Here is a 72,089-nt window from a genome sequence, read left to right on the forward strand (position 1 = left end):
ATAATATATGGGCAAAAGAAAATTAGTTGTCACAAATATGGAAATGTAAATCTGTGTGATACAAATGAATTATCGTGTGACCTGTTACTATTGTCATATTTCTGTAATGGTACAGCCTCTTATTCTCCTTTCATATGTATATGCTATATTGGGTAAAAAATGATCTCTCTCTCATTTCTAATTTCCCAGAGCCTCTACTATGTTATGCACAGAGAGATAAAAATTAAAACTATGTTGTTAAACATCAAATAGACCTTTGCTACATTCACAGGTCCTGGCCATGCTCAAGTGGGGTTTCAACACAGTGGTGTTCTCCTGTCTGTGCCTTCAGTCTACTAAAAAATGTCCCTAGGAGCAGGAGATGACATTGAGCAGCTCTTGTTTGTGTCTATATCATGGTCACAGAAGCCCCATACTTCCTCTCAGCAGCATCTGCAACATTCAGTTATTCAACATCAGAGATGTTCATGAACCTAGGAAAACTGAAGCAGGAACAGAGGGAAGTGAGAGACCCTTAGAGCTTGGTCTGAGACACACTTTAGAGTTTGACATCATTCCAATGCTGCAGAGTCCTTTGACAATCCTTCTGGTCAGTAGATAGACCCACTGATATTCAAAGAACTGAATGTTTTATTTAAAAAAAACTTAAAGACCAAATAAGTGTCACTCAAGTGTATACTTATTATGGTTCAATAGTAATTTTTATTATTTATATTTTAACCTAAAAAAATGGAAATTAAAAAAAAACAGAGAAGTGGTTCCGTTCCAAGTTTTCTAAGAAATCTCCATACTGCTTTCCAGAGTGGTGGCACCAATATGCAGTCCCATCAGCAATGTATAAGTGAGCCTTTTTCCCCCACATCCTCTGTTTGTAGATTGTTTGAATTCACATGCAAAGTCTTTCCACGCCATAAGTATCACACAATTTTATTTTAGAGAACAGAAATGAGAAAGTACATGTAACTTGGGCTAGGTATTCAGATTGAATAACTGAAGCTATATTTGAAATGCTGCATGGATTTGAGGCACATGGCTCTTGATAATTGCCATTCTGACTGCTGTGAGATGAAATCTTGGAGTACTTTTGATTTACATTTCTCTAAATGCTAGAAATGTTGAACATTTTTTCATATATTTGTTGATCAATTGTATATCTTCTGTGAAGTGTCTGTTCAGTTCCTTAGTCCATTTATTGATTGGGTTTTTTGTGTTTTGGTGTTAAGTTTTTGGTGTGGAACCACCATTTGACCTACCTGTCCCACTCCCTGGTCTATACCCAAAGGACCTGAAATCAGCATACTACAGAGAAACAGCCACATCAATGTTTATAGCATGTCAATTCACAATAGATAAACTATGGAACCAACCTAGATGCCCTTCAACAGATGAGTGGATAAAGAAAATGTGGCATATACACAGTGAAATATTACTTAGCCTAATGGAGAGCTGGAGAATATTATGCTACTAAAATAAGCCAATATCAAAAAACCAAAAGCCAAATTCTTTCTCTGATATGCAGAAGCGAATCCATAGTGGGTGGTGAGTAGGGGGAAATGGAGGAACTTTGGACTGGGCATAGTGCAGTAATGGGAGGAGGGTGGAAGAATGGAGGAATGAGATGGACATTATTACCCTATGTACTTGTATGATTGCATGAGTTGTGTGATTCTGCATCATGTACAGCTAGAGAAATGAGAAGTTGTGTTATGTTTGTGTACAATGAATTAATTGAAATGCATTCTGATTTCATGTATAACCAGTTAGAATAATTTAAAAAAAAATAGAAGTATTTAAAAAAACATAAAATGAAAGAAGTAATTGATTATGCAAGTTTCTTCCTAATTACAGCTTGGGTCCAAATCTTAAATGGATCTTAAATTTTTCTTCTTCATCTTTCTGCATTAATGTTGGGAAGTCCTTAGAGATGGGCATTGCATGGACCAATTAGTCTAATTATGAGCTCTGTGCATAGAGCTCCCAAGGTCATATGTTAGTCCACAATCAGCCTGTGCCTACAGCCCTTTCTCTGATAGTTCTTGTCCAGTGAGCTGTGTGACTCTGTCTCCCTGCTGTGGTTCTGCATCAGGAAGCTCCCAGCATATTCCTGGGAATGTTGGGCACAGAGTCTGAGCCTTTTTTGGGCACCAGGTATGGATGGGTCTTGGCATGTGCAGTCCTTATCATTACGCAGCAGAGAAGCAGCATAACCCTGTAAGTGCACTGGGAGCCTTGGAATTGCAAGTATTGCTTCTTTATCAGAAGAAAAAAAACATCAAAGTTGAAGTTCCCAGATGGGGGGATTTCAGGAGGTCAAGTTTCATGTAAGGTATTTGTGATTTTTTGAATAGTTTGCTGGGCTGTCATATATCTTATTTAAAATGTGCTCTCCCCCCATGCTGTTTTTATTTTCTATAAAAATATCACCTATGACAGCAAAATTGGTCCTTCAACTATGTTTCCTAAGCTCTAGGAAAGACCTGTGGTGGTCTTGATAAGGATGATGAGGGGAGGACAGAAGCCAGAGCATCATGAACTGACTTTCAGGGCTTCCCAGGCTCAGAGCTGAGGAACAGATTTTGTATTATCTGTCTCACTTCTTGAGTGTCCTACTCTGATAATGCACACCTCATTTATTATTATCTTACAGTAAAAGATAACTTTATATATATGCAACTTGTTCTTGTTTTGTAGGAGAGAGCAGCCTGTTTGCATTGGGATGTCTGACCATGGACACAGGGCATCATGGGAGAATCCTGGCAGGCTGTCCCATCAGCAAGCCCACTAGCCATTCCTCTTCTGTGTCCTGCAGAAAGAGAGTCTTGCCCATGGTGCTCTTCCTCATGGGATTCCTGGGGAATCACAGGGCAGAGCAGTGGTGGGCGCTTGCTGAATACACTATGGAAGAACAGCCACAGGTCACAGGAGAGGTCACAGTAGGGGAGGCTGATGATAATTCAGCAGAAGACACACTCCTTGGCCCCCTCCAGAACCTCCTTGGAGCTTACCACATGCTCCTCCATGCTTGAAAACAGCTCTCTCTATCTCACAGTAAATCTAACATTGAGTCTTGATTTTACTCTTACTCATAAAACTGGAAAGAATTCAAATGTGCACCTGATATTTAGCTGTAGTTAAGACCTCAGCATCTACGCAGGAATCATTATATGGGGTGGGAGAGAATAAAAACATATAGTGGATGGATTTCAGAGCCTGTCAGTCCCACTTCTTCTCTCTGTGAAGTAGAGTAAATCACTAATATCTGGATTCAGCCTTGTTATCTGAGTTGATTTTTCTGCTACAATTGCAGTGACTAAGGATTAGATAGATACTTGGTCTTAGGGAATAATATGGGACATTTGAAATAGTTGTAGGCAAAATAAGACCTAGATATTGCTGCTGTTAGTAATGATTATGTTAATATTCATGCCACTCTAATAATTATCCCCTACTCAAAGTTTACATTTTTCTATTTCTGGATGGGATATTTTGTTTTTGAATCTCCATCTGTATTCACTGTGTATTTGGCTGAATGTCTCCCTCTGTCTTGCTCACTGGGGTCCATTTTTGTCTTGGCACAGGGAGGCATAAAAAATAAATCTCTTCAACATTGAATTCACCTCATCTTTCTTCCCCAAACCGAACAAAATTATTTTGGATTAATGGACTTCTTACTTCTGGTATATGACTATACCACAGTGACTTCCATCTGATGTATACATAGAAAGCACCAATAAATCATAACAAATAAATAAGCCAAAGGAAGATCAGTACAGGAGGGGGAGGAAAGTGGGGGAGTCAGTAAGGGGGGAATAGGGGATAGAATGGGATTGAAATGGAATAAATCAAGTTCCATGGGCATATGATTATATTGGGATAAACACAACTACTAGGCATAACTATAATGCTCTTAAAAAATCACAGGGAGATCAGTATGGCAGAGGAAAGGGACTGGGGGAGGGGGGATGGGAGGGAAGGGAGAAATACTAGGGAATGGTACTGACCAAATTAAATCCTTATATTGTGTGCATGTATGAATATGTAACAGTAAATCTCACCATTATGTACAACTATAATACAATAATGATATGGAAAAAATGAACCCAACTACTGAGTGTAACTATAATGATGATTTTCTGAAATTGGTAAATATATGTAGATCTGATGTAGTAAACTTGGACATTAAATGTTCCAATATGTTATAGAGAATTTCTTATTTGTATGATATGGACACAGGAACAGCATTTTTTAAATGATTGTCATATTGAAAATCTTATTGGATCAATGATGCACTTTCTTCATGTAATGCTTTGTGAAGGATGAAGACTTTCAAGTAGAGGAATGATCTTCACAAATGGAATTAGCAGCTCCAGTTAATGTAAACGGTGCATTTCTGGGGCAATAGGCATTGTGTTGTGCACTACTTAGATGAGATTTAGATGCTCTTTAGGTAATTTTTAATGGAAACCTTTATGGGAACAAAAATTAATATTGACATAGAAACGTCGACAGAAAATCACACCTCCCCATCTCATGAAGCAGGATGTTTGGGAGACAGGTTTGCAGGAGAGTGAGATCAGGCAGAGATACTAATGTCATGAGAGAAGAGATGTTTCTGGAGATGAGTCCAAAGGGGTTCCCAGGGCAGAGGGGGAGCTCAACTCTAGACCAGTGGGGTTCTTGGTATATGTGATGGAGAAGGATTTCATTAAGGACCTTGCTAAGCTGCTCAGGCTGGCTTTGAACTTGATTCTCCTACCTTGGACTAAGGAGCCACTGGGATTACAGGCGTGCACCTCCACACCAAGCTGGGTGGTCTTTTCTTATACCAAGGTTGGTAATCTTGGCATTAGAATATATCCTGCCATTCAGAAATCATAAAATAGCATTGCTTACATCAACAGAAGCCACCTGCTGTTTTGTGAGCTGTCCCCAGGGCCCCTCATGGTGAGGAACGGAGGGAGGCCTCTTGCCATCAGGAAGGACCTAAATCCTCCCCATGACCAAAAAGTTAGTTTGATTAGGATAGGGAATGCAGAAAAAGTTTGGGATTTATAGCCATGAGATGACTGCAACCTTAGCAACCCCTTGACTCTATGCTCGTTGGAAACTTTGGAACATTTGAAGGAGTTGAAAGTTACCAACAACTGTGTAAAGATCAGTATTTTACACTATACCAACATATGTCACTTTGACAAAACACCGGAGTTGAATTCTTATCTATATTAAAAAAAAAACAAATTATCAACGCACAAACTCCCAAATCACAAGAAAGGAGTACGGAAATAAAAACAGGAAGTTCTCATTAGTGACATAAATCTGAATCGAAAAACTGAGAATAGTATCATTGTAATACAATCCCTTATTTACCTATTCATTAAATGAATTTACAAATTTATATTTTGGAGTAGTACCAGGGATTGAACGCATTGACATTCGACCGCTGAGGCACATCCTCAAGCCCTATTTTGTATTTCATTTTGAGATGGTCTCATTGAGTTGCTTAGCACCTTGCTTTTGGTGAGGCTGGCTTTGAACTGGTAATCCTCCTGCCTCAGCCTCCTGAATCGCTGGGATTATAGGCATGTGCCATTGCACCTGGCAAATTTACAAATATAAAAACAAACATTCTTTTTTTTCTTTAGGTAAGAACAGATTTATTTCATTGACTATGAATTCAGAAGCAGAAGAGCAGTGACTATGATTCTATGGAACGAACTTTTCTTTTGACAACCATGTTACTTTAATTTTCGAATTATTTTTGAACTAGAATTCACACGACCCAAATTCACTCCATAAAGTATAAAATGAAGTACTTTTGAACACATTAACATGGTTGTGCAGCCATCACCACTACCTAATTCCAGAATATTTTCATAATCTCAAAAAATGGAATCATGTAATACGTGGTCTTCATTTGTTTGCCTTCTATCATTTATCATAATGTTTTCAAGACTCATCTGTATTTTGGCATATATAAACATGACATTCGTTTTCATGGCTGAACCACATTCATGGATATGTGGATATATCACATTAAGTTATCCACTCATCAGTTGATGGATATTTTGGTTTTCCTAGATTTGGGAAGTTATGAAAAATGGTACAATGAACATTTGTGTGGATATATTTGTGTGAATGTTTTCAGTTTTCCTCGGTAAATACCAAGGATTTAAATTTCTGACTCATATGATAACTATGTGATGAATCCTTTGAGGAACTGCAAATTCTGTTCCCAAAATGGTTACAACATTTTATATTCCCACTGGTTTGGTCTGAAAGTTCTACTTCTGTGTCCTTGCTAACACATTTTATTGTCTGTCTTTTTTTTTTTAAATTGGGTGTGAAGGTGCATCTCACTGTGGCTTTGATTTACATTTTCCTCACTAATAGTGTTGAGTATTTTTTTCCATGAGCTTGTAATTGTTTGGGGAGTATAAGAAATTAAGCACGTCATTTAGAGGAGGAAAAGAGCCAGAAATTGAAATCTAGTGCATTTTCCTCAGGGCATAAAACATCTCCTGAGTTCTGAGGTCAGTGATCCATCAAGGACCAGAGGCTGCTCTGCTGAGGAGTCTCCCAGGGCCCCCTTCACATCCTTGTTCCTCAGGCTGTAGATGAAGGGGTTCAGCATGGGGCTGACCACAGTGTACATCACTGAGGCCATCGTGGTTCCCTGGGAAGAATGGGTCACAGAAGAACTGAGATAAACCCCAAGGCCTGTTCCATAGAACAAGGAGACCACACAGAGGTGGGACCCACAGGTGGAAAATTATTTAAACTTGCTCACAGAGGAGGACATCCTCAATAAGGAGGAGACAATCTGAGAGAAGAAGCATGAAAAGGCTTTGTAATAGCATATTCTAACCTCGTGGTCACTGACATCCATTTGACATGTAGTTTGGCAAAGCAAATACCATAACATCTAGATCCATAAATCCTGCCTTTTGGGTCAGATTATGTTTTGTAATATATTTAATTTCTTATGTTTCATACTGGAATGGTGGTCATCAGGGTTGGGGTATATTGTTGATGAGGAGTTTTGAAAATGCTTATGAAGTGTCAGTTTGGGAAGATGAAGAGTGTTAGGTCAGTGGTGGTACTTAGAACAAAGCAGCCGCACAGGAAAGAAACATCAGTCAGGTGCCCACAGTAACACCCGTCAATCAGTGGGATCTCCGGATTAATGCCTGTCAGTCATCAGGACCCCCTGGACAATCCTGGAGTTCAGACAACTCCCCTGACCAACTCCAATGGGACAAGGGACCCAAAACACCTTTTCCTGTCCCAAGCCCTTCCCTTTTTGCTGTAAGCCCCAAAGAAGTTCAGTCCGGTCAAGCTCCCACACAGTTTCTCCTCAGATCCTTCTCCTGTCCCCTCTGTGGGTCTAATTGAGTTCCACCCGGGAGTGAGTCTCAAATAAAGCCTCTTCGGTGGCCTTTTAAAATCTGCCTCCTTTGGTTGCTGCCCACCTCACCTGATCTTACAAAGAGCTCTGGTGACGTCTCATGGTGATATTTTTACAATAATATGAGTGTAATTGATGTCACTGTGAATGTTCAAAATTGTAATTTTCATTGTGTGTATTCTGCCACAATTGCAAATGTGAACATAATGGATCTTAAATTTTTAAAAAAAGAAGAAAATTAGTGACTATTAAGCACCAGTGTACTCCCAAGTAGAGAAATACTCCAAAACCCTTTGAAAAAATTCATTTTTATTTTTCTTTCTCTATTAATATTAGGAAGTCCTTAACAATTAGACTGGCTTGTTCCAATTTGCATAGTTTTGAGCTCTGTTCATTGAGCATGCAGTTATGTTTCAGTAAATAATCAGCCTGTGCCTCCAAATTTCAGTTGGATGGTTCTGATTCTGTGGACTTCATACCTGTTTCTTCTCCCATGAGGAAGATCCTGTCTCAATTTGCACTCATATCAATTGTGAACATTGCCTGAGCTGACGTTGGAACGTGGCAGGGGAGGGACTACAGATCTGCAGTCCTTGATCATGAACCAGAAGAAATGCAGTGGAACTGAGTCAATGCTGAAGGGGATGATGGAGACGTCAGAAGCACTATTTCTTCACACGGCATCAACCATAATCACTGCGTCTTTAAAAAACTTGGTGCCTTGAATTTGAATTTCCATCCCTTTTCCATAGAACTATAGTAAGTTAAACTGGACACCTGGGCTCTATGTTTCTGCTTCATAGCCCCTACAAATTCATTTGTTCAAAGATCATGGCAGAGATATTTATGGGCATATTATGAAAGTGGGGCACAAAGATAAAGGTGTATTCATGAATAGGACTAAGGCACATTTTAGAATTCACATAACTCTAAACTTCAGTGCTTTTGTGGATTCTTTATTTGAAAAATACCAAAATGATTCAATATTTATTAATTTCCAGACTTACATTGGGTGCCATGCCTGTTATATAGATGGGGAATGCTCTCCCCATTTTCATTAAACATATGAGCACAGAGTGGTGGGGAGATTTAACACTTCCAGTGGATCAATGATATGAGAATAAAATGTTCACTTCCCAAAGGGCTATGTCTTCAGGAGCCAAATAGAAATATTGCTCAAGATGAAATTTCTTGGTGATTTATCATGGAAGGATGTCAATAAAGAGACTGCAGGGATATATCAATTGTATAACTTCATAATAAGAGGAAATAGTTGATAAAGGTGTTTTTTTAAATTTGGACAACAAATATATTTTTAGTAGTAAAATTAACTATGCATCAGTTATTGGAAGTCAAATAAATATCCTCCACTTACATATAAATGGAAATTTCACTTGTGTGATATGGAGAGAGACACTAGAAGTTCTAAAGGATTGTTGTAATAATACACTGAAAAGTTAAATCATGTCCCTCCATCAATTTAAATACTGTGCATCAGTTAAAGCATTTAGTATAGAGATATGTTTAAAGACAGAGTTAAATCTACATGTTGATGTAAACCAGCACATCTCAGGGTAAGAGGCATTTGTTGTGGGTTGGGAGGAATGAGGGGCTTTTAAATGAATATAAAGTTTCAATCTGGGAAATTATCCTGGAGATGGATGGTGGTGGTGGTTGTAGGACCACATGAATGTAATTAATGCCACTGAACTATGTACTTGACAATGATATATATATATAATTTAGCAAGAAAAATAGAAATTATATATATATATATATATAAATTTAGCAAGAAAAATAGAAATAAATATCAAATGAATATCAAAAGAAATGAAAGTCAGTAATTATGCACACATTTCCTCTTCAGTCAAGGATGAGTGAAAAAATCTGTGTTTTCTTTTCCTCTTCCTCCATTCATATTGTGAAGTCCTTAGAGTTTGTGATAACATGGATTAGGTTGGCTAATTATGAGCTCTGTGCACAATAATGTGAAGGTAGTTAATGTCATCAAAGCATGCACTGGATATGGCTAAACTGGTAGGTGTCTTGATCTGTATATTTTACCTAAATTAAAAAAATGAACATAAAAAGAAGATAATTTTTTAAGAAAACAGACATGAACATTATATGACCTACAAGTATCTCCTAAGTAAAGGGAGGCTCCAAAACATCTGTGAATATTCATTTTCACTTCTTCCTTCTCTGTGAATGTTAGACAGTCCTTAGAGATTGGGAGGCCATGGGCCAATTTCGCTAATGATGAGCTCTGTATATTGAGCTTCCAAGGTCAAACAGGAGTCAATAAATAGCCTGAGCCTACAGCCCTTTGTTTTGATGGTTCTGGTTCAGGGAGCTCCATGATTCTTTCTCCTCGTATGACTGCCTGCACCAGGAAGCTCCTGCAGCACACTGTGCCCATGTGAATCCTGAGGACAGAGCCCTGACTGTCCCTGGGCAGCAGACATGGAAGGCTTTTCAGATCAGCACTTTTTGGTCACTACCCAGAAGAGAAGCAGCATGGCCCAGTAAGTGGTTAGAGAGCCCCTGGAAGAAGGACAGACCTTGGAACTATGAATCCCTCATTACGATTACAGAAATGACAGTTTGGTAGCACATGGGAGGACAGTAGTATGCCAAGTTTCAGCTGTGGGGACTGTGAAGGATTGCATTTATAGTTAGGTTGTGGGGATCAGAAATCTTATTCAAAGCTTGCTTTGCACCCACACTGGTTCTACTTCCCATAGAATTCTCACCCACTATTCTAGAAAACTCACGACACTCCAAAATGACTGTGGTAGTGACAAATGAAAAGGGATGGCACTAGCCAGGGTGGGCACTGAGATTGTGCTCTTGTGGCATGTTTCATTACAGGGCATCCTTATACATGTCCACTTTACAGTTATTTTTACAGAAAATGAAAGATTGTATTACATTTATATAAAATGTATTCATTTGTTAGGTAGAAAGGAATGAATCTGTGAAATGGGCTGCTTGATTACAGACATGGGCTTCAAAACTGGGAGAATCCTGGCAGGGTGTCCCCTTGGCGACACCATCAGTCATTCATTTCACTTCCTGTCACTGTAGGAGGAGACCTCTTTCTCACTGTCCTCTTCCTTTTGGGAGTTTTTGGTGGATCTCAGGGAAGAGCAGTGGCCGGCATCCATTACAGAAAGAATAGCTAGGCTCCCATGAAATGATTACAGCAGGTGCAGGGACACAGTACTTCAGCACAGATAGCTCTCTTGCCCCCTCTTAACGAGTTTCCAAATAGCTGACCACATTCTCCTTCAGGGTTGTTTGTCGTTTTAAAATCATCCCTCCTTACTCTTGTGACATAGGTAAGTTGTGTCCTGAGACAAAGCATTGTCATCTGATAGAATTTTAGTTGATGCAACTATGTTGAGTATTGATTGAACAGAGAAAATAGGTGCTTTTTTATAAAATTAATTTGTGAGGAATGTATAAAAAAGGGAAAAATGAAATTTAGATGTCATTATTTATAATGACAAATTGTAGTTATTCTTATTTATAATGATACTTTCATACCATTCAACTAACCTATCCTGTGACCTGAAGTTGTCATGTTTCATTTTCATGATGGGTCATTTTTTTTGTCCCTCTACAAGTATATGTTGTGTATCTGGAGGAAAAAAAGTCTCAATTCTGATTACCCAAGGCTATGCTTTGCCCGGTACAGAGGAGGCATCAAAAATCTGTTAGCCATTGAATTGCCCAATCCTTCATTCACAAAATATCTAAAGTTATTTTTTTACACATATGGGGCTCTCCTGTCTGTACTTTTATACTTTTCAGGAAGATCTCATAAAAGTAGAGAAAATTTACAATAACATCTTGCTGTATCCATGTCATGGACACATGGATGCTTTCTTTTCGTGGAATATGATCTACCTCATCCAAATTTTAAAATGACTATGGCAGAAATTTTCATGAGTAGGAAACTGGGAAAAGAGAGTGGAGCCGAAGGGTTAGGGTTGCTTTGCTGTTTGGAGTGAACATTTCAGTTTCACAGCCTTCCAAGCTGGCATTTCACAGTTGCATTCATCAATGACATCAACACTTCTATCATGGTGGAATTCTTAATTTATTAATAGAAACACAAGGACCAAGTGTTTATTGAATTCCAGGCATCCATTAGGTACCACACATGTTGCAGAGATGGGTGTTGTTCTCCCTATTTCCATTTAAACAGTATGAGTACAGAGAAGGGGAAAGATTTACACACATTCTGCAGACAGCAGCAGGACAATGATGAGAGACTAAGAGTGTTGATTTCCTGACTTCCATCCCAGGGTACCATCTTCTACTGGAGAAAACAGAAAATGTTATTCCTATACAAGATAAAATTTCATTGGGAGATATCAAGGAGATAATATGACTAGACAAACTGCAGGGCCATTTTGGTGGTATATTTTAATACTAAGAAGATGCAAGTTTAATAACCTATTTTCTTATTGGAACACAAATGTAGATTCATAGTAATAATATGGAACATGCATGATTGTGGAAGTCAAACAATAACCCTATCAACATACTATAGAGAAGTTTTCACTTGTGTGAAATGGAGAGAGGCCCAAGAATTTTGAAAGAATTCTCATAATAATAGATATAAAATTAAATGATGTCCATCCTTCAGTACATCAGATGAAGACATTCAAGAAGATGTATGTACTTCACATAGGCTTACAACCACTTGTTGGTGTAAAGTAGCACATCTTGGAGACACTAGGCATTTTGTCACAAACTACGTAGATTATCTTTAGGTGAGTTCCAAAGATTCTTAGGAAAACTTATAAAGGATACATAAATCAACAATGTGACATGGACCACTGAAAGGAAATTATGCTCACCAAATTCATGAGAGTAGCTGTGTCTGGGGCACAGGTATGCAGGAGAATTGAATCCTGCAGAGACACAAAGAACAGAAATATCATAGGTAGGAATTAAGGTTTCTATGAAATGTTAGTTCTGATGCCAAGATCATCAGATATTTACACTTTAATATATGTGGAGAAATTTATTGACAATAAGAATAGTTAAAATTCATGGATCATATTTTAAGTGCCAAGAAGTATTCTAAGTATTTTTGATATAAGAAAATACCAGCAATATCTTCAACTGCAGATGCTGAAAAACCTGATTTTGGCCTGAGATCAAATTATTGGAATATACATAAGTGAATATATTAATTACCGATACTAAGAATCACTAGTTACTTTATTTAGAATATTATTTTTAAAAACTCTCTTACAACAACCATAGGAGATAGGTAATTGTTTTCCCCATTTTGCAGATGATTCAGCCTGTTGTGTTTTCTTTCCTTCCTGTTCTCTTATCTTTTGCATTTTCCCAATTAAACCTTAGATCTTACAATGTAATGAACCCAAGTTTTCTTCATGTAGCTGAAGGAAGGGGATTGCAATTCATGCATCAGGAAAGATTGACGTGAAAGTCTATTAAGTAGAATTAAGAAGGTGGGGACTCAATTGTGAGCTTTGGATCTTTCCTTGGTTCCTACACTATGAATGTGAAAGATTACGATCAGAAAAATAATGAAGCAACACTAGCAAGCTGGATGGAGTAAAGAATCAAGAAAAAGACAAAGGGCAGAGGGCTACTTTATATACTTTTTTTTACTGATACTATTTGAAATTTTTACAGACAAACCTATACAAAGTTAAACATTATTTTTTTAATTGTAGAAGAATACAATATCTATCTATCTATCTTTCTTCTTTATTTTTATGTGATGCTGAGGATCAAACCCAGTGCCTCACAAGTGTGAGGCAAGGGCTCTACCACTAATCTAGAGCCCCATCCCTGAAGTTAAACTCTTTGAAGACCTTTATTATCAATTGCTTTTTAAAAAAAATAATTGAGAGGTGATTTGTGTTCTAATGTCAAATTTGTTGTCAGTGATACCATTAATGATATACATTTAACCAAGTTGATTTATCAAAATTTGAAACCCAGCAAATACAAGGGTATTTGTTTTATATTACATGATTTTTAAAGGACAAAATTAAATCCATAAAGGACAGAAGTGAGACGGTCAAAGACGGATGAAACTCATAGAAGATAAGGAGCCCACAATGTTTTCTGATTGTGAACCACTGACCTCAGTTTACTTATCAGATAATACAGTCCTTCACAGTATTTTAAATATTAGAAGTCAAAGGATTCTGTATTAAGGCCTTCAGACAAAATGAGGCATACTGTACTCTTTGTATTTCCTTTTTTAGGGGGGAGGTACTGGTGATTGAACTTATGGATCTCAATTACTGAGCCACATCCTGTTTTTTTGTTTGTTTGTTTGTTTGTTTGTTTTGAGAAGGTCTCTCTGAGTTGCTTAGGATCTCGCTAAATTGCTGAGGCTGGCTTTGAACTCACAATTTTTTTGCCTCAGCTTCCTCAGTGCTGGGATTACAGGCATGCGCCATCACACTCGGTTTGCACTGTTTCTTAATACCCTTTTTGAGAATAAATTTTTATGATACGGAAGGCTATTACTATTTTTTTCTTAAGGGAGTTGGCTATATTTTATTGCGATCCTAGAATGTTCTCTTTAGTGCTTCTCATTTTCTAACAAGGTCAGTTGAATGTCTTGAAAGTTGGTGTGGAGGAAATAGGTAAATAACACAGAAAGCAATAATGAAAAAGTCTACAGTTTTGTATTTTTCACAACCAAGAAGTAGTGCTGATGGTCTGTGGACCTCAAATGTGACTACTTTAGATATGAATACTTGAATTTGAAGTATATAGAATGTAGGTGCCCATTGATGTATTTCATTTCTCCCATCCTTTCTTATTTTTCAAAAGGTGTCCTAGCAATAAAGAGCCACAAAATCTAACACGTGTCTCAGAATTCCAACTCCTGAGCCTCTCAGAGGACCCAGACCTGCAGCCCATCTTCTTTGGACTGTTCCGCTGTGGTGAGCCGTTCCTGCGGACTGTGGTCGCCATTACATGATGGCGCTGGCTCCGTTGTGGTCTGTGAAGGACAACTCCATATCAAAGAGAGTTGGCGTGTTCCCAGCTCCTTATCAGAGAAAGTTGGCGTGTCATTTTCTAGCACCCTGTGAGAAGGGTACACGTGGCAGCTTTGCATTGGGGTTCCCGGTGCTTTATTAAGGCTGGGAGGGGCATCCAATTATTATTACGGGTAGTAGAAGAATCATTAGAAGAATATCAAGGGCCTGAATAAACTGCTGAAAGAAGATTCCTGAGTCGCGTCTTCCTTGCGGGCAAGGGGGTCGCGACAAGTGGTGCCGAAACCCGGGAGAAAAGAAACAAAGAAACACCCAGGAACCAGAACTTTCAGCAGTCAGGGAGGCGCGCCGGTAAGTCCCAGGTAAGGTGGGACCCGCTGTTAAAAAGCGGAGGCTCCTCTATACATAAAGAGGGAGCATTAAAAGGTACCTGCTCCTCTGTAAAAAGAGAGGGCGTTACATCTCATAGCAATTGCACTCTGTATTTTCGTTTTTGTTTTCTGTGTATGTTCGTTTTGCTTTGTGTACTTTCACTTTCAATTTCTGTGTTTTCTTGTGTTGCGTCATGGGTGCCGTGACTTCAAGTCCACTTCTTCTGGCCTTAGATGGCTTTTTATGTTCCAAGGGACTGGAGGTGAAACGCAGTACCTTAGAGAAATTTTTACAGAGGGTAGATACAGCTGCAACGTGGTTTGCATTTTCAGGCAGCCTCACTACACCCAGCTGGGATAAATTAGGCAAAGACCTTGACTTTGCTCGTGAGCAGGGCATGCTAGAGGGCGGGGTGATACCCCTCTGGAAGATGGTCCGTAGTTGTCTTACGGATGGCCGATGCCAAGAAGCGCTTGTTAAAGGGCAGGAGGTTTTAGAACAATTGCATGAGGAAAAATCAGAAACAACAGAGAGCGAAGTGTCTCAGGAAGAGGGGAGTGTGCGGGGCGTGGAGAACGGGAGGAGACTGTATCCAGATCTCAGTGTGCTGCGCACGCCCCCATGCGAAAGTGGGTCAGAGGCAGAAGACGCTGAGGAGGAGGAGATAAGAACGCTGTCCCGGCAGTTAGGGAGTTTAGGTACAGGGAACAGAGATAAGCAAGGGCTCAAGAACGGGCGGCCTCCCGATCCGCCTCCGTATGGCGGGGGTGTTTCAGGCTGCCGCTGCTTTCCTCTGTTCCTCAGGGCTGGCATATCATTGCTATTGACATTAAAGACTGTTTCTTTTCTATTCCTTTGCATCCTAAGGACTCACAGCGTTTTGCCTTCACCCTTCCCTCGTGTAATCACAAGGAACCAGATCAAAGGTTTGAGTGGGTTGTTTTACCACAGGGAATGTCTAACAGTCATACGATTTGCCAGATGTATGTAGGGAAGGCACTCGCACCTCTCAGACAACAATATCCTTCCATCAAGATTATTCATTATATGGATGATGTATTATTGGCAGCCAAATTAGAACAGTCAGTTTATGAGGCCTATAAAGACCTGGAGAAGTTGTTAGCTCAGTATGGATTACATATTGCACCTGAAAAGGTTCAAACAGGGGATTCTATTCAGTATTTGGGAGCGACGATTGGATATGACATATTAAAACCACAAAAAGTTACTATAAGAACTCAAGATCTCCAAACTCTAAATGATTTTCAAAAACTGTTGGGAGATATTAATTGGATAAGAGGTTATTTACATATTCCTAATATCGTGCTCCAGCCTTTGTATGCTATTCTTAAGGGTGATCCAGATCTTACTTCCCCTCGTACCCTCACTAAAGAGGCCAGAGCGGCCCTTATAAAAGTAAAAAAAGCTATACAACATGCTACTCTATGCAGGCTCCAGAATGATAAACCTTTCCAGTTATGTGTGCTTGCCACTATGCGGCAGCCTACTGGAGTACTGTGGCAAGATGGGCCTTTACTATGGATCCACCCACATGTATCCCCAGGAAAATCTTTAGAATACTATCCTGATGCTGTTGCAGCGTTAGCACTTAGAGGGATTCAACAGAGCATTCAATTTTTCGGACAAGCACCTTCTTCTCTTATCATACCCTATTCTAAAGTTCAACTTAATGTTTTGTGTGCTACTCTAGACAACTGGGCTATTCTATGTTGCTCGTTTCAAGGGGATATTGATAATCATTACCCTTCTCATCCATTAGTCCATTTTGTTAAAGAGCATCCCATCATTTTCCCTAAAGTAACTTCACCCACTCCAATTCCGGGGGCTGTTAACATTTTTACTGATGGCTCTAAGTCTGGAATGGGAGCTTATGTGATTAATGACTCTCCCCCTGTTCAGCATCAATTTGCTCCTGGAAATCCACAATGGGTAGAACTGCAAATTGTCATTGAAGTTTTTAAACAGTGTTCTTTTCCTTTCAATCTCATTTCGGACTCCATCTATGTGGTACAGGCACTCAAAATTTTGGAGGCTATAGGAACTATTAGTGACACCCATACTGTGTCTGCTTACTTTAATCAGCTTCAACAGCTTATCCGTAGCCGTACTGCCCCTTTCTATCCAATGCACATTCGGGCTCACACCTCTCTTCCTGGCCCGTTATCACAGGGTAATGCCTGTGCTGACTCGGCAACTAGAAGCCAGTTGGTATGCTTGGCCTCCTCCTTAGAAGAAGCTAAATTGTTTCATCACAACTTTCATGTCAATGCTATGACACTGCGCAGACGTTTTTCCATCTCCAGAGCAGATGCTCGTCAGATAGTATTACAATGTCCCCATTGTGTCACATTTCTTCATCCTCCTACTTATGGTGTAAACCCACGAGGATTGAAGCCATTGGTCGTCTGGCAAATGGACGTAACTCACGTGCCTGACTTTGGTAACCTCAAATATGTACATGTTTCTATTGACACATACTCTGGAATTATTCATGCTTCTGCTTTATCGGGAGAAAAGGCACGTAATGTTATTACTCATTGCTTAGAGGCATGGGCAGCATGGGGTGCACCTGCATCCCTTAAGACTGATAATGGACCTGCTTATACGGGCAGACAGTTTACATCTTTTTGTTCTACTATGGGAGTACAACTTGCTCATGGGTTGCCTTACAATCCTCAAGGACAAGGCATTGTTGAACGTGCCCACCGCACCTTAAAAGAAACCTTAGAAAAACAAAAAGGGGGAATAGGAGTTGACCACACTCCTAAAGAACGCCTGTCCTTAGCTCTTTTTACCATTAATTTTTTGAATTTGGATATTCATGGCCGCTCTGCGGCCGATAGACATGTGTCCCCTCAGCCCTCTGTGACTGGCTATGTTAAGTGGAAGGATGTTCTTACGGGCCAATGGAACGGCCCTGACCCCGTGCTGACATGGGCACGAGGATCTGTATGTGTTTTTCCCCAGGATCGCACGGAGCCGCTGTGGATCCCTGAACGCCTGACAAGAAGAGTCTTGAGATCTACTAACCAGCAGCAGGAGGTGCCACAACAGCCCCATGATGAGGAGCTTCATTCTGATGAGTGCTCTGGCTCTGATGCTGGTGCCAACGGTACAGATGGCACCAATGCAGTGGTGGGCAGTGGCACGGGCATGGCCAATGCCAATGCCAGTTCATAGTAATTCTAGTGTCCTCCCCACTCTTTTTTCTACCTCATGTGAGATGTCTGATCCTTGTACCTCTCCTAGAGGGGACATGGAAAATATTTTTAATCAGTCTCAAGTTAATCTCACAGGAGTTTTTTGTTTCAGCCTTGGGAACACTAATTGTATTAGCCTTAAGACCAAAAATTTGACTAACTGGGAGGACCCATTGCAGTCCAGTCGAGTCTCAGGGAGTATTCTCAGTGCTGTATTGAGCCAAGTAGTTTCAGGGAAGCAATCAGGCTCAGGGACCCCCGCAACTAGCTCTGTTTTAAACATAACTACTTTAGCTATTATCTCCGAGGTATTAATCCCAATGCCTCCTTCTTCTAATAGTACTTGCTATGCCACTCATTTCAAGGCCTCTCCCTACTGTACCCCTAATTTTGGTTTTCCCCCGACATTTACGCCTTGTCAGGATCATTCTTGGGAGAAACATCAAGTTGCTAAAGGTTTCTCCTTTTCCCCCCCTCTTAAGAGATATGTTTACAACTTTAACAACAATGCCAACTCCTCTACAGGAACAGGTTGGTCCTGGTTTCAATGGCTCATTTCCAATGCGAAGGGGGCTTCAGCCGATATTTCCGCATTGGCTCAATTACTAGGAGCCAAAAGTTGGCTGGCTAATGTTTCTGGCACTACTAAGGAGAGTGAACGAGGTAATAGGCTTACATCTGTTTCGTTCAACTCTCTGTTACATTATGCCACATTGCCTCCTGCAATGGTCTGTATCCAATCCCCGTTCCTGTTCCTTTTAGCTAATCACACCTCATCGGGGATGCTGGATTGTTCTATTATTACCTGTTTCTTATCTGAGTGTTGGAATGGTTCTTGGACTGTAGCAGTAATTATGAAAATTCCAACTTTTGTCCCAATCCCAGTCACTGCGGATCCAGATAAATTTCCTATTGTAGAGCTACTTAGAGTCCGCAGAGATTTTGGAATCACAGCAGCTATAGTGACAGCCGTGGCGGCATCTGCTGCTGCAGCAGTTACGGCCGGAGTAGCCATGGCCAGTCAAGTACAAACTGCTGCCACTATTAATCAAGTTGTTCAACAAACGTCCACTATACTTGAATCGCAAAATGCGATTAATCAACATATTTTGTCAGGGATTTTAGCTACCAACCAAAGAATAGATTTTCTTCAAGCTCAGGTAGAGGAATTGGCTGACCTAGTACTTTTAGGCTGCATTGACCAACGTGCACATTTATGTATAACCTCTGTCAGATCTAATGATTCCAGGAATGCTTCCCACATCATTGGTGGATATCTGGCCGGAAATTGGTCCATGGAAGCGGAAGACATGATCCAGTCTCAACTAACCCAGATAGCTGTCTTGAATAGTACCCGTGTCGATCCCGTGACTCTGGGTCAATTCACCAATTGGATATCTTCTGCTTTTTCCTTTTTTAAGGAGTGGGTGGGAGTAGGCATTTTTGGTGCACTGTGTTGTTTTGGTATGTTCCTCTGTTTGTGGTTTCTCTGTCGCCTTAAGGCTCGTAGTGCTCAAGATAAGGCTATGATCATACACGCTCTTGCTGCTTTAGAAACTGGCAACTCGCCACAGGTCTGGCTTGCGCATCTTAAGCACTAAACTTTTGACATGGTCATTGCACCCCAAGTTATTGTAACATTGCACTGGGATTGACATGTCTTTCCTCGTTATTCTCTTAGTGTCAGAAAGCCCTTGCACTCTGCCGGTCTTGCTACCATTGCACGCAGATGGGTTTCTACACTAGTGCCTTTGACATGGTCGTTGCACCCCAAGTTATTATAACATTGCACTGGGTACGACATGTCCTTCTTTTGTCTTTCTCTTAGTGCTGGAAAGCCCTTGCACTCTGCGGGTCTTGTTGCCATTGCACGCAGAAGGGTTTCCACACTGGTCTTTATCTATCACTTTAAAGTCCGTGCCTTTCTTTCAGGGTGCTGCCAACTTGTTTATAGTTGTACCTCTGCATGGCCACAGTTCAACCTCAGCTATTCCCTCTTACTCACCATCGTCACGATACAGGATGCGAGGCAAGGCACTGCACTTGAGTGATCCATTGAGAAGAGGGACCTCAAGGGGAGCATGTCCTATTGCATGCGGGTTTGACGTGTCTCCGCCCCACCCCACGAAAAAAGGCGTCGGCTGATATGGTGTCAGGTCTGGGGAAGGCGCCCCCTGGGGCTGGCCCATACTATGCAGCCACTTTTGCACAGTGGGATAGGACCTCTACTCTCGCCTGTATTGTCTTAGTGAAACAAAAAGGGGGAGCTGTGGTGAGCCGTTCCTGCGGACTGTGGTCGCCATTACATGATGGCGCTGGCTCCGTTGTGGTCTGTGAAGGACAACTCCATATCAAAGAGAGTTGGCGTGTTCCCAGCTCCTTATCAGAGAAAGTTGGCGTGTCATTTTCTAGCACCCTGTGAGAAGGGTACACGTGGCAGCTTTGCATTGGGGTTCCCGGTGCTTTATTAAGGCTGGGAGGGGCATCCAATTATTATTCCGGGTAGTAGAAGAATCATTAGAAGAATATCAAGGGCCTGAATAAACTGCTGAAAGAAGATTCCTGAGTCGCGTCTTCCTTGCGGGCAAGGGGGTCGCGACATTCCTGTCCATGTACCTGGTCACCATCCTGGGGAACCTGCTCATCATCCTGGCCGTCAGCTCTGACCCCCACCTCCACACCCCCATGTACTTCTTCCTCTCCAACCTGTCCTTGGCTGACATTGGTTTCATCTCCACCACGGTCCCAAAGATGATTGTGAACATCCGAAATCACAGCAAAGCCATCTCCTATGTGGGCTGCCTGACACAGATGTCTGTTTTTCTCATTTTTGGATGCATGGATGATCTGCTTCTGACTGTGATGGCCTATGACCGCTTTGTGGCCATCTGCCACCCTTTGAACTACTCAGTCATTATGAACCCTCACCTCTGTGGCTTCCTAGTTTTGCTATCTCTTTTAATTAGCCTTTTTGACTCCCAGCTGCAAAACTTGAGTGTCTTAAACTTTTCCTACTTCAAGGATGTAGAAATTTCCAATTTCTTCTGTGACCCTTCTCAACTCCTTAATCTTACCTGTCCTGAGTCTTCCTCCAGTTCCATTGTCAAATGCTTTGTTTCTGCCATATTTGGTTTTGTTCCCATTGCAGGGATCTTTTTCTCTTATTATAAAATTATTTTCTCTATTCTAAGGATCTCATCCTCCAGTGGGAAGTACAAAGCCTTCTCCACCTGTGGGTCTCACCTGGCTGTTGTCTGTGTATTTTATGGAACTTCCCTTGGAGTGTACCTTGGCTCAGCAGTATCATATTCTCCCAGAAAGGGTGCAGTGGCCTCAGTGATGTACACAGTGGTCACACCCATGCTGAACCCCTTCATCTACAGCTTACGGAATAAGGACTTAAAATGCTCCCTGAGGAGGCTGTGCCGTAGCTTGGTGTGATCTCAGGATCTGTGGCATCTAACTGTAGTGCATGTTGAAAAATGCAGCAAAATTAAACATGTAGTCTGGTCAATCTTGTTTCCTTAGTAACCTAATTTGTGTAGTTTAATGCCTTTAATTTTTCATCTTGTTTCAGGGTGGCATAATGGTACCTGAGCATTGGGGAGGGAGATATGGGAATGGTTAAAAGGGATACAAATATTCAGCTTGGGAACATGAAAAATTCCTGGAGATGGATGGCGGTGATAATTGCAGAACAATGTGGAAGTAATTAATACCACTGAGCTGTGAACTTGACAAGAGTGAAAATGTAATTTTTTGAACTTTAAACTGTAAGGTAATAACATTGGGAATAGAAAGTAAATGATCCTTCAAAGAAATGAATAGAGTGAATAATACAGATGAGTTTCCTCTTCTGTAGAGGAAAATCTGAGAAACATTTGTGCACATTCATTTCTTCCTCTTGCTCCTGCTCTTGGTAAATCCCTATATACTGGGATTTTAGGGACTGAACAGGTTCAGCCTATTGAGCCTCCAAGGTCATGATTGTCAATAAATAGTCTGTTCCTCCAGTCCTTCAGTTTGAGGTCTCAGGTCCAGGGGACCCCAACAGACATACATGCATTTCAGGTACCACATGTGAGAATAATAATGTGCCACATTTCACTCATGAGGACTATGGGTATGTATGTATGTGGTGGCAGACATATCTCCACGTTTGGTTCCCTCCCATACTGGGTGTACTCCCCATACACTGTCACCCAGGATAGCAGGACATATGCCCCTTTAGACTGTTTTCTAAGCACTCCAAAAGGGTCACGAAGGTGTTGATGGTGATGAAGATGAGGGTAATACCCATAATATTGCCAGTCCTTATTGAGAGACTCCCGAGGTCAGGGCTCTGAGCCACCTGTTCTTTGTAGGTTGATTGAATTCATCTGTAAGGTCTTCCACAAGATATAAGTGCCACCATATTTTATTTTAGGTAGCACAAGAGCCCATTTTTATGTAACTTGTGTTAGGTGTGTAGGTTGATTGAGCTTAACCCATGTTTGAATTAAGCTGAGGCGAGACACAGGATATCTGGCTGGACAGTCCTGCCAGGCTGTCTCCTTTGCCACCCAAACATCCATTTCACTTTCCTGTCATTCCAGGATGGGACCTGTTAGTCACTGTGTCCTTCCTTTGGGGGTTTCTGGCAGATTGCAGGGCAGAGTCTTCTCCAACTGTGGGTCTCACCTCTCTGTTTTTTGCTTATTTTGTAAAATAAGTATTGGGGAGTGCCTTACATCAGCTGTATCAACTCTCCCTAGAACAACAGCTGTGTTCTCTTTGGTGTGCACTGTGGTCGTCCCTATGCTGAATCGCCTCACTGTAGACTGAGGAACAGGAACATTAAGAGTGTCTTACAGAGGCTACAGAGCACAGCAATATAGTCTCATTGTCAATTCCATCATTTTTATAGTTCGGGTTGTAAAAACCAATCATTTAGACCTGGAAAGCCAACCTTTTTGTTCACATTACTTTTGTAGCTTCATAACTTGGCTTCCACTCCATGTTTCATATCTCAAAATTGCTTCCTTTGCTTTGTCTTTAATGGAATTGTGTGAGCATTTAAAAACCTTGTCATCGTAAACATCATGACTAAATCAGTGTATCCAGGTAGCCCCTGTAATTTCTGAGCAATGACAGTGGTCTCCAGGTAAAATGAGTAGAGACACAGGATATCTGGCTGGACAGATATATATATATATATATATATATATATATATATATATATATATATATATAAAATATCCCCTTTCAAAGTTCATTCACGTTTTCTTTAAAAATTGCTTTGCTTCTCACATACCTATGTAGGCAAGTGATGCCTAGAGGCTACCTTGCTAGTCAAGGCTGGTTTTGTTGGAATCACCTGGTGAGTCTATAGAAAGATCCAGTATAGAGGAGAGGCAGGTGTGCCCATCTGCCAGGTGTTCTGTGGGGAAATCTGACTGAGAGGCTACTGGCTTGATGGGTAGGGGGGCCATACTGGAAAGCAGAGGGACATCTACACCATCTTGGGGGTGCTTAGAGACCAATGTCTTGAAAATGGAATGGGCCTGGCCCTTTTGGGTCTGTCACCTACTTACTTCTCCCAACAGAAGCCACCTGCCATATTCTGAGCTTCCCCATGTGTTCCTGTGGAGAGGAACTAGAGAGGCCTCTTTCCATCATTCTGAAAGGAACTAAATCCTCCTTGTGACCAGGTAAGTTGGCTCAAAACCAGATATTCTCCAGTTGAGCCATGAGATGGCTGCAACCCTGGCTGGTCCTTTGGTAAGATACTTGTTGTAGAATATTTGAAGGGAGTAGAAACTTAACAATGACTGTGTAAAGATCAGGACTTTATACTATACCAACACATATCACTTTGAAAAAATCTAGAAATGGTTGTTATCTATACTGTCACAAAACATAAAGGGAGGCGGCAGGGATTTAGCAAGGGGGTGAAATGTGATGAACATCATTATCCAAAGTACATATATGAAGACTCGAATTAGGTGTCAACATACTTTATATATAAACAGAGATATTAAAAAATTGTGGTATATATATGTAATAAGAATGGCAATAGAAAAAAACACAAAGTACATGTATAAAGGAATGAATTGGTGTTAATATACTCTATTTACACAAAGATATGAAAAATTGTGTTCTATATGTGTAATAAGAATTGTAATGTATTCTGCTGTCCTGTATTTAAAAAAAATAAAATCAATAAAACTATAAAAAAACAAACCCATTAATCACAATGCCCCAAATCCCAAACCACAGTAGTTTGAAGAATAAAATAGGAATATCTTTAGAGCCAAAAAAAAAAAAAAATCTGAATTGCACAAACAAAATTGCCTCAGCTTCTTTTCACAGATTGGATAATTTTCCTTTGTTTACATAATTCATTCAAAACATTTGCAGAAGAAAAAGACACAGGTTGATTTTTTTTCAAATAATAGTAAAACATCAAAGAAAGGATTTTACTACATAATAGTGATAAATGTATGATATGTTTACCCTTATTTGGACATTACACTATATATATATATATATATATATATATATATATATATATATATATGTGTGTGTGTGTGTGTGTGTGTGTGTGTGTGTGTGTGTGTATGTGTGTGTGTACCAAAACATCATATTTTAACCCATAAATATGTAAATTTTGTGTGTCAATTAAAAAAAGAAAGTGGAATTTTATATTACCATCTCTGAAACTTTGTAATGAAAATGCAGAGTACAATCAAGCTTCCTGATGAGAAGAGAAAACCCTGACTATTAAAAGATCATTTGCCTTTGTCTTCTACTTCTATGAATGCAAATAAATTATATTCCTCCTTTAAAAGATATGGATTGAGCCAGATATGGTGGTACATATGAGTAATTCCACTATAGATTGGCTGAATGGGTAACAAAGAAACATATAAACTGGATGGATGGACAACCCTCTTGCAAAATCTCATCTTACTGGTAAAGACACAAGAGATTGAGCTGGGTATGTTGGCACACACCTGTAATCCCAGGGATTTGGGATGCTGAGGCAGGAGGATGACAAGTTCAAAGCCAGCCTCAGCAACTTAGTGAGGCTCTAAGCAATTTAGGGAGACTGGGTCTTAAGATAAAAAGAGCTGGGGATGTGGCTCAGTGGTTCAGTGCTTCTGGGTTTATCCATTGAAAAGACACAAGAGATTGAAAAGGAAGGGAAAGGAAAAGCTATCCCACACCCATAGAAGCTGATGATATACGGGACTAATTATACTTATGTGGGATAAAAGAGTCATTAAGCCAAAAACTGTAAGAAAAGACAAGGAAAGTCATTCTATTATGATGGAAGAATCAACTCAGCAAATGATCAATGATTCATTCATAAAAAGAGAGCCAACACAGCACCACCCAAATATAAAAAGCAAATATTATATATATAGGGAGAGATGTACTCCAATACAGTAATAACATATCATAGCATAAGAGGAACTTCAACACCACACTTTCATCAATGAATAGATCATTCAGGCAAAGGATCAGCACAGAAACTTGTAGATTAAAACATGGCATAGAACCAGGGCACTTGCAGATATTTATAGAACCCTTTGTCCAAGAGCTACAGAATTCACATTCTTCTCCATGGCCCAGGAGACGTTCTTCAGAATAGATGATATCTTAGGCCACAAAATAAGAGCCAGAACATTTAAAAAATAGAAATCACATTTATTCTCTGTAAAAGATTGATGTCTATCAATAAGAGCAATGATACACACACATAAAAATACATACAACAAAAATGTTCTTACAAAAAGTAGAGTAGCAAAAGTTACAGGGAGGGATTGACCCAGGTTCCAGGTTACTGTGGACCCCAACCTCTGGATCTTCCTTTCAGAAACTGAATGAAAGAAAATAACTCAAATAAATATTTTGGGGATTAAATAAATTTCTTTATGTAAAATGGTGAGTACTGAACTGGTAAGCACTTGGATTTTCATTCCATTTCTCCAGGGAATACAACAAGCAAATCAAGGTGATAAACATTAATCATAAAGCAATAGTTTTTTTAAAATATGTTTTGTTTGTTGATAGAACTTTATTTGTTTGTTTGTTTGTTTGTTTATTTATGGTCCTGAAAATTGAACCCAGGGCCTCACAGATGCCAAGCAAGTGCTTTATCACTGAGCCACAACCCTAGCCCCCCCAAGCAATTTTTTTAGGACACCATCTAGCACACAATATAAGTGTCTTAAATCATGCTGAAAATCACAGGCTGGTGTGTATGAAAACATTCCAAAATTGAAATTTTAAGAACCACATATGGAGTAGAAAAGTTATAACGAAATACAGACACAGTTTAGGAGGAGAAAAAAAAAGGTATGGAAGAAAATTCATAGGTGCTTTGAGAATATAAATAACTGAACATGCCATTTTGGGGAGAAAAAGAGCTAGGATATTGACATTCACATCAACCTTAAGGGTACACACCATCCATCAAGGACAAGAGGCTGCTCTGCTGAAGATTCTCCCCAGGTTCCCTTCATATCCTTGTTTTTCAGGCTATAGATGAAGGGGTTCATCATGGGGGTGACCACAGTGTACATCACTGTCACAATTGTACTTTCCAGTGGAGAATGGGTCCCAGCAGAACCGAGGTAAACCCCAAGGCCTGTTCCAATCTACTGGTAAACAAAGAAACCAAATACATTTTCCTAATGCAGTACAGAAGGGTTGTTTTGAAACCACAGTCAACAGGTGTTTTTACATTAAAACACTAGAGTGTATTTGTGTTAAATTCGTGAACGTGCCAACACAATTCCCTCCAACTTAAAGCATTTGATATTTTTCTGAACACTTAGGGGGATTGACATATGAAAAGAGGAATTGGACTGATTATATAAGACATCAGAAATAATGACATTGTTGGTAGATGATATTGTGGACCCTAAGGTGAAATGACAAGTATAATAATATGCACTAACAAGAGATCACAGTAAGTCAAATCTGTCAATAGAAAATAGGAAACATAAGGAAAATTTCAATCAATTTTGAACAAAGTGGACAATACTTTCTGCATAATAGGTCCTCAGTGAGAAACTATGTGCTCATGTGTCATATGTCACAGAGCCTATACTTTATAGGAAAGCATGGTGACAAGTTTGGGACTCACTAGGGTATAACATTCATTGGAAAGAGGGTCTATAATCCAAAGAGTAAGAAAAGGAAACAGAATAGCTGGAAGGGACAACAGAAGCTAAAATTCTTCCAAAGTACAGGAATTCACCTCATAGACAGCACAAACAGGAGACTTCCCCAGTATCATTGTGCTAGAGGCAAAGCCCAGTACCCAGGTTCTCTCCTGTTCTCCTTCTGACTCATCAGCCTCAGTGAGACACAATGGTCCTCTCCAATGATCATCACTGAGACTTTCTCTTCTTCATGATCTGTCCCCAGGAAGCCCACAGAGGTTTGCACCGAGGCTGAGATCTACACTTGAGGGGCAACTGGGCACGTTTGTAGTTTCTGGAATCTCAAAGTTCAAATTCTCAGGGCTCCTCATTTATCATTGCATGGTCTTCCCATCCTCCAAAAATGTTCATCTCCCTTGGGGTAGCTTTGTACCCCAAGTAGGCAGAGTGGCAATTTTTCAGCCAACTTTGTGTGTATGGAGGTAACATAAGGTAAGATGGATTTGTTTCCTTTGAAGAGAAACTGTTTTAACTTTGGTTTGATTTTAGAGTCACCCGGTTTTCTTTAAGCAAGGTTAATTTTCTATAAGGAACCAAACCCAGGAACAGTCTGTCTGTGCTGTACCTCCTCAGAAGGATATTTAGAGATTTAAGGGATCATTTGGTGTTTATAATGTTATGAAGGCAAAAAAAAATGTTTTTTTCTGTTAATATTTTTCTCAATTTTAAAATCTTTCAAATTATTAGATAAAATTTTATGTGTCTATCATATATGGAATAATTATGAGAAGTATTTTATATTTTGAAATGGTTGAATCTAGAAACTTAATATAGGCATTACCGCACACAGTTATTTTCTGTGGGGAGGACACTTAACTTTTATTCAGCAGGTTTCTGTTCACCAGAAGTATATATAATTTTTATTTCTTATTTAAAAACAAAGAATACTTTTTTGGTATAAGGGTCAGCAAACATCAGCTAGCCATGTATTTTATTTTTAGGGTTAAAATTTTTATTGGTGAATATCAATTATACAAAATGGTGGGTTTTATGGTGGCATGTTTGTGCATACAGAAAAACATAAGTTGATCACTTTCAGTCCCCCACCCTATCCCCTCTCCCCCGATCTCCTTCCTCTACCTTGTCCATTATCTCTTCTAATTTAAAAGAGTCCATTTATTTATTTATGTTATTTTCCTGCTAACTTTCATGGATTAAAGAAAACATATAATACTTTTCTGAGTCTGACTTATTTTTACTCAAAATTCTGGTCTCTATTTCCATCAAATTGCTGTAAATGACCATTCAAATTTTCTTTATGGCTGAATAAGATCTCATTGTGTGTGTGTGTGTGTGTGTGTGTGTGTGTGTCCCATTTTCTTTATCCATTCATGTATTGACAGATCCTAGATGGCTGATCCCATAACTTGGCTATTGTCAATTGTACTACAATAAACATGAGTATGAACGCAATTCTGAAATATGCTGACTTCATTTCCTCTAGATAAATACCAAGGAATTGCATAACTATATCATATGATAGATCTATTTTTTAACTTTTTGAGGAATGCCTGTACTGATTTCCAGTTCTACCAACAGTGAGCAAGTACTCCCTTTTCCCCCACATCCTTGCCAGCATATGTTGTTATTTGTGTTTTGGACCCTTGCCATTTTCAACATTGTGTGGGTTCTTCATCACCTCCCCCCCTTTTTTGGTAACAGAGATTTAATCAAGGGATGCTTAACCAATGAGCCACATCCATAGCCCTTTCTATTTTTATTTTGAGGCAGATTTTCAATAAGTAGCTCAGGCCTGGCTGAGGCTGACTTTGAACTTGCAATCCTCTTGCCTCAGCCTTCTGAGAGACTGGGATTACAAGCATGCACCACTGTGCCCGGCTCATCATCCATTTTAGCAAATCCTACAGTAGTTGTTCAGAACTTTCACTGTGGAGAAATAAGATTTACCTGGAGGAGGGCTTATTAGACACAAAGATCTCCCTGACCCTGGAGTTTCTGATTGCATAGATTGGGGTGGAGGCCAAGAATACGCACTCTAACAAGCTCCCAGGTGATACTGAGCCTGCTCCTCTGGTGACAATGGGTTGAGATCCATTGTTCTCTGTGTCCCTAGAGCTTGAGTCTAGTTGAAGTTGTCCTGCACTGTTCACTTCTGCTGGTCCCCTAATCCCAGTCCTGTTGGGTGCAGTGCTTTTTCAGATGTCCCCATGGAAGACCCTGCTGCCCTGGCTCTTCCACAAGGTTTTCCCAGAAGACGCAGGGAGGCCTTCCATTCAGGGGATTCCCAGCCTCTCTTGTTGGGTTCAAAGACGCTGTGCCCTGGGACTCTGGAAGCTGACTTAAACTTTTCAAGACCTTACAAAATCCTCAGAGCACCTCATTCAATTCACTGTTCTAACAGCTTCCTGGTCTTTACTGCTCCCACAGGGTAGAAAGGGAAGCTTTCTGCAGCTTGCTTCTCCCTAAAGACAGCTGTTGGAGGCACATTTGGTTCTCCAATTGTTTGTCTCCTTTCTCTGGTCTCCCCATCCTCTTGTAGTCAACAAGCTCCTTCTCCTGGAGACTTAAAGAGATTCTTTATCTGTCTCCAAAACTGTCTCCCAGGGCCCATTAGGCTGCTGCTCTGACTGTGCTCTTCCCTTCACAGAGTTTAATTTCACAGACAGGAGTTTCTCCCTGGGGGCTGTGTTAGTGCCACAGGGGCTCCCTTAGGCTTGCCTCTGAGCGTCCTGCTGGACTGACATGAAGTCATCACTCGTGACTTTGCCACTGCACATTGCAGAGTCAGAAGACTGGCAATGCCCTTCCTCATGGTGGGGGATGGATACACAAGGTCCCTGTAGACCTCAGGGCAAACTACTGTGTCAGAAATGAAGACTTCCTGTGAGTTAGGTGAGGACAGAGTGAGCACAGGGAAAGGGGATTATCAAGTACAGCAACCTGTCAATACATGAAGCACTAACCAAAGGGATGGATGGAAAGGCCAGGAGGGGATTTCTAAGAGGCCATCACTAACTGAATAATTACACAATAATAATTTAAGTGGTGCTCACCCCTGTGTTAGATGGGTAGGGAGACTAATATGGTCTTTGGGGACTTTCTTTGAGAGACATTTAAGTCAAAGAGCATGAGGGGTTCCTGAGAATGAGAACAGCAGGGACATGGGTAGGATTCAGGCTGGGATACTCCTGCCTTTCCAACTCTCAACTCTCCACCAGGAAAATTCTCTTTCTCTGTATACAATTAATAAATGTTTCCTTCCACTAGTGCAGACCCATGAAGACCAAATTTGTACATTTGACCTTTAAGAAGTGCTCTAGTAAGCAACTCTAATCAAGTGTTCCAAGACCAACCTGAAGCTCTACATCCTCCCTGATATTTCTTTTGCTCTCAGAGCTGTACCGTCCACTTAAAATCAGTAGCTCCATCTCCCATGGACTCTGCCCTGTGTGTCTGTGCCCTCCTCCAGCCTCCACTGGGATATCAAACCATCGTCTCAGTTTGCTTATTGAACCATCCAATGATTAATTTTAACCATTTTTAGTGAAATGGGCTCTCACTATGTTGCCCAAGCTGCTTTGAAACTGTAGGCTTCAAGCAATCCTCCTACCTCAGCCTCCTGAGTAGGTGTGCACCAGCGTGCCTGGCTATCCACCAATATTTTTTGAGTGAGTTCTGTGGCCTTAAGCACAGTCACTCCATTTTACAACATCAGTTTCCCAAACTTTTTCATCATCTCAATCAAAACTCTACATCTATTAAAGGCAACCCTTCTTTCATTTCCCCCACCTCTGGTAACTCCTATTCCACTTCTATCTCCATGAATTTGAGTATTCCATGTACTCATTGGAGTAGAATCCTATAATATTCGTCTACTTGGTTATCTTAATTTTGGCATTTCAAAACTATTCCAAGAAGGGGTGGTGTTAAAAGCTCAGGAAAAGATTTTTTGAGAGGTAATCACTAACAAAATAATTACAGACAGTTCTTGAATCAAAATGGTGCTCACTGTTGTGTTGGGTGGGCTCAGAATCCATGGAGAGCTTTGGGCTTTCCTCAAGATCCACAAAGTCAGGGAGCTTTATGAGTCCTATAGATGAGAAGAACAAGTTTATGGATAGCTTTCAACTTCTTGTCTTTCTAACTCCCATCTTTCTAAGCAGGAACTTTATTATTCTATGTATAATTAATCAATTATTTTCTCCCATCAATGGAGACCAATAAAGACCCAATCAATATATTTGACCTCCAAGGTCATAGCACCTTTGGGGGGTTCTTCAAGGTCCTCGACTTCATTGTTACAAGATTATGCATGATCGTTTTGTCTTCCCTAAGATATTGCTTTTTAAATTATGGCCATATCTTGGAAAGTAATACCGTCAATCTGTCGCCCTTGGAATTGTTCTGCCTTGCTGGTTCTCAACTGAGCTTAGTTTACCCAAAATGTTGGTGCCCTACTGTCTTCAATTTCTGTCTCCACCACAGACTTCTCTCCCAAGCTCCAGACTCCAGTGGAATCTCAAACTTACCTCTCCATTTGTCTTATTTTGGTAAAATATGTGTAACAAATTTATAGTTTTTTAACCATGTTAAGGTTTTCATTGGTGCAGAGATTTGGGGGTATGACCTCAAAAGCATTAGTAGCAAGAGCAGAAGTGGATTACATGGAGCTAAAACATTTGTAATCTATGAAGGAAACACTCCAAACAGGGAAGAGAAAACTACAGAATAGGATAAAATATTTGCAAATTATACATCCAATGAGGGTTAATACAACAAATGCATGAGGAACTTTAACAACTCAACAGTAAGAAAACAGATTATCTGATTAAAAACTGGGAAAAACTCTGCATAGACATTTCTCATGAGAAGATCTACAGATGCCCACAGGTCCAAAAAGGGTGGCTCAACGTCAGTAAATAGTAGGGAAATGATCATCAAGACCACCTTGAGCCCTCACATCCCTCCGGTCACAATGGCTGTTATAAAAAAGGATAAAGGGGAGTGTTGGCAAGGACATGGAGGAAAGGGAGCCCCTCAAAACTATTCCTGGGGGTGTGTGTTAGTGCAGCCCTGAGAATGTCAGTGAGGCTGGTATGGAAACCCATATGGAGGCACATTCAAAAAGTAGAAATAGAACTCCACAAGATCCTGCAATCCCAGGACTAGGTGTGTATCCAAAGAAAACGACATCTGCATGTGCAAGACCCCTGCACCCCCTTGTTTACTGACACACTATTCACAGGAGCCAATATTTGTCGACAATCTGAGCACATATCAGTGGATGAATAAAGAAAATGTGATGTACACACACACATGGAATACTATCCAGGTATGAGAAAAGAAATCCTGTCATTTGGCACAACCCAGATGAACCTGGGGGATGTGGGATTAAGTGAAATGAGTCAGGCACAGAAAATCAATAACACAGGATTTCACATGTATGTGGAATCTAAAAATGTTGATCTCACAAAAACAAAGATCAGATTGGTGGTTAAAACATCTGGGGTGGTTAAGGGTGGTGTTGGGAAATGTTCATTAAAGGAGAGAAGATTGCAATTAATTAGGTGGAAGTCATCAGAGAAACATAATTACAGTCTGGTGACTGTAGTTAGTGGTGACATGTTGTATCTGTGAAAGACTGGATGTAGGTGTTCTCACAACAAAAATGATACTTGGTTAGATCTAGGCATTCTACTTTGTATATGTGCTTCTGAAACATGTTGTACCTGATAAATACACACAATTTTATTTGCCAATTTTTAAAAATGAACTTTGAAAAATAAGCAATAAAATTCAAAATAAATGGCTCAATTTCCTTCATAACACTGTGGACCCCAAGAGATCATAAAATCTGCAAAGAGTCTTCTTGGAGACACAGCACAGAGAGATGCTCCTAGGACGTGATCCTTGCTGAAATCAATCTTTCCTTAGGGGACACATTATGACTTTTAAATCAAGTCCAAGGAAAAAGTATTTCTCCTTGAGGAACTAAATTCATCAAGCCTACCAACAGACATAAAATGGACTGTGAATTTCCATAATGCTATATGCTTTCTCTCTCAAGGAAGATGGATTACCTGTAGAATGGACAGAATAGCAAACAATTTATTTAATGAGCTCCTCTGAGAATTTGACCCTTGAGATTCGAGGAACTGTAAACATGCCCCTGTGGACCTCACCTGTATTTCTCTGATCCAGCCTCCATGACACCCAAGCAGACTTCCCAGGAACAGATTCTGGAGAAGAGAAAGCTTCTGTAGGGGACATCAGAAAGAGTCAGCGTGTCCTCACGAGGCTGGTGGAGCCAGAAGAGGAAGAGGAAAGAACATGGGTACTGGCCTTTGCCTCTAGAATATGGATACTGGGAAGGTCCCATGTCTTCAGTCTGTGAAGGGGGATCCCTGTTCTTTGATGAAACTCAGTGCCCACTGAGACCTGCCTTTCCCAGCTCCTGTTCTGTCTCCTCCTCTCACCCTTTGAGTCTAGAGCCTCTCTCCAATAAGAGTTACTTCCTGGAGAGTCTCCAGTTTTCCCCCACTGGTTCCTATAAACGGTCTGCTCCTGTTACATTTCCTACATGCAATTGTTTACTCAATAAGTACACTCCAAAGTCACTTACACCTGAAATAGTGTTGACTTTGTTCCAAAATCCATTTTCTTTTTTTTTATTTTATACCCTGTTTACTTTTAATGAAAACTTGACTTATTGAAAGTTCTTATTAGGTCAACAGTTTTTTTTTCTTTTTTTTTTATCTCACTTTAGTGTCCCCAATGGCATGTGTCAATCATGTAATGAAAAATAGATTTTTTTTCTTCTTAAAAATATCATTGGTGCAGAAAAATTCTACATAACAGGAGGAATTGTTGTGACATCTCCACACACACACACACTCACAGAACATAATTTGATCAGTTCCATTTCTGCCTTTTCTGCTCCTCTTCCTCCTTCCTTGTCTGCTTCATTTACCTGATTGTTCTCACTTCTGTTTTCATGAGATCCTTTCCCATTTTTCTCTCTGGCTCCCACACATGAGAGAAAACATATGACCCTTGGGTTTCTGAGTCAGGCTTAACTTGCTTAACAGGATGCTCTCCAAAATTCCATTCTCCTGCAAATGATATAATTATTTCTGATATTCAACACTCAGTCCAATTGCCTTTCTTATATCACGAGTCCCTTAAAGAACTCAGGAAAGTGTCAAATGATTGATGTTGGAGCAGACTTCCTTGGCATTTGCAAGAATTTAACACAAACACTCTACTGCTCTCAAGTAACATCTCCTTTTGGCTGGTTTGAAAGCAATCCTTCTTTATTGGAAATTGTCTTTGTTTTCTTGTTTTATCCACATTTTCTGGTTCTATTAGCAGCAGTAATTACTGTTAAATTTTCTCTAATAGCCTTCTGTGTGGTGATTATGGTTATAATTTATCTACACTCACCTATTTTTGTGAACAGTTATATTTACAAACATCATTATGGAAAACTGACTTTCATTCCCAGAACTGCTATGAATTGTTCATCATGAGTTGTTCTGCTTTGTTTTGTGGTAATGCTGGGGATTGAGCCTGGGGCTTGGAGCATGCTAGCAACCTGCTGCCCTCCCATTGATCCACATCTCCAATACTTAAAAAAAAAAGAGTGCACCCTATTTAATTTTCAGACTCTGTTTTTTAATTTATGCTCAGCAATGTGAAGTTTGGGAAAGTCCTTTGTGACAAGGTTGAGAGTTTGGACTTGTGTTTTTTGTGCATCCAACATTTTTATCTGTACAACACCTGCACTGTGGCAGTCATGCAGTCCTTGGGAAGGCAGAGGGTGAGAAAAAGCTGTCACAAGGTCAGGGCCACAGATGAAGATGAAATTACCAGGGTAAAGGGACATTAGACCTGGTGCCCCTCCCCGCTTCCCCTCACTCCTGCTGTCCATCTCAATGGCCTCCAATCCCTCCCACCCAGCCCACCAGCTGATGGGCAGCTGCACCCTCTGCTCTCTTGGCCTAGAATGTATTCTTCTCCTTACTTCCTCTCTGAGCCCCACATTTCTATTTGAAAGAAGGTTCTTATAGTCATTTCTCATAAAAAATTGGTTCTTTGTGATGTTTTTGTCTTTATTAAGCTCCCATTCTGCTGATCATTTTTTAAAATCATGAAAATGTAATCATTTTCAAGACTTACATATGTCTTTAAGATTTTAGATGGTTTGTATAGAACAACCTTGAATCGTTGAAATGTAGGTCATCGAATATGTTTTGACAGTTAACTGCAATTTTGACACAATGCATACTACTCAGCAGGTGAGCCCATGAACACACACAATCACACACTCCTCACATGCAATTTCAATGGCAGGTGCCTTTGTTCTCTCCACTCATCTGTGTAGTCCCTGGAGGCATTTTTGTATGAAGGAAGGAGCCACAGGATCTTCATAACTAAAACTTCTCTGTGGAGGTCAAAAGAGGTAAGAGACCTACTTACTGTGTTGATAGTGATCACAAGTCTGGGCTTGAGGGCTGCCACAGGTTAAGAGGGATATTGATGACACATTTATCATGAAGTAAACTGTGAAATCTCACATTTATAAAATACCTTCTGCATGCCCCAGGGACTGTAGCAAAAAATGATAATCCTTATCTTACTGAATTTTCTTCTTCAGCCACACTACTTAGTGAACATTTTCAATCCCTCCTGGAGAGGTGAAGTAATTTCAGCTAAGAGAGTTTAAATTCCTTTCTCAAGATCACACATATTATAAGCAGGTGAACTCAAACTCTTTTCCAAAGTGTTTCATTCAAGAAGCCAATTTTTTTTTAAAAAAAGAATTTTTAGTTATAGATGAATGCAATATCTTTATTTTGTTTATTCATTTTTATGTGGTGCTGAAGATCAAACCTCACATGTGGCAAGTGCTCTGCCACTGAGCCACAACCCCAGCCCTTAAGAAGCCAATTTCTAAATCACAACTCTTCTATACCTTGTGGGGGGTTATAGATCCAAAGTGTTTATCCTAGAGGAGGATTTTGATAATAATCAGTAATAATTATATAAGTCACAACTTTGATTTATTGAAATTTTACCATGAAAAAAAGCATGTTTCTTTTCCACAAAGAAGTAATGATATTCATATTTAAAAAGAAGATAAATAAGGTACTGAGAACCAATTCACATTCCTAGGAAGTCTCAAGCCATATAATAAGAGTGGATCTGAAAATCCATGTTCAATCCATATTATGGAGCTAACAGAATGAACACCATGGGATAAATAATTAAGGCAATGGTCTAAAATGTCCTCACTTATTTTGGATGAGCCTTATTGCAGAAGAAAATTACTTATGTTGATTACTTCAAAGAATAGAGGTAAAATGAATGAGTGGATGATGTAAGAGAGTTCTCTGCTAAATTGAATAAAGCCAGAACAATTATACTCGTTCAACTTGGAAATGGGGTACCACTTGTTCCATCAATCACAATCATGGCAGAACTCGGTAGGGTAAAGAACATCCATCCAAGAATAATATTGTAAAGTGGTACCTACCAGAGATCCCAGGTGAGTGGTCTTTGAACGTTGCTTTTCCCCCCTCCTCTTTTACTCAGAAGATACACTAGCTACATGGAAGCAGAGAACCAGACAGTCCTATCCCACTTCCTCCTCCTGGGCCTCTCAGAGGACCCAGACCTGCAGCCCGTCCTCTTTGGACTGTTCTTGTTCATGTACCTGGTCACAGTGCTTGGGAACCTGCTCATCATCCTGGCAGTCAATTCTGACCCCCACCTCCACACCCCCATGTACTTCTTCCTCTCCAACCTGTCTTTGACTGACATCTGCTTCATCTCCACCACAGTCCCCAAGATGCTGGTGAACATCCAGGCACACAGCAAAGAAATCTCCTACACAGAATGCCTCTCTCAAATGTACTTTTATAATATTTTTCTTGGAGTGGATAATTTTTTAGTGACTCTGATGGCCTTCGACCGCTTTGTGGCCATCTGTCACCCCCTAAACTACACTGTCATCATGAACCCCCGGCTCTGTGTCCTCCTGGTGCTGCTGTCTTGGCTCATCATGTTCTGGATCGCCCTGATTCAGAATCTATTGATGAAACGACTGACCTTCTCCATGGGCACTGAAATCCCACATTTCTTCTGTGAACTGGCTCAGCTTCTCAAGGTGGCCGGCTCTGATGCCCTCATCAATAACATCTTCACCTATGTGGCATGTGCCCTGCTGGGTGTGTTTCCTATGACTGGGATCCTCTTCTCCTACTCTCAGATTGTCTCCTCCTTAATGAGGATGTCCTCCATTGAGAGCAAGTACAAAGCCTTCTCCACCTGTGGGTCCCACCTCTGTGTGGTCTCCTTGTTCTATGGAACAGGATTTGGGGTTTACCTCAGTTCTTCTGTGACCCACTCTTCCCAGGCAAGCTCCGTTGCCTCCGTGATGTACACTGTGGTCACCCCCATGCTGAACCCCTTCATCTACAGCCTGAGGAACAGGGATGTGAAGGGGGTCCTGGGGAGACTCGTCAGCAGAGCAGCCTCTTGTCGTTAATGGAACAGTGACCCCGGTGCAAAGTGGACATCGTGCTCCTAAGGCAAATGCTGAGTTTCAACATCTTAGATCTTTTTCTTTCCTAAGACACATGCTTCATTTTTTTGTATTCAGAGGCAATTGGGAGTGACTCTTGTATATATGATTTTGTTTTGTTTCTTCTCAACAACTCTAAGTAATTCCTTTTGGATATTTCTTACTTGTATCTAGCCCTTAAAATTTCATCTTTCATCAATTTGTTACAACTAATCCTAGTATCTCTACCTTGATGTTTAAAGCACTTATCATATTATGTGCAGACATGGCTTACTCAAAATTTATCCTCTTAATGACACAAGTAATATCACTGCAAAGAAATAATAAATATTAAGGTAAAGGATATTACCCTGGTTTGATCATCCCACAATGTATGCATGCATCAAAATATCACCTTGTTCTCTCTTCCGTTTTCATGAAATTCCCCCAATCTTTCTTTTCCTTTTTTTTTTTAACCTTTAGCTTCCGTAGATGAGAGAAAACCTTCAGCCCTTGAATTTCTGAGTGTGACTTATTTCCCTTAACATAATTTTCTCAAGTTCCACCCATTTTTCCTGCAAATGACATGATTTCAATCTTCTTTATGGCTGAATAAAACTCTATTGTCCCTAAATAGCTCCTTTTCTTTATCCATTGATCCATTGATGGACACATAGACTGGTTCCATAATTTGACTATTGTGTGTTAGGCTGGTATAAACAGCCATGGATCACTGAAGTATGATGACTTTAATTCAGAGGAAAGAAACCCAGGGGACAGAAGACAGGAGGGAAAAGAGAAATACTGGGGAATTATATTGGCCAAGTTATATTGCTATACTCTGTGCATGTACAAATATGTAACAATGAATCCCACTATTATGACAATGCTTCAATAAAATATGCAAAAGATCACAATTCTCCCCACAAATGTATATACTTACTATGTGCCCATTAAAATAAAATATAACTGAAAAATTAGCCTCTTGAATGTTAATGCTGTTATCCTTAATTTGATTGTTTTCCTGTTTTCACTGGATGAAATAGAATGAAAATCCTACAGTAGTAAAGGCAAATTGATTGCCATAGAAAAACTGTGCTTATTGCTTGTAGACGTAAGATGTTTCAATCTTGAAAACATTTCCATGAGATATTTTCTGTCATTCACTCCATTCTCAGAAGATACTGAGATTAAGATGGACCATAGCCTTGCAAACGGACACTGAACTCACACTTCTAACTTGGACACTACTTTTTATAAGACATTGACTAGATTCTCAACATGGAAGCCGAAAACTATCTTTGAAAGAGAGTTTGGCCATTTGGCTCACTTTGATATAATGCCAGGGTGAGTCTGAGATATGGCTATATTCTCTGTTATCCTCCCTCCCTCCCTCCCATCCTTTCTTTTTTATCATACTCCCTTCTTTCTAACTGTTGCATTGGTCAATGTTCATTTGATTCCTTCCTTCTTTATCATAATAATCTAGTATATTATTCACAGAAGTATTCAACCATTGGTGAATACATGGGCGATTTCCATCTTTTGCATATTGTGAATAATGCTGCTATTAACATGCATTGATGTTTATTTAAGCATTTGTTCTCAATAATTAGGAGTGTAATTACTGGGTTATAATGATGATTATATCTGTAAATTTCTGAGAAATCACCTCACTGTTTTGCATAGTGGCTGGCATATTTCACATTTATTGCAGGGTATCAGATGATAATGTCTTCACATCATTGTCAATATTTGACATTTTCCATTAAAATAACAGCCTTCCAGTGGATGTGAAGTGATATATCATTTGATTTTCACTTCCCTACAACTAATTGAGCATCTTTTCATGAGACTGTTTACAATATGTAGCAATTCATAGACTTTCAGTGGAGAACTATCTTTTCAGCCCTTTACTATTTTGTAAATGCACAGTTTGTATTTCTGTTTTTGACTTGTATATATTTTGGATACTTGCTTCTTGTTGCAACCCATGCAGCATCAACAAAAGATCTCAAGTAGAAGTGACAGGAGATGGAGAAAAACACAGAGACAAAGAAAACACAAAGATATTTTCAAGTAATGCTAGGACCAGGTGGGACATTGCACTCCAATGAAGGAAGAGTGACTCAGAACTAACTCCCCAAGTCTATTATATCAGGTCTCATAATCAGGAAGTTAAACTATAGGGGTATTATAAATTGTTCAAGGCTTGCGAGTTATCAAGTGGCTTTTTGTGTGTGTGCACTAAGAAGTTACAGAACTAGAAACATTTTTTTGCAGCTATCCTACTGTTGCAGTGCTAGGAAGATCTTTCTATTATCCTGCTGCACCCAGGAAGCACATTGTCTGGAACAGCTGATAACTGTTAGTCAGAGCCCAGGGTCAAGGCTGGTAATATCCTCACCTTTTGGCAAGGAATGTTTCCCAGGCTTGGCTTTTTCCAACACAGCAGAATCTGCTCATCCCTTTCCACAGCTTCTTTATGAGCTATATGTTTTAGATATTAGCTATATTTTTTACAGCTATTTTCTGTATGTAAATATGTACAGATATTTGCTCTAGATATACCATTAGAGTAGAGGATAGGGAATGGGGGAGAGAGGAGAAGAGTGAAAGGGAAATACTGGGTATTGAATTAGAATAAATTATATTCCATGTTTTTATGTCAAAATAAATCCCAATATTATGCATAATTAAAAAGAGGTAATAAAAATTATAAAAAATTGCTTAATTCTGTGTGATATTTTTTCACTCTTAATGTATTCAGATTTTTATTATTAACTATAAACATCATGATGTACAAGAGGTTGTGGAGTTATTATTTTAACTGAAAATTTTTTTTCTTTCACCAACATCTATCCAATTCCCCACCTTACAACTCCGGTAGCCACCATTTAACTCTGTGTTTCTATGAGTCAGACATATTAAGATTCCACACATAGTAAGGCGGTGCAGTGTTTGTCTATCTACACCTGGGTCATATGTCTTAACAGAATGGTATATACCTACTGGGTACAATGTGATATTTTAACACATGAATACATTTTGCATTGATCAAATAAAGGTAATTAAAAATCCATCACTTCAACCCTTTAGAATTTCTTTGCATGTGAGAACATTCAAGTCTTCCCTTCTAGCTGTTTTCAAATATACATCATTGTCAACTGTAGTCACTTCAGTGTGTTGTAAAACATGAGGAATAATTCCTCCTCTCTAACTGACTCTGTTCGCACTGACCAACCTCTACCCTCTCCACTACTTCTCCCAGTCTCTGGGAACTGTTGTTCTGTACTCTATTTCTGTGAGAATAACTGGTTTAGATTCTTCATATGAATCAGACCATGCAGCCTTTGTCTTTGTGTGTCTGGCTTATTTCACAAAATGTAATCTTCCAGGTTCATTAATAATGTTATAAATTACACGATTTCATCATTTAATAGTTTGAGAATCTAATTGTAAACAGTTTGAGGAGATTTGGTACTTGTTCTTCTTTATGTATTTAGTGGAATTGATTAGTGAAGCCATCAAATCATTTCCTGGTCTTTTCTTATAAAAATACCAAATCTATCTTTTTAGTGATTATTGGTCTATTCAAATTATCTTTTTCTCCATAATTCAATCGTGGTAAGTTGTGTTTGTCTAGGAATTTATCCATTTCTTCTAGGCTAAAAAATATGATGGCATATAATTATTCATGACAGCCTCCTATGTTTTTTGGTCATTCTGTGGTTTGGGATTTAATGACTCCTTTTTCCTCTCTGATATTATTCACTTGAGCCTTCTCACTTTGGTCTTTCTTATTCTAGCTAAAGATTTGTCTAGCAATTCAAAGGGGAAAAATTATTTTCATTTACTCCTGATGCATTGGTTGTTCAAGAGTATGTTTGCTAGTTCTACATATTTGTGAGTTTTCCCAAGATTCTCCTAATTTTTATACCACGGTGTAAAAAAATGGGTATAAAAAATCTACTAATTTTATACCATTGAGCTCATAAAAGATGCTTAATATAATTCCAACCTTTAAAATCTTGTTAAGGCTCATATGATCTTTCCTGGAGACTCCCAGATATGTCATTGAGAATATGTGTATGTGGTAGCTATTGGATGCAATGATGTGATTCACAGACTTATCTAATGACCTCTTCTAAGAACAAGTTCAATGCAAAGGGAAGAATTTTTACTCCTAGACCACACAGCACACAAAAATTGACTCAAATATGGTTAAACAGTTTTAATGTAACAGTGAAAAACATAAACCTCTCAGAAAAAAAAAAAACACCTTAATTACATTAGATTCTGCAACACATTCTCAGACATGACATTGAACCCACAAGTAATAAAATAGTCATGCTGAACTTCATCAAAGTGAAAAAAATCCATGCCTCAAAACACATCATCAAGACAGTGGAGCACTGTAGTGGCATAAAATCAGACACAAACAACAGTGGGAAAGTACAGAGAGCCAACAACAAGTCCACAGATGTATGAATCAATTAATGGCCAACTGATTTTGACAATTTGACATGAACGCACATTGCACAAAAAAGTCCCTCAGTTAATTATGCTACCAAAACTGGATATCAGATAAATAAAATCAACCATACACATAAATCAACTAAAAAATTATACCAACTCAAAATCACATCACACACACACACACACACACACACACACACACACACTTTAACTCAAAATAAATTAACAATTTAAATGTAAGACCTGATGCTTGTAAGTACTAGAAAACAACTTAGGAGAAAGCTCCATGATATTTGCTTGGGCAATGAGTGTCTTAATATAAACCTCAAAGCACAGGCAGCAGAAGCAAACATAGAGCAATGAGGTTGTGTCACACTAAATACCTTCCCCGGAGCAAAAGAAATAATCTTCAGAGTGAGGACACAACTTAAAATTAAAATAATATATTTGGAAAACATTCAATAGATGAGAGGGAAATATCCAAAATAGGATCCTCATATAATTCAATAGTAATAAAACAAATAACTTGATCAAAAGTGGGCAAAGAAAACTGGGAGTGATGGTACAGGCCTGTAATCCCAGCAGCTGTGGAGGCTGAGGCAGGAGGATTCCAAGTTCAAGGACAGCCTCAGCAAATTATCAAGACCTTAAGCAATTTGGTGAGATCCTGACTCAAAATTAAAAAAAATAAATAAATAAAAAGGGCTGGGGATGTGGCTTAGTTATGAAGCCCCCCACCAAGTTTCAATTTCTAGTATAAAAACAAACAAAAAACCAAGCAAACAAAAAAAGGGCATAAAAATAGTTAATAAGAATACAGAAATGCTCATCATCTTAACCATCAGGATAATGCAAATTCAAACCAGGAGGAGGACATGACCCTCACACATGTTAAAATGGCTATTAACATAAAACATAACTAGTGTCCTGAGGATGTGGAGAAAGGGGCACCCTGGCACACTATTCATGAAAATGTAAATTATTTATCCATTATGGAAAGTGGTATTTGAGATCCCCCCAAAACAAACAAAAAATATATAGAACTACCATATGATCCAGCAATCCTAAATCCAAATCATCTAAAATCATTTTGCCAAGCACAGCAGCATTATTCACAATGCTCAAGATACAGAATCAACCTCAGTGTCTAGCATTGAATGAATAGATAAGGAAATGTGGTGTGTGTTCAACTTGGAATGCTACTCATGCTTAAAAAGGAGGGACTCCTATCATTTGCTACAACATTGGATGAACCTGTATGATATTATATTAAGAGAAAGAAGTCAGACCTAGAAAGACAAATGCCATGTGAGCTAACACACATGTGGATTTTTAAATCTAGAACTCATCCAAACAGTGAGATGTGGCTCTGGTAACTGTGTGGTGGGGATGGGGCAGGCCTTGACAAAGCATACAAAATTTCATTTAGACAGGAGGACCAACAACAGAGAGATCTAATGTATATTTCATGATGCCTGTAGGTAATATCGATAATCTGAACACTGAAAAAACATTAAGTCATCATACAAAATGGGGAAACATTTACAAAACACTTAGTTGATCAGGGTCAGTACCAATATTATACATAGAACTTTTCAAGTTTGAAAAAAGTATAAAGTTACAAAGTGAACAAAAACTTTTTTGCACAGAAGATTCTACACTACCAATGACCACATGGCCAGTTAGTCAGAAGGAAATGAAAACAACACACAATGAGAGAGGTATACTTCACACCCAGGGAGGCTCTGCTTGTGACAGACGTACAAGAACAAGTATGGGCAGGGTGTGAATATGTTAGTATTTCCATTAACATTTACGTTAGCATGTAAAATGTGGCAGGGATTATGAGACAATCTGGCTGTGGCTCAAAATGTCTAACACACAATTACCACAATATGTAGTAGTTCCACTCCTAGACACATTAACCAAAGTATGGAAAGTAACACAGCCCCACCCTGCTGGACAACCCTGCAATGTATCTTGTGCAAACATCGCAGAGCACGCCTACACAAACAAGCATGGCCGTGACACCACAAGGTGCTATCATGCTGTTGGAGCCTCGTCTGCCCTTGACTAGAGGGTTGTTAGGTGGCACATGACTTTGCCCAGACAAATAAACATGCTGTGGATATCCACACAGCACTATGCCAAAGAGCTACTGGGTGAGATCACCCAAAAGCCATGTGTGGATGAATGATAGCTGGAGTGCACACACACCAGGACCACACTCAGTCACAGGCAGGGATGGAGCCAGTTGCAGTTGTAGAAATTAAACAACAATAACAAAGAATCAGAAGTGGGGAGACAAGGAAAGAAGGTGGGAGTGGGGAGAGAGAGACAGAAAGGAACAGAGCAGGGATCACAAGCAATGCAGCAGTGACTGGGGTTCCCGGGACACTGGACCCCTGGGAGACACATGAAGGATCCCTGTCAAAGGTGCGTTCTGGCTCTGGTGGTGACAGTCTAATCATTCTTCTTAGAAGAAGTGGGACACCAAGAGGAGTGCAGGAATTTCTCTGCCTTTTACTTCAACTCTCAAGGAGACTGATCTCATATTCTGGGTGTCCTTGCTTCACATTCTACTCCTGAAGTGACTGACCTTCTCAGTCTCCTTGGAGAGTTGAAGTAAAAGGCAGAGAAAGCTCTGGGAAATACTCTCATGATTGAAGTCACCTGTGTGGAGTCACAAGCAGATCTCACATTCTAAGTGCTTCATTTTGATGATTTTATTTGCAAACAAAGGATGAAAATCTGGGAAATAAAATTTTGGTAAATAGGATACTTTCAGGAAACCATGTCAATACTTGATACAAGTTCTTTACTTCAAGTGGGAAATCAGGAATATCTGTAAGAAAACATTCTGAGTTTTTAATTACATTGATCTTGTAAAGAAAAAAAATTTAAAAGAGGAATTCCTAAGGCTGTTCATAAAGGAAAAGTAGAAAACAATAAAATGCAAAGTGAGTTCCTTTGTGAACACCAGCAATTAGGCACACCTTTTAGAGAGGAAAAGCCAGGATATTAAAATTCACATTTGCCCCTGGGGATACGACATGCTCTTATTTCTGAGGTCCCTGATCCATCAAGGACAAGAGGCTACCCTGCTGAGGAGCCTCCCCAGGGCCCCCTTCACATCCCTGTTCCTCAGGCTGTAGATGAAGGGGTTCAGCATGGGGGTGACCACAGTGTACATCACGGAGGCGATCATGTTTCCCTGAGAAGATTGGGTCATGGCAGAACTGAGGTGAACCCCAAGACCTGTTCCATAGAATAAGGAGACGACACAGAGGTGGGACCCACAGGTGGAGAAGGCTTTGGACTTGCCCACAGAGGAGGACATCCTCAGTAAGGAGGAGAGGATCTGAGAGTAGGAGTGGAGGATCCCAGTGGCAGGGAAGACACCCAGCAGGGCAGTCACCACATACAGTAAGATGATATTGACGAGGGTGTCAGAGCTGGTTGCTTTGAGAAGCTGAGCCAGTTCGCAGAAGAGATGAGGGACTGCAGTGCCACTGGAGAAGGTCAGTCGCTTCAGGAGTAGAATGTGAAGCAAGGACACCCAGAACATGATGAGCCAAGACAGCAGCACCAGGAGGACACAGAGCTGGGGGTTCATGATGACCGTGTAGTTCAGGGGGTGGCAGATGGCCACAAAGCGGTCAAAGGCCATCACAGTCAGAAGGAAATTATCCATACCTGCAAAAATCATTAAAAAATACACCTGAGTAAGGCAGCCTCTGTAGGAGATGTCTTTGCTGTGTGTCTGCGTGTTCACCAGCATCTTGGGGACCGTGGTGGAGGTTAAACAGACTTCCACAAAGGACAGGTTGGAGAGGAAGAAGTACATGGGGGTGTGGAGGTGGGGGTCAGAGCTGACGGCCAGGATGATGAGCAGGTTCCCAAGCACTGTGACCAGGTACATGGACAGGAACAGGCCAAAGAAAAGGGGCTGCAATTGTGGATCATCCGAGAGGCCCAGGAGGACAAATTCCCATACTCCTGTGTGGTTTTCTGCTTCCGTATCCGTGGATTTTCTGCTTAAGAAAGAGATGCATGCTGAGTTCAGAACACAACAGGCCACTCCAGAGGTGACTGCTCTACAATATCACCCTTGGATGGACGTCCTTCACTCTCCAGGAGAGTTTCTCATGACACTGATTCACTGAGACAAAGGGTAGTCTGTGTCCATTTTAAATGTGTATCACTGACCAGCATTTAAAAAAATAATAATAAGTTCTCATTTATCATCTTCTCGTGGTTTTAGTCCCCCATCTACATGAATTTAACTAAGCAACCCAATTTTTTGTTGATATGCTTTTTTACATAGTAGGATCTCAATAAAGATTAGAATTCACTATGTTAATGCTATTATTGTATTCCTCTTGTATGATATTATGTTAGACATATGCAGCTCCAAATCATTGCATGAGCGTATGAATTAGAAATTGAGTCCTTGAGTCAGACTTCCTAGAACAAAATTTTGTTTCACTCATTTTCATCTGTGTGACTTAAAAATTTATTTCAATTCTCTTTGACACAAATACTCAACTCTACAGTAAGAATATTACATATTCTCGAAGAGGAGTATTTAAGAGCAAAATCAGATGAGAAGGTGCTGGTACTTTTCCTAATGTAGTTCCTGTGATATAATCACATGTGTGGGATTTTATTTATAGCATCTCAACAAATCTGTCCTCAAGGCTCTCATTTATCAATTTCCCTTTTAGGCTCTGGCAGCCACCAAAGCCAGCATTCTGAGGATTCGGATGATCATAAATACAGCAGGTAGGTTACCTCTGCTGACTGCATGCAGCACTTCTAATTAATTAATGGTGATCCCTGTAGCTGCTTCTTTCAGGGAATTCCTGCTCCATGAGTTCTTCCTAGAAGAGGAAAAAGCATGTAAACTGACTGCACAGAAAAAAGGAGGAAGCTAGACTACCACCTGGGGAATTTGGGACCATGGAGGGCAAGTCCCCAATCTTGGAGATACAAAGTAGACCCAGTTCTCAAATTAAGTGAACTTGTTGCTAGTTAACACGTCATTAGCATTGCATTTTGCTTCTCCCTGTGCATTTGCTGGGGGGAAAGAAACTTATGCATGGGCAGCAGAAAAGAAATTATATAGATTTCAGCTGTCAATCAAGATGCCAGTCAACCCCAGATCCACCAGGGGAGAAGGGCTAGAACCAGCACAGCCCAACAAAAGCCAGCTGCACTGTGTGGCCTGGGCCTGGAGTTCCCTGGCAGCTCAGCCCCCAGCTCTCCCACAGTGTTCTCCTTTGCTCTCAGTAACCCCTGTCTCCCTGCCAACCTCTCACACTTCACTCAATTCTTTGCTCACATAAAGAACCTGGAACTAGGATCCTCGAGGTATTCCTTGTGCTGGTATCACCAGGGACCGTCTCTCTGTGACTTGCCTCTCTTGAAACATGCACTGGAGGTTTCATGGACCATTTTGTGTGCACCATGTTGTGGAGGCAAAGAAGTCCTTTCTTGGTGATTACTTTTCTTAATATATTTTCAAATTTATTTGTTTTTAAAATGATAGATAAAATTGCATGTTTAACGTGTACACATATTTTAAAGTATTATAAATTGTAAAATAACAACATCTGAAAAGTTAACACCTGCATTACCTCCTATTGTTATTGTTCTTGTGGTAAAGTACACTGACATCCATTACTCATAAAAAAAAATGATGCATAGTCATTCACAATAGTCACCCACTATAGTCACCCCTATATACAATTGATCTCTTTAATTTATTCCTCTCATCCACCTGGAATTTGGTATTCTTTGGCAAATTTTCCATCCACACATTGGTCTCCCAACTTTCCTTATCTTGGGTAAAGTCCATTCTGCTATGTCTATCAGATAAAGTTTTTAGAATTCTACATACAAATGAAATCACGAGGTATTTATCCTTCTTGCTTGATTTACTTCACATGATATACTGTTCTGCAGGGTCACCCATGTTTTGAATGACAACATTTCTTTTTGTTCATGCTGGAATTGTGTTTCATTACATATGCATGCCCCATTTGCTTTATCCCCTCATCTGTTGATGGATATTCAAGCTTAGCAGTTGTTCATGGATTAAAACATGGAGTGAAAATACCTTTTAAAAGTACTGATTTTATTTTTTCAGGCATATCCTTTGTCTTGGGATTACAGGATCATAAAGTAGTTTTATTTTTAATTTTTTGAAGAAATTTTTTATTGTTTTCAGTAATGGTTGTATTAATTTATATCACCACCCACAATATCCCTACCCAAGAGTACCCTTCCCTCAATATCCTCCTAAAAATAATCTCTTATTTTCAATAACAACCATCCCAACATAAGACCACTAAAGTACAAGAAATACTATCAAGAATCAATAAATGGGATGGATTCAAACTAAAAGCTTCTTTTCAGCAAAGGAAACAATGAATAACATGAACAGAGAGCCTACAGAGTGGGAAAAAATCTTTACCACATGCACATCAGATAGAGCACTAGTTTCCAGTATCTATAAATAACTCAAAAAACTTAACACCCAAACCAAAAAATCTCAATTTGTAAATGGGCTACAGAAATGAACAGAAGAAGATATGCATTGATCAACAAATATATTGAAAAATGTTCAACCTCTCTAGTGATTAGAGAAATGCAACTTAAAACTACTCTGAGATTTCATCTCACTCCTGTCAGATGGCAGTGATAAAGGATGTATCCCAGGCTGAATCCTACCCATGTCCCTGTTATTCTCATTCTCAGGACCCCCTCATGCTCTCAGACTCACATGACTCTCAAAGAAAGTCTCAAAGACCACATTAGTCTCCAATCACATCAACACAGGGGTGAGCACCACTTAAATTATTATTGTGTAATTATTCAGTTAGTGACGGCCTCTTTCAAATCCCCTCCTGGGCTTTCCATCCCATCTCTTTGGTTAGTGCTTCATGTATTGAGAGGTTTCTGTACTTGATAATCCCCTTTCCCTGTGCTCACTCTGTCCTCACCTAACTCACAGGAAGTCTTCATTTCTGACACAGTAGTTTGCCCTGAGGTCTACAGGGACCTTGTGTATCCATCCCCCACCATGAGGAAGGGCATTGCCAGTCTTCTGACTCTGCAATGTGCAGTGGCAAAGTCACGAGTGATGACTTCATGTCAGTCCAGCAGGACGCTCAGAGGCAAGCCTAAGGGAGCCCCTGTGGCACTAACACAGCCCCCAGGGAGAAACTCCTGTCTGTGAAATTAAACTCTGTGAAGGGAAGAGCACAGTCAGAGCAGCAGCTTAATGGGCCCTGGGAGACGGTTTTGGAGACAGATAAAGAATCTCTTTAAGTCTCCAGGAGAAGGAGCTTGTTGACTACAAGAGGTTGAGCAGACCCGAGAAAGGAGACAAACAATTGGAGAACCAAATATGCCTCCAACAGCTGTCTTTAGGGAGAAGCAAGCCGCAGAAAGCTTCCCTTTCTACCCTGTGGGAGCAGAACTGTGTAAAGACCAGGAAGCTGTTAGAACAGTGAATTGAATGAGGTGCTCTGAGGATTTTGTAAGGTCTTGAAAAGTTTAAGTCAGCTTCCAGAGTCCCAGGGCACAGCGTCTTTGAACCTAACAAGAGAGGCTGGGAATCCCCTGAATGGAAGGCCTCCCTGCGTCTTCTGGGAAAACCCTTGTGGAAGAGCCAGGGCAGCAGGGGCTTCCATGGGGACATCTGAGAGAGCACCGCACCCAACAGGCCTGGGATTAGGGGACCAGCAGAAGTCAACAGTGCAGGACAACTTTAACTAGACTCAAGCTCTAGGGACACAGAGAACAATGGATCTCAACCCATTGTCACCAGAGGAGCAGGCTCAGAATCACCTGGGAGCTTGTTAGAGTGCATATTCTTGGCCTCCACCCCAATCTATGCAATCAGAAACTCCAGGGTCAGGAAACTCTTTGTGTCTAATAAGCCCTCCAGGTAAGTCTTATTTCTCCACAGTGAAAGTTATGAACAACTACTGTAGGATTTGTTAAATGGATGAGGAAAGACCCACACAAAGCTGTGTCCTCGGAGATGCTCTTGCTTTCAAACCTCACCTACACATCTAAAGAACTAATGACGTACTCATCTTTGACTTCATACAGTTATGTCTTCACTTGCTTTTTCATCTTATGCATTTATCTGAACGCTTTTTGGCAACAGTTCTTTGCATGTTTATAAGCTCTGATTTCCTAATGCTTCATGTTCAGTCAAATGCTTTCTACTTAAAATCAACATTTTACATATAATTTTAAAGGTGAATCTTTATTTTTCTATCTGAGAATGTGCATCCCTCTTCCAACACACACACACACACACACACACACACACACACACACACACACAGAGACATTTGTTGCTGGCTCTAAAGCTATCAAATTCATAAATTCATTTTGGTTTCTACTGATCTGAGTTAGAATTATTCATGTGCTAAGTAGTGCAAACAGTTGTTCTGAAAAGGAAGAGGATTTAAATCCCTGGGAGAACCATGACTAGCCTGTGTTGTCTTGTCCTTAACCCACTGACGAAGGTGACCTTCCCTTTCTCATCATCTTGAATGAGCTTTATTTTTAACTATTATATCTCATTTTATTGTTGTTCTTTGAAACAACCAAGTTGTTTTCTTTCATGTTAATTAAATCTATGTCTTGTTTTAAAGAATTTCAGCTTTAAGTAAAATGCTTTAATTCCATGGAGACTTTCTAGGGGTGGGTGCATTTAACATTTCCAATTTCCTCCCTGCTAGTTAGGGTCATGGTGAGTTTCCCTGCTCATTTCCACAGTGACCAGATGTGGCAGGTGCCTGTGCTTTTCTCACTTTGACTTCCCTTCATTTATTTGCTGTTTCTACTCTTTATCAGCTAGGATATTAGACACTATGAGTGTTGGAATTGTCTATAATATAAAATTAACTTGGCTGAGAAAATAGTTCCTTATGGGATGAAGTTTTTCAGGTTTAGTACAATGAGTTTTTATTCATCATAATCTTTTTAAAATATTTATTTTACAGTTGTAGGTAGGCACAATATATTTATTTCATTTTTATGTGGTCCTGAGGATTGAACCCAGTGCCTCATGTGTGCTGGGCAAGCACTCTACCACAGAACCACAACCCCAGCCTCTTTGCATCATCTTTTGTGATCACGGATACTGACATTTCCTTCTGGGTTTGCAACTGGATGATAAAAAGACAAGTCTACTTGTAATTGCATTTTGGGGTATTTCAGCTATAGTTAAAGCACTTGGCAAAGATTAGATTTTAGCTGAGCCTGGTGGCACAAATCTGAAATCCCAGTGACTCAGGAGACTGAGGCAGGAAGATCACAAGTTTGAGGCCAGCCTCAGTAACTTAGTGAGGTGGTAAGGAACTTAGTGAGACCCTGTTTCAAAATAAAAATAAAAAGGTCTGGTAATGAAGCTCACGGTGAACCCTGAACTATATCAATATACATAGACACATGGCTTCAACCCCCAGGGCCATCACAAAATAAAACACAAGGGTCTGGGGTGGTGGCTCAGTGGTAGAGTGCTTGCCTTGCATGTGTGAGGCACTGGGTTTGATTCTCAGCACCAAATTTAAATAAATAAAATAAAGGTCCATCCACAACTAAAAAATTATTTAAAAAGATTAAATTTTAGAGACTTTAAAACTGCATGCATGTCGATATTTTTCTTCATAATCTCCTAAATTCTTTTAAAAGTACATTCTAACTTTAAATTACTTATTTTTAATTGACATCAAAATTGCAAATATTTATCACATAAACATGATTTTTGAAATATATGTATTTTATAAAATTAGTATATTAAATAGACTTATTTATCATATCACATTCTTTTAGTTTTTTGTGGTGAGAACATAAATCTCTTGTTTCCATTAATCATGAGTATAATACATTGCTGTTCACTGTGTTATAAAAATGCACCTGGTAAACATGTTCCTCCTTTCTGCCTGGAATCCTGTACCTGCCTGTGCTTTGAGCTGAGCACGCTCTCTAGCTCCTTCCTCTCACCACTTAACAACCACCCCACTCTGCTTCTGTGAGTTCCACTTTTATGGATTCCACAGGTAGGTGAGATCAGGTGGGATTTCCCTTTTGAGAACCTGGTTATTAGAGGTCTCAAAGGAAAGACTCAGTTGAGTTCAATCTGACCCGTGATCTTTGACCTGGATCCGTATATCCTTCTTTAGCTTCAGGTAGATTTCTGTTATTGTATTTTTGTACATGGTTTCTACCCCTTTGGTATTTACAAGACTCATCCAATTCTTATCTTTTCCTCTCTTTCTTTCTTTTCTTTTATTTTCTTCTCCTTCTCCTTCTCCTTCTCCTTCTCCTTCTTCTTCTTCTTTTTCTCTTGATACTGAGGATAAAACCCAAGGGTGCTTAAACACTGTGGCACATCCTCAGCCATTTTTTGTATTCTATTTAGAGACAGGGTCTTGCCAAGTTGCTTAAGGCCTTGTTAAGTTGCTGAGACTGGCTTTGAATTGTGACCCTCCTGCCTCAGCCTCCCAAGCTTGGGGGATCACAGGCATGTACCACTGTGCCTGGCACTAACTGCATTTTTCAGATCAAGGTTTTCTGTTTGATTTTTTAAAAACTGTTTCAATCTCTTTGTTAAAGTTTCTCTGTGATAGTATTCAATCATTTCTCTGCCCTTTCTTCAAGTTCATTGAGTTTCCTTTATTTAAATTCTCTGAGAGTTTTCCCACACTGATTGCTATGTGGTTGATTTCTGGCACATTATTATTATTATCATTAGTAGTAGTAGTAGTAGTAGTAGTAGTAGTACCAGGAGTTGAACCCAGAGTTGCTTAATCACTGATCCATAGACAGGGTCTCGCTAAGTTGCCTAGGGCCTTCCTAAGCTGCCTTCCTGAAGCTGACTTTGAACTTTGTAGTCCTCCTGCCCCAGCCTCCCAAGTCTCTGGAATTACAGGCGTGCACCACCACACTGACTGGCATCTTATTTGGACTGTTTAGTTAAGTTACATTTTCCTGAAAGCTCTTGACTCTGTGTTAGGTTTTACCAGCCCAGTACAAGTACTAGGGCAAAGCTTTGTGTTTACTACCCTGTTCTACCCCCAGAGGATGGGGGTCTTACACCACAGTATGCTTCCTGAAGTTGAGGTTGTGTTGGTGAAGTCAGTGTCTTGGCCAACTAGGCTGATGCTAAACTGGGTCACACTTCAGTCTCATGGCTACAGAGACCTGTACAGCATTGGTAGGAGGGCAGGTATGCCCCAGACCTGATCCAAGGGTGAAAATGATTCTGCTGAGACTTGAGTCTGTCCCACTGGTTCACTTATGTCTGCCTGATACTGGGTCCAGTTCAGAGGCTCCGGGAGGTCTAGCCTATGTACAGGGTCTTTCATTTTTACTGGATGCCAGATATCACCAGAGCTGACCTCCAAGTCAAAGCCCTGTGTCAACTTCTGTGCCTGGCTCCCCAGTGTATGGACCCCTGCTCCCTTCTGTCACCTGAGCTGGGTGGAACAGTGTTGATGGAAGTCTCTTTGCCACCTGGTCCATGAATTTCAGCAGCTCACTCCATGGTTGTTGGCATGATGGTAAGTGAAGCAGGGCTCTTCCTAGCCCTGGATGTCCCATGGCAAGCCGGGAACTGGATTTCAAGTCTAAGCCATCTACTCTCCCTCCCTCCCCGATGGGATGCATGTCTGTATGCACTGGGCTACTTGGGGTAGGGAGAGGGATGACATAGGCAGCTAGTTCCCTCCTAATTTCTTCCATATGTCTTTTCATTTTTTTTGTACTAAAAGTAGGCACTAAGCATTATCACTTGATTTCCCCAGCTCTTAGGAATGTAATATGCTGTGTGAATATCTATGCAACTGGTTGTGTCTATAGGGAGATGAAAGCTGGTGAATCTCATTCAACCAATGAACGTCTTGCTCTGCCTCCTATGCCTACTTCTGAGATTAAGTCAGATCATTATAATACTGATACTGGATGTAGACAGGTGCAAGAATTTCCTGGAGGGAGGGCAAGAGAATTCTATACTGACCTAGTGTCTATTCATTCTGTGATTTTTTGCCTGTGATTCCAGCTGTCCTTAATACAGTTGATGCAATTGGTGCCAAACAATTAACCCAAGGATTAACCCAAGGATGCCCAAAGGGAAGATCACATGATTAGCAGGTCTCTTCCTTGAGTGATGGGGGAGGAAGTAGTTATCAAGGAGGCAAACCACTAAGATTCTCTTGGAAAGATGTGCCATGTCTCTAATCAGACAGGCTGAAAAACAAAACATGTCTTCCCTGTTTACTGCATAATGACCTGGTAAAAGTTAGATAAAAACATCATGCTCCTTACTTTGCTGTAAAATAGCAATAACATAGGTGCTCATGATATGGGAAAGAATGTGCATATAAAATGATACAGACTACTTAGAAAATAGGTCGGGCCCAGGCATGAGAAAGGTCTTAATTATGTTTTGTGATGTTACAGTTACTATCATTCTCATCATCCTCAGCATGACCTTCAGTATTATTTTGGAAGTTAAGGGTACAATTTAGAGGGACTGAGTTTATATTATGTTAACATAAATGAGATGTCTTTGGGAGGAAGAATCCATGGAGGGGAATCAAAACTTTGAATGAGATTTATGATACTTCCTCCAAGGTTATAGGTTTCACTGTCCTCATACCTGAAATTCTGCACACTAGTAACCTACCATCTTCTACCCAAACTGCAATGTTTGTCCTGATGAAGAGTAAACAAAATTAACACCCATAAATCAAATGCATTCCTATACATCAGTGATGAATCCACTGAAAGAGAAATCAGGAAAACCACTCCATTCACAGTAGCCACAAAAAAATAAAATATTTGGGAATCAGTCTAATAAAAGAGGTGAAAGACCTCTACAATGGAAACTATAGAACACTAGAGAAAAAAACTGAGGAAGACATTAGAAGTTGGAAAGATCTCCCATGCGCTTAGATAGGCAGAATTAACTTTGTAAAAATGGTCATGCTAACAGAAGAGTTATACAGATTTAATGCAATTACTATTAAAATCCCAATGACATTCTTCATAGAACTAGAAAAAGCAATCATGAAACTCATTTTAAAACAATACAAGACTCAGAATAGCCAAAGCAATCCTTAGCAAGAAGGGTGAAGCAGAAGGCATTTAAGCAGAACTTCAATTTTACTACAGAGCCACAGTAACAAAAATGTCATGGCATTGACAACAAAACTGATATGTAGACAAAAATGGTACAGAATAGAAGACAGAGACAAACCCACATAAATTAAGTTTTCTCAGACTAGACAAAGGTACCAAACATAAATTGGAGAAAAGATGGCCTTTTTAACAAATTATTCTGGGAAACCTGTAAATCCACATGTAGCAAAATGAAATTAAATCCCTCTCACCCTGCACAAAACTCAACTCAAAGTGGATCAAGACTTAGGCAATAGTACAAAGACCCTGTGCCTAATAGAAGAAAAAATAGGCCCAAATCTTCACCATGTGTGCTTAGGAACTGACTTTCTTAACAAGACTCCTAAAGTGCAAGAAGTAAAACCAAGAATCAAGCCTGGTGCAATGGCCCATGCCTGTAATTCATTCCAGTGGCTTAGGAGGCCGAGACAGATGATCTCAAGTTTAAAGCCAGCGTCAGTAAAAGTGAGGTGTTAAGCAATTAAGTGAGACCCTGTCTCTAAATAAAATACAAAATAGGGCTGGGGATATGGCTCAGTGGCTGAGTGCCCCTGAGTTCAATCCCTGGTATCACAAAAACAAACAAACAAACAAACAAACAAACAACAACAAAAAAACCAAGCAAACAAACTAAAAAACCCAATCGACAAATGGGATGGAATCAAACTAAAAAGTTTCTTCACAGCAAAGAAAACAATAACATGAACAGGGAGCTGAAAGAAGCCTCTATGCAAGACAATTTTCTGGGGAGAGTTCCAATTTTATTGCAAAAGGTTGTGTGCTTATATTGATCTAAGGAGAGATGGCAGGGCTTAGATAAACGGCAGGCCACCCGTTTATTGGCACGTTCTTCCTGATATCAATTCCGGAGCCCAGGAATTAGTTCTTATAGGGGCTAAGGTTCCCGCCAGCAAGATTTGAAATTGGTGCCAGCGGGAGAGTTCACACCGGCGGAAACTTTTCACGCCAGTGTAAAAAAGGGAAAGTAGGAAGAGAAGGTCCTTAGGCGCCATGTTGGTTTTTTCCCCTCAGGGGTGCAGCTGCCATCATACTTTTCCCAACATTCCTCCCTTTTTGTTTTCTTAGGAACTGGGGCATCGTTGGTCAGATCTGGCTAATTTCTGCTGTGGGGGGGGCGCGGCGTGGGGCCTAGAAGGGGAAGAGGAGGAATGTTCGAGGGGCAGGTCTGGGGATATCATGGCGGCCAGAAATAAAACCCAGTGGCTATAGACAGCTACTTCTGTAGGGGTGAAGTCTATGAAGGTTCCCTGAAGCCACAAGTCATTGATGGCATCGAGCCAGTCCTGGATGGAGGAGATTGTTGGTATCAGCCACTCGTCCTGTAACAGAGACTCTAGGAAATACTGGAAGCGTTGCCTGGACATGGCGTCACCAACACCTGAAGAAGATCAGAGCGAACAAAAACAGGATGAAGATAAAAATTAAAGCAAAGGTCAGTTTTGGCCAGAAGTTCCATGTTGGGGGACAGACAGAGAAGAGGCCAAGGGCCATGAGGAGGCTTAAAAGGACATAAAGGCTCAAGGATCCAGGGTGGCAGATTAAGAGGCCCTCCGGGCTTGTTGTCTCCCACTGTCCCAATGTCCGTTGCATTCCATCACGCCTGGTACTAAGCTTCAGCTCTGAGTAATATGTTCTCTTGAAGATGTTGGGGGTTCATCGGTCATCAGATGCTGGTAGTGCCTTGACCCATAAACTGAGAGTGGGTGGTGCCATCCTGTTGCCATGCCACTTGGATGTAGAAGCTCCATCTGTGGGTTGGGATAGAAGCTTGAGAGAGATTAATGATTAGTAACAGGAGAGAGTTGGTGAGAAACTTTGAGTTTGGTGGGCCCCAACATGGTGGAAATATGACTGTATGGAGTCCCATCCAGCAAGGTTTCAATGACTGAGAATGTAGCTCTTGAAGTAAGACTGCATCACCTGGTTGAAGAGGGTCCGATTCAATTCCTGGTTGTGCTGGAACAGAAGTAACAGATGGTGCAGGAAGACATGGGTCTGCATGTTCTCTTAGGAGTTCGTATAGAAGCATGAGATAGGGCAGGTAGGACACAAGGGGATGAGGAGAGACAGGAAAGTTTTAGTTGATTAAAAAAGGGCAACCATGGAACAGCTCAAAGGGGCTAAGGCCTGATGGGACTCTAGGGGTTGCCCAAATTTGGGTGAGGGCCAATGACAAAAGATTGGGTCAGGACAATCTGAGTTCAATAGCAAGTTTGGTGAGATGGTCCTTGAGAATGCTGTTAGTCCTGTCAACCTTACTGCAGGATTGGGGTCAATGGGGGATGTGGAGCCTCCAAGTGCTTGTTAAGGCCTTTGGAAACTAGTTGAACAACCTGAGAAGTGAAGGCTGGACCATTGTCTGACTGGATGGAGGCAGGAAGTTCGAACCTAAGAATGATCTGCTCCATGAGGATGGAGGCGACAGTGTCAGCAGTTTCCAATGGCATCAGCAGTTTTCCTGGAGGTAAGGAAGGCTTCTATCCAACTGTAAGAGAGTGCTATTCCCAAGTCACAAACAGTTAAATCCTGTGTTAAGGCCTGATCAAAGAGGTAGGGACTGTCCCTGAAGACTTGGGGTATGCCTGTCCATATCAGCTGTTTAAACCTAAAGAATGTAGGGACTTCCCATGTGAAGGCAAAGAGAAAATAAGAGTCAGGATGCAGAGGCACTGAAAAGAATCCAGCTTTAAGATCCAGGACAGTAAAGTGAGTGGTCAAAAAAGGAGGGGGTATGAGTAAGAAAAGTGTGAGGGTTGGGAACCACTGGGTGGATGGGAAAAACTGCCTCATTAATTAGGTGGAGTTCCTGGACTAAGTGACAGGCTCTGGAGGGTTTGTGCACCAGCAATATATGAGTATTACAGGAGGAGTCAGTAAGGATTAGGAGTTCCTGGGGCAGCAACCGGTCTATAATGGGTTTAAATCCCTCCCTATGGGTTCTGGAGATAGAAAATTGGGAACACAAGGAAGTTTAGTTTGGTGTTTCAGCTGGGTATGGACTGGCGTGTGGTGGGAGGCAATAACCAGCATGGAGATGTCCCAGATCTGGGGATTGAGTAGGACAGGGGGTAATGGCACATTAGGTACTGTCGGGTCATTAGAGAAGGTAAGAATTAAAGGCAGAAGGAGATGGGTGGTAGTGTTCTTGGGGTATAGTTGGAGGGTGGCTTCTAGTAATTGGAGAACATCTCTGTCTAGCAGAGGAACTGACAGGATGGAATGACTAGAAGAGTGAGTGAATAGGTGTCCCTCCAGGGCATAGGCCAGCTTTACAGTTCTGTTTGGGTAGAAGGGTTTGTCAGAGGCCTAGAATGGGCAGGCAAAAGAGAATAGGTAGCCCCCATGTCCACGAGGTAGCTTATGGACTTACCCACTGCCTGGAGCACTACCCTGGGCTCGGAGAGGGCGGTGGAGGGTCATTGAATCTGGGCTTCTTCAGTCTTCTGTGAACTCCAAATGTTCAGGAGAAGGGGCTGCCTGACTGGTCATACCCCTGCATAGAGGCGCCGAGGAAGTGCCAGCCATGGGGAAGTCACTCTTCCAATGTCCTGTCTGGTTACAGGTGTGGCATGGCCTGGAAGGAGGCCATGGGTTTGGGCATTGGCAAGCCCAGTGACATTTGCATCCACATTTGAGGCAAGCCTCTGGTGGAAAGGAATGCTGATTCCCCTCTGAAACTTTTGCTGGAGACATAGGCCTCAGGGCCCTGCCAAGGCCTGGGTTTGGGCGTTACCTTTTTCTGCAATGGAGCCTGCTTTAAAGGCATTTTTCACCAGATCTCAGATAGGGGTCTGAGGGTCCTCCTCAGCTCATTTGAGTTTTTTTCTGATGTCATGAGCCGATTGAGTAATGAAATGGGTTGCTAACACTGTAGCCTTGGTGGGAGACTCAAGATCCAGCTTAGTGTATTTGGTTAGGGCCTCTGTAAGGTGGTTGAGAAATAAGGCTGGATTTTCATCTGGATTCTGGGAAAGATCTTGAAATGAGAATGGGATGTATTAGAATGATCCCTTCAGCAGCAGCCATTTCCTTGAGAAGACAAAGGAGCTTTGGGTTAGCTGGTGGGAGGGCCTGGCGAGACTAGGTATAGAACTGACAGGAGAAGACAGGCGGGAGTGGGAGAAGGAGAGAGGGCTTATCAGTAGAAGAGGTGAGCAGAGTGGGGAAGGAGGCTCAGAGGGATCTGGAGATCCCACCCATTGCAGCCAGTTGGGACCCATCCTGCCTGCCCGATGGAACCAGGTGGCAAAAGGGAGGCGCACACATGCACGCGGCAAAGCTGCCATGGCACAATAAAGGTGAAGGCCTGCACTGGGAAGGTGGAGCATGAGTGCACGTGTCTGGTGGCCAGGCAGACTGGAAGCGTGCAGACAGGGCTGCAGGCAGTGGCTGCAGCAGGGAGGGGGAGGGGAGAGGGATGTCTGGTCGGAGGAAGAGGAGGGGAAGCCCGCAGACAGGGCCACAGGCAGCAGCTACAGCAAGGAGTGGAAGAGGACGTGGTACCTCTGGGAGGGAGAGCAGATGTGAAGAGTGGAGGGAAGGATGCAGAGGGAAGGTTGGGAGCAGAGAGCAGAGGGCAGGATGGGAAGACCTGGGAATCTCCTTCCACTTTTTCAGACGCTAGCAGTAGTTCCTGGAGAAGATTTTGAATCTAATGAGCCTTCTAGAGACCAACAATTGCCTCTATCCAGAGGATATGTAGGCCAATCATGGGTACAGAATTTAATCAGGAGTTTGGGCTTGATGTCTGGTGTGAGGGAGAGTGTGGCCAGATTTTTTCATTAGACATTTGAGGGGTGAGGTCTCAGGTATAGATGAGGAAGCACCCAGGGTAACAGGAAGAGATGGAAGAGAGGGGGACAGAGAGAAAACCCCGACCAGAATAGCTTCCTGGAAGCTCAGGGAGAACAGAGGATCAAGTGGGCATTTCCCAAATGACCGACCATTGCGAGTAAATACAGAGAGCACTACCCGGTCGTCACCAGTGAAGTGCGATCTGTGAGACCCAAATAGGGCCGGAGCTACGGGCAACCTGATGTCAGGAAAGTTTTTCGACTGAAACAAAAGAGTCAGGAATGAGATGAATGGAGCTCCGTAGGAACACAGTGCTGGTGGAAGGCAGCTCCGGGCTGGAAGGCAGCTCTGCTGGGACGCAGCTCCAGCGGAGGAGGAGGAAACTGAGGAGTCTCTTGTCTAAACCCAGAAGCGGGAAGCAGGTCACCAGAGGGTCCACAGCGGCCTGTGAAGATCTTAGTGGGGTGGGTTCCCTCCTCCTTACCGGGAGTCAGGAGTGTGCCAGACGATCACAGTCACAGTTCCTGCTGTTAGCCCAAAGAGAGCCGGTGAGCCGGGGAGGGGGAACTTACCTAAGCCAGATCAGTGGTGACTGCAGGGAGCCAGCGTCTGAAAGAGCGGACGAGGGCGGACTGTCTTGGCAGAGCCGAAGCCGGGGGCTCTGTTAACAGGAGCTCACCCGTATCCGAGTCACAGCACCACTGAAAGAAGCCTCCATGCAAGACAATTCGTCGGGGAGAGTTCCAATGTTATTGCAAAAGGCTGTGTGCTTACATAGATCTAAGGAGAGATGGCAGGGCTTAGATAATGGCAGGCCACCTGTTTATTGGCACGTTCTTCCAGATATCAATTCCGGAGCCCAGGAATTAGTTCTTATTGGGGCTAAGGTTCCCGCCAGCAAGATTTGAAATTGGTGCTGGCAGGAGAGTCCACACCTGTGGGAACTTTTCATGCCAGTGAAAAAAGGGGAAAGTAGGAAGAGAAGGTCCTTAAGTGCCATTTGTTTTTTTTTTTTTCCTCAGGGGTGTGGCTGCCATTATACTTTTCCCAACAGGAGCCTATTGAATGGGAGAAACATCTTTACTACATGCACCTCAGATACAACAGTAATCTCTTAACACCAAAAAAACAAATGACCTAATAAAAAATGGGCTAAGGAATTGAACAGACACTTCACAGAAGAAGAAATACAATCTATGAACAAATATATGAAAAAAGTTGCTCAACATCTCTAGAAATTAGAGAAATGCAAGTCAAAACTACAAAAGATTCCATTTCACTCCAGTCCGAATGACAATCATCAAGAATACAAGCAACAGTAAGTATTGGTGAGAATGTGGGGGGAAAGGCACTCATACCTTGCTTGTGGGACTGCCAGTTGGTGCAACCACTCTGGAAAGCAATATGGAGATTCTTTAAAAAACTTGAAATGGAACAACCATTTGACCCAGTTATCCCTCTCCTCAGTGTATACCCAAAGTACTTAAAATCAGCCTACTTCAGTGACATGGCCACATCAATGTTTATGGAGGCTCAAGTTACAATAGCTGAATCATGGAACTGACCTACGTGCCATTCAACAGATGAATAGATAAAGAATATGTGGTATATACACAATGTAATATTACTCAGCCTTAAAGAAGAATAAAATAATGGCATGTGCTGGTAAATGGACAGAGCTGGAGAATATCAAGCAAAATGAAATAAGCGAATCCCAAAGAACCATAGGCCAAATATTTTCTCCTATATGCAGATGCTAATTCCCAATAAGGGGAGACACTAGGGAAGAACAGAGGTACTTTGGATTAGACAGAGAGGAGGAGTGAAGGTAGGGGAGGAAGTATATGGGTAGAAACGATAGTAGAATGAACCAGACATTATTACCCTATGTGCATGTATGATTACACAACTGGTGTAACTCTACATCATATACAACTGGAAGAATGAGAACTTATACTCCATCTATGTATAATTTGTCAAAATTCATTATCCCGTCATATATAACTAATTAGAACAAATTTTTAAAGTTAAAAAAACAATAAGCAATTTTGATTGACCTTCCTCCATTGAGCATCTCCCACCACACTTACTTAGTTACATTGCATAACTGCTTTGTCATTATTAAGGAGTGTAGACCCAACACCACCTCCTTCCTAGTTGCCCAATGAAGGCACAGGCACCATGTTCAGGATTGATATGAATACAGTGTTAGATAAGAGCTTTTAATTGTGGACAACCTTGGAATGAGGAGGTGCAGGTACAGAGCCACCAAGCTGAACGGCTGGAGGCATAGGCAGACTGTTGACTACCCCTCACCTGAAGACTCCATGCACAGAGCTTATAACTCACCAAATTGTTCCAAGATATCCCGTCCTCTCAGGACTGCCTAGTGGAGGAATAAGAAGAGAGAATGAAATGTCCACAAAAGGTTTGGGGCTCTTCCTTTTCCCATGAGGAAGTTCATGTGGACTGTGTGCTATTTTAATTCCTTTCATTTTTTTAAAGGTCTACTTGTATTCTATTTCCTTTGTTTACTGTGGTAAAATATAAAGAATATGAACTTTTCAACCAACTGTGTACATACACAGTTCAGTTTTATTAGTTGCATTCACTTGTTATACAACAACCAACATCATCCACTTTCCAGACATTTTTTTTTTTGGTTCCTAAATTGAAAATTTTTACACATTTGAATAACTTCCCAATATTCCCTCCCCCGATTCTGGCTATCACTCTTCTATGATGAAACTTAATGATGGATTAAGACCACTGAACTACAAGGGTAATGTGACCAAGGAGGGAGAATTGACAGGTTTAGATGGTGAATTTAAACCTTTTGTATTCTGTCTTCCCAGTGAATGCTGTGATCCTGAGATTAAATTGTCTTCCTGAGAAGACTCCGCAAGGCACTTTTAATGTCCCTGTTCCTCAGGCTGTAGATGAAGGGGTTCAGCATGGGGGTGACCACAGTGTACATCACTGAGGCCACTGCACCCTTCCTAGGAGAATGTGAGACAGCTGATCCAAGGCATGCTCCAAAGCCTGTTCCTAAAAGAAAAGCAAACATCTGACAGGTGAGACTCACAGGTGGATAAGGCTTTGTACCTCCCCCCTGAGGATGGGATTCTCAGAATGGAGGGAACAATTTTACAGTAAGAGAAAAGGATCCCTATAGATGGGTAAACTCCAAAAATGGCAGCAGGAAGACACGTGAATTTATTACTGGTGAAAGTATCAGAACAGGCCAGATTAAGGAGCTGAGAAGGGTCACAGAAGAAATTAGCAATTTCCACATCCTTAAAGTAGGGAAAATTTAACATGATCAAACTGTGCAGGTGGCAGTCCAAAAGGCTAACCAGAAAAGACATTAATATTAAGAAGCTACAGAGGTGAGGGTGCATGATTACTGGGTTATACAGGGGGAGACAGAGGACCCCAAATGGGTCATAAGCCATCACAGTCAGAAGCATACCATCCATACCTCCAAAAATAATAAACAGGGACTTCTGAGTCAGGCAGAGGACATCTGAGTCAGGCAGAGGACATCTGATTCAGGCAGAGGACATCTATGTCAGGCAGCTCACATAGGAGATAACGCTGCTGTGAGTTTGGATGTTCACAATCATCTTTGGGACCGTGGTGGAGATGAAACTGATATCAGCCAAGGACAGGTTGGAGAGGAAGAAGTAAATGGGCTTGTGGAGGTGGGAGTCAGAGCTGACTGGCAAGATGATGAGCAGGTTTCCAAGCACTATGACCAGGTACATGGCCAGGAAATGTTTGAAGAAGATGGGCTGAATTTTGTGATCTTTTAGAGACCTAGAAGATGGAAGTATTACATCCATGTTTCTATCTTGTGATTCTATATTGCTCAGATAGCTTTTGTTATTTGTTCTTTTTAGATATTCATGACAGTAGAGTGTATTTTTACATATTATACACACATGGAGTAGAACTTATTCTAATTAGGATTCCATTCTTGTGCTTGTACATGATGTGGAGTTTCACTTATGGTATACTCATACGTGAACATAGGAAAGTTACATCTGATTCCACTCCACTGTATTTGCTATTCCCATCCCTCTACCTTCCCCTTATTTCCCTTTGTCTAATCCACTGAACTTCTATTCTTCCCTCCCCACTTGTTGTATGTTAGCATCTCTTCAAATGGATAAATAAAACTTGGTATATATACACGTTGGGGGAATTACTTGGATATCGATTTAAAAGAAAAGTGTTGAAAAAAATAAGCAAATGGGCTCTCAGCACTGTGTGTTAGTCAGCCTTCTACCACTGTGACAAAACTCCTGAGGAAAACTACGTAAAATGAAGAAAGATTTATTGTGTCTCATGTTTCAGAGGTTACAATTCATGGTCTCTTTGTGCTGCTGTTTGGGGCCGATGGTGAGGCAGAATGTGGCAAAGAGGATGTGTGTGGGGGGGAGTTGCTGGCCTTTTATTAGCTGGGGAGAGAGAGAGAGAGAGAGAGAGAGAGAGAGAGAGAGAGAGAGAGAGAGAGAGAGAGAGAGGAGAGGAAGTGACCAAGAATATCTTATGCCCTTCAAATACAACTCACTCCCAGTGACCTACTTCCTTCAGCTAGGTTCCACCTCCTAAATTCTTCACCACCTTCCAGAGCGTCACCTTTGGGGACAAAGCCTTTGGGGGACATTTCAGATCCAATTAGAGCTATAACTGTAATTATAACTAAAGGTAGAAATATGTGTGTATGTATACATACACACATATTAATGTCTACTTCTACACACACATACATGTATATGTGTGTATATAAATATACACACACATGCTTTTTGATGAACTTGTGTTGATTGCACATATTGATGGGTTTCCCTGTGACTTTTCCACACAGCCATATGTTGTGTGTGGATCCACCTTCCCGTCTAACCTTTTCCATTCTCCCTTCCCTCCCTTCCCCCCTGGTCATTAGTCCAGTTTCTGATATTCCCTCTTCTTTTAGGTCATTTTTTCAGTTTCCACAGATGAGAGAAAACAGACAATGCTTGTCTTTGTGTATATGACTTATTTCTGTTAGTGTGATAACTTCCCATTTCACCCATTTCCTACAAATGACAAAATTTCATTCTTTTTGTGTGTGTGTCTGAATACTACTACTACTACTACTACTACTACTACTACTAATAATAATAATAATAATAATAACAACAAAGACCATGTTTTCTCCATCCATTCATCTGTGGTTGTGGGTGTGTAGGCTGTCCAGCATTAGCTACTATGAACAGTGCCAGAATGAACACAGGTGTGCAGGTGCCTCTGACTGAATTGCCTGTGGACACACACCCACTAGTAATACAGCTGTATCATGTGATAGTTCCATTTTTAGTCTTATGAGAAACTCCATACTGTTTTCTGTGATGGCTGTACTAGTTTACAGTTCCACCAATGATGCATAGGCTTCTTACCCATATCCTTGCCAGCATTTGTTACTTTTTTTCCTTATTTCATTGCTTTTTATAATAACAATTCTAAGGTGTAATTATGTTTCAATTTCAATTTTCATTTTCTTGATGGCCAAAGATGTTGGGCATTCCTCGCATATTCATTGGCCATTTGTATTCCTTTTGAGAAATGTCTGTTTAGGTCATTTGCCCATTTTTATTGGTTTATTTATTTTTATTGTTAATATTTTCAGGTTTTATATATTCTGGATATTAATCCTATTTCAGATGAGTAATAATGTATTATTTTAACTAACTGGATTACAAATGAAATTGTGCCCCATTAGCCCACTCTAATGACCTGAGAAAACAATTTAATTGTAGGGTAGGAAAGACAGCAAAACTAAACATCTATACCTTGATATCTTGCCTCTGTGGTCACATTATTTTTTATATATGGTATAATGATTTTAATTTATCATTTTGTTTTATAGTAGAACAATTGTAGCTAATTTGGGGACAGATGAATGGGGAATTTTATTATTATTTTTTGGTTCCAGGGATTAAACCCAGGGATACTTAACCACAGAGCCACATCCCCAGCCCTTTTTATATTTTATTTGGAGACAGGGCCTCCCTAAATTGCTGAAGCTGGATTTGAACTGAAATCCTCCTGCCTCAGCCTCCCCAGCTGCTGGGATTATAGGCATGTGCTTCCACACCCAGTGAATGGGGAATTTTTTCCAATAGGTAGAATGTTTCTGTTTGGGAAGATGAGAAATTTCTGGAGATGGATGTTGATGATGAATGCACCACAGCATGATGGTAATTCATACCACTTTACATGTGCAAGACGATAGTGAAAGTTGTAAATTGTTTGGGAATTTTAATATTACCATAGTAAAACCAGAAATAACAACCTAAAAATAATATTTTTTTTTAAAGACGAGCTTCCTCCTGTGTGAAAGAAGAGCCTCCAAACTTCTGTGGACATATTCCCTTCTATCTTCCCCGTTACTGTGAGAAAGTCCTTAATGTTAGTGACAAACTGGACCAGTTTGGCTAATTATCAGCTCTGTGCATTGGGCCTCAATGTCATATAATCATCAATAATAAGCCTGTGCCTGCAGCCCTTCAGCTTCATGGTTCCAAGTTCAGTGGCCTCCATACCTGTGTCTCCCCCCATGATTGGTGGCATCAGAGAAATCCTATGTGAAACTGCATTGGCATCAATCCTGCGGATGGAGCTGGAGCCTTCAATGGGTATCAGAGAGTAGATGAACCTTAGATCTTCACGGTTCTGCCATGATCCATCAGAGATGCAGTAAGTGCTGGAGGAGATAAAGGATGGAGGATGGTCTTTCCAAAGAATCGTTTCCTCATTATCACAGCAAAAGTTAATATTGGGTAGCCAGATAGGAGAATAATGATATGCAAAATCACATTCCACTATTGTCATGTATGTAAAAAAAATCTCAGGTGTGAGGACTGTAAAGTTTATGTTCTCAGTTGTGTAAAACGTCCTAGAAATCTCATTCAAAGTTTTACTTTCCTCCCAAACTTGTTCTGTTTACCATAAACGTCCCTTCCACAATAGCAGAAGATAGCTCCCATTAAACTGTTTCCTTACTTCTCCAAAAGGCTTATGAAGGTGATGAGGAGGATGAAGATAGTGTTCATAATAGCATGACTCATTATTTATAGCTTCCTGAGTGCCAGGCTCTGGGCTATACATTCTATGTAGATTATTTCAGTTTTCCTGCATAGTCTTTCTCAGGTTAGAAGCACCTTTTTTTGTTCATTTACAGAGGAAATAAGAGAACAGAATTTTTATGAAACTCATGCTAGGCTTTTAGCTTGTAAACTCTGAGTTTATGTTGGAATTGAGCTGTCTGGTATGGAACAGGGACTCTGGGAAGGAGAATCCTCAGAGTTTGTGTTCCTTAACTCAACCATCATTTAACTTACCTCTTACTCCAGCATAAGACCTGCCCCTCAGGGTGCACTTACATTTGGGGGTATCTGGTAAGTCACAAAACAGATCAGCAGGTGTCACCAGAAGCAGTGATTATGGGAACAATGACCGAGGTCATAGGAAAAGATCATAGAAAGAAAAGACACACCATCATTCAGCACAGACTGCTCTCTTTCCCACTCCAGGATGACCTTGCAGCTGTCCACATCTTCCCGCATTCTGAAAGTCAGACCACTTAACCTATAAAGGAGTCTTTGAGTCAGGTGTTGGCTTCATTATTACTCAGAAAAATGGAAAGAGTTGAAATAGGTACCAGATGTGGGCCTCTGATGAAGACCTCTGTACCTCTGCTAAAAACTCCCAGATGGTCCTGAAACAATGAAAAAGATTAGTCCATGTTACCCAGAGCTGGGAACTTAATTTTACATCCTTTTGCATGAAAAAGAAGGTTGTAAGACTCTCAGTTTATTTATAGTTGAGACAACTGTGTTGAGTTAGGATCAAGCAGATAATTGATGCTCCCTGTGTGTTTAATATGTACTGAATGCATACAATTGGGAAAAAGAAAACTTGCCTGTTATTATTGGTAGTAATGATAAGGTTAAGTCATCACACCACTTAAGTAAAAGATTCTGTGACCTGATGGTACAGATTTCCTATTTTTGTGTAAAGAATTTTTTTGTGTGTGTAACTATATGCTGACATCTATAGAGGAATGATTGATCTGATTTCCATTTCCCCAGAACCTATACCTTGTTTAGCACAAAAGGGGACATAAAAACAGAAAAGTCTCTGTTATATATTAAAGAAACCTTTTCTGGTCCACAGTACTTGGCCTACTCCGTGTGGATCCAGTGTTCTTGTATTTCCCTTCTTGCACTTTCATCTCTTTTAAGAATGTGTCACAGAACTAGAGACAGGTCACAATAGCTATTGTCTGTGTCTGTGCCATGGTCACTTGGGCCCTATGATTCCATTTAGGTGCATTGACATTTATTGGGCAAATTTATTTGTGAGCATGTACATATATGCAACAGCAAATCCGATAAATATGTACAACTGTAATGCACCAATAAAAATATCCTGGCAGATATTTTTCATGCAATAAAATAAGAAAAATATGCATAAATATTAGTGGCCAGGTGAGCCTTAAGTCTTGGGGTGAGACCTATGTTGGAGTTTTGCATCATTCCAAAGATTCAGTAACTTTGACAGTTGTATTTAACCACATATTCACTTTTTAATTGTTGAATTCTTCATTTTATAACAGAACCCATGATGATTAAATACGTATTAGTTTCCAAACTTAGATATGTAGCATGAGTGTTTTGGAGATGAGTGTTATTCTTCATACCGAGCAAAGAGGTGTGGAGATAGTTACCCTCTTTCTTCACATAGTAGCAGGTCAGTGATGAGGGACTGAGTGTTGACTCTCTACCTCCCACCCCATGGCAATGTCCCTCGTATTGGAGCCAAATGGGAATATTATCACCCACGCAGGATGAAATTTCTCTTTGATTTATCTTGGAAGAATTGTTACTAGATGGAAGTCAGGAATTAAAAAAAATAGACCCAGACAGGTATGATCAATTCATTTTCAGTGATGGTACCAGGAAAATTCAATGGAGAAAAGACTTTTTTTTCTTCGCATTTAATGCTTCTGGAACAGTTGAATAGATGTGTAGGAAAAATGAACTTCAAACCTTACTTTAAAACACATATAAAATTAAACTGACATGGATTGAAAAATATGATAATAAATTTTAAAGAGGAAAAGACAAGAATATTTTTGAGGAATAGACTAAGATTTTATTCACAGTTGTATATTATGGGGGTTCATTTTTATGCAGTTACACAGGCACAGGATATAGCTTGTTCCAATACTTCTCCTTCTCTCCCCTTCCCTTCCTATAATTCTCCTTCAACTATTGGTTCTTCTTACAATTGCTTATAGTTTTTTTTTGAAATTTCATGCAATATGGATATACATCAAGGTGAACTTCACAGTGGTATATTCATGTGGACATAAGAAAGTTTGGTCAGGTTCATTCCACTGTTCTTCCCTTTCCTATCCTTCCTCCCTCCCCCTCAACCCCCTTCTCCTGTTCCACCTACCTCTCCTCCCTTTTCATGGGGAATTCAGGAGTATTTTTGATGGTGCATATTAAGAATAAGGGTATGCATTGTATAATGACTGATAATTTGGGGGCGGGTAACCACTGTAGGTGATTAACAGTAAAAGCGAGTATGTATCTGTGCTTGGAATTCAATTATCCTCCACTCACATTGTTTGGGGGAATTCTAATTTGTTTAATAAGGGAAAAGGCACGGAATTTTGAAAGAATTATTTTAAGAATAAATAGACAAATTAAATGACGTCCTTCCCTTGGGTCATGCTGTGTGTCTTCTAACCCATCTGAAGTAGAGGTATGCAATTCACAGAGAGTTTGAAATCCTGGTGTTGATATAAGCTGGTGCATTTCAAAAGTATAAAAAGCCTTGAGTGGTCTTAATATCAGATGTACTACTGATTTTATAGGAAGTTAACAAAAATAAACTAAAATTTTAAAATAAAATTAAGAAGAAATACAATAATTAAAAAAGCATTTCTTCAAATTTCATTACTTTTTGATCCTTGACTGGTGCAGTGCCACACTAAGATCACATTTGGTCAGATACATCATAAGATTATGCTCATTTGGGGCTGGGGATATGGCTCAAGTGGTAGCACGCTCACCTGGCATGCGTGCAGCCAGGGTTCGATCCCCAGAACCCCATACAAACAAAGATATTGTGTCTGCCAAGAACTAAAAAATAAATATTAAAATTCTCTCTCTCCCTAAAAAATTGATTATGTCATTTAACCAAACACTATATATGTAAAGTTGAAGTTCATTACCATCAGAGATCACACTTTTATATTAAATACTTCTTAAAAGACTATCAAAATTTGAGTGAGCACTTGAATAACTTAAGGAAATCAGAACCTAACAAGGAAGAAAACCTTCTGGGAGTTATTGGCACATAACTATGTATTCTGATTTCCAACTGTCAACTCTAATAGCATTATAATAATGCAGTCCTAACTCTTGTAGATTTTGTAATATTGTGCATTTCAAGTACATAGATACTGCACTTTGGTTTAAGGTAAGAATAATGTAAATTTCAATGCTTCTTAAATTACTTTATAGTGATGTTGGTTTTGGTTTGTTTTTCTGGAAGTGGGAACTCTTACTTTTTCTCTATTATTTTCTCAAAAGAATGGGTCATATTGCAAGGTGAGCTTGGAGTTGTTATCACTGATGTTCTTAGTTTTCAGTGTTCAACTTAAGTCTCTCCAAAGTAGGTGTGCAAACAAGAAAGTGAATAACACAGAAACCATGAATTGGGATAGTTGAAAGTTTGGGTTTGTCCCAACTGAGAAACATTACTGAGGGTTTACAGAACTGAAGTGTGAACACTTAAATTGTGAATATGTGAGTTCAAAATATATGTGGAGTACTGAGTGCCTGTTAACTTACTTCTTTTTTCCCCAACAATTTTACTTTTATTTTTCTTTTTGCAAAAGTTGCCCAAGCAATACGGAATCACAAAATTTAACAGGTAAGTCAGAATTCCATCTCATAGGACTCTCAGAAGATCCAGACCTGCAGCCTGTCCTCTTTGGCCTGTTTCTGTCCATGTACCTGGTCACAGTGCTTGGGAACCTGCTCATCATCCTGGCCGTCAGCTCTGACCCCCACCTCCACACCCCCATGTACCTCTTCCTCTTTAACCTGTCCTTGGCTGACATCTGCTTCATCTCCACCTCAGTCCCTAAGATGATTGTGGACATCCAAACTCACAGCACAGTCATCTCTTATGTGGGCTGCCTGACACAGAGGTCTTGCCTCATCATTTTTGGATGTATGGATGATCTGCTTCTGACTGTAATGGCCTATGACCGATTTGTAGCTATCTGTCACCCCCTGCATTACCCAGTAATCATGAACCCTCGCCTCTGTGGCTTCTTGGTTTTTGTGTCTTTTATACTTAGCCTTTTGGACTCCCAGTTGCATAATTTCATTGTCTTACAATTTGCTTACTTCAAGCATGTGGAAATTTATAATTTCTGCTGTGAACCTGCTCAAATCCTTAATCTTGACTGTTCTGAACCCTTCATCAAAAACCTAGTCACATGTTTTGTTGGTGCCATATTTGTTTTTTCCCTATCTCAGTAATACTCTTCTCTTACTACAAAATTGTTTCCTCCGTTCTGCGAATCCCATCCTCAGGGGGGAAGTACAAAGCCTTCTCCACCTGTGGGTCTCACCTCTCAGATGTTGTCTTATTTTATGGAACAAGTGTTGGGGTGTGCCTTGGGTCAGCTGTTTCACATTCTCCCAGAAAGGGTGTGGCCTCCTCAGTGATGTACACCATTGTCACCCCCATGTTGAATCCCTT

General features: G+C 40.5%; 3 protein-coding genes and 1 pseudogene across 3 annotated transcripts; 3 read left to right on the forward strand and 1 right to left on the reverse strand.

The window, feature by feature from the left end:
• Positions 1–9,868: 9,868 nt before the first annotated feature.
• LOC144370758 (olfactory receptor 7E178-like) lies at positions 9,869–21,449 on the forward strand. The gene is made up of 3 exons (XM_078031822.1): positions 9,869–9,930; positions 14,246–14,338; positions 20,600–21,449. Exons 1-3 carry the CDS (start codon positions 9,869–9,871, stop codon positions 21,447–21,449), a joined length of 1,005 nt encoding a protein of 334 aa, XP_077887948.1.
• A 15,345-nt stretch (positions 21,450–36,794) lies between these two features.
• Positions 36,795–37,733, forward strand: LOC144370760 (olfactory receptor 7D4-like). The gene has a single exon (XM_078031826.1). The coding sequence runs from the start codon at positions 36,795–36,797 to the stop codon at positions 37,731–37,733; it is 939 nt and encodes a 312-aa protein (XP_077887952.1).
• A 7,576-nt stretch (positions 37,734–45,309) lies between these two features.
• Positions 45,310–46,149, reverse strand: LOC144369496 (olfactory receptor 7D4-like). The gene has a single exon (XM_078029778.1). It carries the CDS (start codon positions 46,147–46,149, stop codon positions 45,310–45,312), a length of 840 nt encoding a protein of 279 aa, XP_077885904.1.
• Positions 46,150–70,907: 24,758 nt separating this feature from the next.
• LOC101968222 (olfactory receptor 7E24-like) overlaps positions 70,908–72,089 on the forward strand; it is a 1,261-nt pseudogene continuing 79 nt past the window's right edge.

This window comes from Ictidomys tridecemlineatus, chromosome 2 (genome assembly GCF_052094955.1).
Source record: "Ictidomys tridecemlineatus isolate mIctTri1 chromosome 2, mIctTri1.hap1, whole genome shotgun sequence".
Classification (NCBI taxonomy): Eukaryota; Metazoa; Chordata; class Mammalia; order Rodentia; family Sciuridae; genus Ictidomys; species Ictidomys tridecemlineatus.

Excerpts from the sequence above, each read along its gene's own strand:
- LOC144370758 (XM_078031822.1), top strand. The coding sequence starts at position 9,869 with ATGGAAGGCTTTTCAGATCAGCACTTTTTGGTCACTACCCAGAAGAGA. Across the intron at positions 9,931-14,245 it reads AAGAGAAGCAGCATGGCCCA|GTGTCCTAGCAATAAAGAGC; the intron begins GTAAGTGGTTAG and ends ATTTTTCAAAAG. Across the intron at positions 14,339-20,599 it reads CCAGACCTGCAGCCCATCTT|GGTCGCGACATTCCTGTCCA; the intron begins CTTTGGACTGTT and ends TGCGGGCAAGGG.
- LOC144370760 (XM_078031826.1), top strand. The coding sequence starts at position 36,795 with ATGGAAGCAGAGAACCAGACAGTCCTATCCCACTTCCTCCTCCTGGGC.
- LOC144369496 (XM_078029778.1), bottom strand. The coding sequence starts at position 46,149 with ATGTACCTGGTCACAGTGCTTGGGAACCTGCTCATCATCCTGGCCGTC.